Source organism: Schistocerca piceifrons, chromosome 4 (assembly GCF_021461385.2).
Source record: "Schistocerca piceifrons isolate TAMUIC-IGC-003096 chromosome 4, iqSchPice1.1, whole genome shotgun sequence".
NCBI lineage: Eukaryota > Metazoa > Arthropoda > Insecta > Orthoptera > Acrididae > Schistocerca > Schistocerca piceifrons.
The window spans coordinates 834,716,505-834,788,593 of NC_060141.1; positions in this window are offsets into that span (position 1 = coordinate 834,716,505).

The following is a 72,089-nucleotide window of genomic DNA, read 5'->3' on the forward strand; positions in this document are numbered from 1 at the left end:
AAGAAGACTGACTCTTCTTACTGTCTATGTTTTGAACCATTCCTGTGACACTAGTTACAGACTCCGATGCTTCACTCCAGGTTTATTGTATCCCTTGGACCTTCTTATTGACGATGAAACACAGAAATTGCATCGGAATTAAATTCAAAAGACACAATGCAGACTTAAGTACAAGAAGACTGACTCTTCCAACTGTCTATGTTTTGAACCATTCCTATGACACTAGTTATGGATTCCGATGCTTCACTTCAGGTTTACTGTATCCCTCTGACCGTCTTGTTGACGACGAAACACAGAAATTTCATCGGAATTAAATAGAAACGGCACAATGCCGACTTAAGCACTAGAAGACTGACTCATCCTACTGTCTATGTTTTGAACCATTCCTGTGACACTAGTTATAGACTCCGATGCTTCACTCCAGGTTTACTGTATCCCTTGGACCTTCTTATTGACGATGAAACACAGAAATTGCATTGGAATTAAATACAAAAGGCACAATGTTGACTTAACTACAAGAAGACTGACTCTTCTTACTGATTATGCTTTCAACCATTCCTGTGACACTAGTTATAGATTCCGATGCTTAATTTCAGGTTTACTGTATCCCTCTGACCTTCTTAGTGACGATGAAACACAGAAATTGCATCGGAATTAAATACAAGAAGCACAATGCCGACGTAAGTACAAGAATACTGACTCATCTTACTGTCTATGTTTGAACCGTCCCTGTGACATTAGTTATAGATTCCGATGCTTCACTCCAGGTTTACAGTATCCCTTGGAACTTCTTATTGACGATGAAACACAGAAATTGCATCGGAATTAAATACAAAAGGCACAATGCCGACATAAGTACCCGAAGACTGACTCTTCTTACTGACAATGTTTTGAACGATTCCTGTGACACTAGTTATAGAATCCGATGCTTCACTTCAGGTTTACTGTATACCTCTGACCTTCTTATTGACGATGAAACACAGAAATTGCATCGGAATTAAATACAAAAGGCACAATGCTGTATCAAGAACAAGAAGACTGACTCTTCTTACTGTCTATGTTTTGAACCATTCCTGTGACACTAGTTATAGATTCTGATGCTTCACTCCAGGTTTACTGTATCCCTTGGACCTTCTTATTGACGATGAAACACAGAAATTGCATCAGAATTGAATAGAAAATGCACAATGATGACTTAAGTAAAAGAAGACTGACTCCTCACACTGACTATGTCTCGAACCAATCCTGTGACACTAGTTATAGATTCCGATGCTTCACTTCAGGTTTACTGTATCCCTTGGACCTTCTTATTGACGATGAAACACAGAAATTGCATCGGAATTAAATACAAAAGGCACTATGCCGACTTAAGTACATGAATATTGACTCATCTTACTTTCTATGTTTTGAACCGTCCCTGTGACACTAGTTGTAGATTCCGATGCTTCACTCCAGGTGTACTGTATCCCATGGACCGTCTTATTGACGATGAAACACAGAAATCGCATCGGAATTAAATACAAAAGGCACAATGCCGACTTAAGCACAAACAGACTGACTCTTCTTACTGACTATGTTTTCAACCATTCCTCTGACACTTATTATAGATTCCGATGCTTCACTTCGGGTTTACTGTATCCCTCTGACCTTCTTAATGACGATGAAACACAGAAATTGCATCGGAATTTAATACAAAAGGCACAATACCGACATAAGTACAAGAAGACTGACTCTTCTTACTGTCTATGTTTTGAACCATTCCTATGACACTAGTTATGGATTCCGATGCTTCACTTCAGGTTTACTGTATCCCTCTGACCTTCTTATTGACGATGAAACACAGAAATTGCATCGGAGTTAAATACAAAATGCACAATACCGACATAAGTTCAAGAAGACCGACTCTTCTTACTGACTATGTTTTGAACCATTCCTGTGACACTAGTCATACATTCCAATGCTTACCTTAAGGATTACTGTATCCCTTGGACCTTCTTATTGACGATGAAACACAGATATTGCATCGGAATTAAATACAAAAGGCACAATGCCGACTTAAGTACAAGAAGACTGACTCTTCTCACTGACTATGTTTTGAACCATTCTTGTGACACTAGCTATAGATTCCGATGCTTCACTTCAGGTTTACTGTATCCCTTAAACCTTCTTATTGACGATGAAACACAGAAATTGCATCGGAATTAAATACAAAAGGCACAATGCCGACTTAAGTACAAGAAGACTGACTCTTCTTACTGTCTATAATTTGAACCATTCCTGTGACTCTAGTTATAGATTCCGATGCTTCACATCAGGTTTACTGTATCCCTCTGACCTTCTTATTGACGATGAAACAGAGAAGTTGCTTCGGAATTAAATACAAAGGGCACAATGCCGACTTAAGTACAAGATGACTGACTCTTCTTACTGCCTATGTTTTGAACCATTCCTGTGACACTAGTTATAGATTCCGATGCTTCAATTCAGGTCTACTGTATCCCATGGACCTTCTTATTGACGATGAAACACAGAAATTGCATCGGAATGAAATACAAATTGCACAATGCCGACTTAAGTACAAGAAGACCGACTCTTCTTACTGACTATGTTTTGAACCATTCCTGTGACGCTAGTTATAGATTCCGATGTTTCCCATCAGGAATACTGTATCCCTCTGACCTTCTTATTGACGATGAAACACAGAAATTGCATCGAAATTAAATACAAAAGGCGCAATGCCGACTTAAGTACATGTAGACTGACTTTTCCTACTGTCTATGTTATGAACGATTCCTGTGACACTAGTTATGGATTCCGATTGTTCATTTCAGGTTTACTGTATCCCTTGGACCTTCTTATTGACGATGAAACACAGAAATTGCATCGGAATTAAATACAAAATGCACAATGCCGACTTAAGTACAAGAAGACTGACTCTTCCAACTGTCTATGTTTTGAACCATTCCTGTGACACTAGTTATAGATTCCGATGCTTCACTTCAGGTTTACTGTATCCCTCTGACCGTCTTATTGACGATGAAACACAGAAATTGCATCGGAATTAAATAGAAAATGCACAATGCCGACTTAAGTACTAGAAGACTGACTCTTCCTACAGTGTACGATTTGAACCATTCCTGTGATTCTAGTTATAGATTCCTATGCTTCACTTCAGGTTTACTGTATCCCTCTGTCCTTCTTATTGACGATGAATCACAGATATTGCATCGGAATTAAATAATAAAGGCACAATGCCGACTTAAGTACAAGCAGACTGACTCTTTTTACTGACTATGTTTTGCACCATTCCTGTGACACTAGTTATAGATTCAGATGCTTCAATTCAGGTTTACTGTATCCCTTGGACCTTCTTATTGACCATGAAACACAGAAATTGCATCGGAATTAAATACAAAAGGCACAATACCGACATAAGTACACGATGACTGAATCTTCTAACTGTCTGTGCTTTGAACCATTCCAGTGACACTAGTTATAGATTCGGATACTTCACTTCAGGTTTACTGATCCCTCTGACCTTCTTATTGACGATGAAACACAGAAATTGCATCGGAATTAAATAGAAAAGGCACAATGCCGACTTAAGTACAAGTAGACTGACTCTCTTACCGTCTATGTTTTGAACCACTCCTGTGACACTAGTTATAGATACCGATGCTTCACCTCAGGTTTTCTGTATCCCTCTGACCTTCTTATTGACGATGAAACACAGAAATTGCATCGGAATTAAATACAAAAGGCACAATGCCGACTTAAGTACAAGAAGACTGACTCAACTTACTGTCTATGTTTTGAACCATTCCTGTGACGCTAGTTATAGATTCCGATGCTTCACTTCAGGTTTACTGTATCCCTTGGACCTTCTTACTGACGATGAGACACAGAAATTGCATCGGAATTAAACACAAAAGGCACAATGCGGACTTAAGTACAAAAAGACTGACTCTTCTTACTGACTATTTTTAGAACCATTCCTGTGACACTAGTTATAGATTCCAATGTTTCACATCAGGTTTACTGTATCCCTCTTACCTTCTTATTGACGATGAAACACAGAAATTGCATCGGAATTAAATACAAAAGGCACAATGCCGACTTAAGTACAAGAAGACTGACTCTTTTTACTGACTATGTTTTGAACCATTCCTGTGACACTAGTTATAGATTCGGATGCTTCACTTCAGGTTTACTGATCCCTCTGACCTTCTTATTGACGATGAAACACAGAAATTGCATCGGAATTAAATAGAAAAGTCACAATGCCGACTTAAGTACAAGACGACTGATTTTTTATACTGTCTATGTTTTGAACCATTCCTGTGACACTAGTTATAGATTCCGATGCTTCACTTCAGGTTTACTGTATTCCTTGGACCTTCTTATCGACGAAGAAACACAGAAATTGCATCGGAATTAAATACAAATGGCACAATGCCGACTTAAGTACAAGAAGACTGACTCTTCTTACTGACTACGTTTTGAACCATTCCTGTGACACTAGTTATAGATCCCGATGCTTCACTTCAAGTTTACTGTATCATTCTGACCTTCTTATTGACGATGAAACACAAAAATTGCATAGGAATTAAATAGAAACGCCACAATGCCTACTTAAGTACAAGCAGAATGACTGTTCTTACTGTCTATGTTTTAAACCATTCCTGTGATACTAGTTATAGATTCCGATGCTTCACTTCAGATTTACTGTATCCCTCTGACCTTCTTATTGACGATGAAACACAGATATTGCATCGCAATGAAATACAAAAGGCACAATGCTGACTTAAGTACAAGAACACTGACTCTTCTTACTGACTATGTTTTGAATCATTCCTGTGACACCTGTTATAGATTGCGATGCTTCACTTCTCGTTTACTCTATCCCTCTGACTTTCTTATTGACGATGAAACATAGAAATTGCATCGGAATTAAATACAAAAGGCACAATGCCGACTTAAGTACAAGAACACTGACTCTTCTTACTGTTTATGTTTTGAACCATTCCTGTGACACTAGTCATAGATTCCGATGCTTCACGTCAGGTTTACTGTATCGCTTGGACCTTCTTATTGACGATGAAACACAGAAATTGCATCGGAATTAAATACAAAAAGCACAATGCCGACTTGAGTACAAGAAGACTGACTCTTCCTACTTGCTATGCTTTGAACCATTCCTGTGACACTAGTTATAGATTCCGATGCTTCACTTCAGGTTTACTGTATTCCTTGGACCTTCTTATCGACGAAGAGACACAGAAATTGCATCGGAATTAAATACAAAAGGCACAATGCCGACTTAAGTACAAGAAGTCTGACTCTTCCTACTTGCTATGTTTTGAACCATTCCTGTGACACTAGTTATAGATTCCGGTGCTTCACTCCAGGTTTACTGTTTCCCTTGGACCTTCTTATTGACGATTAAACACAGGAATTGCATCAGAATTAAATAGAATAGGCACAATGCCGACTTAAGTACAAGAAGACTGACACTTCTTACTGACTATGTTCTGAACCATTCCTGTGACACTAGCTATTGATTCCGATGCTTCACTTCAGGTTTACTGTATCCCTTGGACCTTCTTATTGACGATGAAACACAGAAATTGCATCGGAATTAAATACAAAAGGCACAATGCCGTCTTAGGGACAAGAAGACTGACTCTTCTTACTGACTATGCTTTGAACCATTCCTGTGACACTAGCTATAGATTCCGATGCTTCACTTCAGGTTCACTGTATCTCTCTGATTTTCTAATTGACGATGAAACACTGAAATTGCTTCGGAATTAAATACAAAAGGCACAATGCCGACTTAAGTACAAGAAGACTGACTCATCTAACTGACTATGTTTTGAACCATTCCTGAGACACTAGTTATAGATTCCGATGCTTCACTCCAGGTTTACTGTATCCCTTGGAACTTCTTATTGACGATGAAACACAGAAATTGCATCGGAATTAAATACAAAAGGCACAATGCCGTCTTAGGGACAAGAAGACTGACTCTTCTTACTGACTATGTTTTGAACCATTCCTGTTACACTAGCTATAGATTCCGATGCTTCACTTCAGGTTTACTGTATCCCTCTGATTTTCGTATTGACGATGAAACACTGAAATTGCATCGGAATTAAATACAAAAGGCACAATGCCGACTTAAGTACAAGAAGACTGACTCTTCTTACTGTCTATGTTTTGAACCATTCCATTGACACTAGTTATAGATTCCTATGCTTCACTGCAGGTTTACTGTATCCCTTGGACCTTCTTAGTGACGATGAAACACAGAAATTGCATCGTAATTAAATAGAATAGTCACAATGAAGACTTAAGTACAAGAAGACTGACTCTTCTTACTGACTATGATTTGAACCATTCCTGTGACACTAGTTACAGATTCCGATGTCCCACTTCAGGTTTAGTGTATCCCTTGGACCTTCTTATGGACGATGAAACACTGAAATTGCATCGGAATTAAATAGAAAAGGCACAATGCCGACTTAGGAACAAGAAGTTTGATTCTTCCTACGGTCTATGTTTTCAACCATTCCTGTGACACTAGTTTTGGATTCCGATGCTTCACTTCAGGTTTACTGTATCCCTCTGACCTTCTTATTGACGATGAAACACAGAAATTACATCGGAATTAAATACAAAAGCCACAATGCCGACTTAAGTACAAGAAGACTGATTCTTCTTAGTGTCTATTTTTTGAACCATTCCTGTGACACTAGTTATAGATTCCGATGCTTCACTTCAGGTTTACTGTTTCCCTCGGACCTTCTTCTTGACGATGAAACACAGAAATTGCATCGGAATTAAATACAAAAGGCGCAATGCCGACTTAAGTATAAGAAGTCTGACTCCTCCTACCGTCTATGTTCTGAACCATTTCTGTGACACTAGTTATAGTGTCCCATGCTTCACTTCAGGTTTACTGTATCCCTTGGACCTTCTTACTGACGATGAAACACAGAAATTGCACCGGAATTAAATACAAAATGCACAATGCCGACTTAAGTATAAGACGTCTGGCTCTTCTTCCTGTCTATAGTTTGAACCATTACTGTGACACTAGTTATAGATTCCGAAGTTTCACTCCAGGTTTACTGTATCCATTGGACCTTCTTATTGCCGATGAAACACACAAATTGCATCGGAATTAAATACAAAAGGCACAATGCCGACTTAAGAACAAGATGACTGTCTCTTCAGACTGACTATGTTTGAACCATTCCTGTGACACTAGTTATAGATTCCGATGCTTCACTTCACGTTAACTGTATCCCTCTGACCTTCTTATTGACGATGAAACACAGAAATTGCATCGGAATTAAATGCAAAAGGCACAATGCCGACTTAAGTACAAGAAGACTGACTCTTCTTACTGTCTATGTTTAAACCATTCCTGTGACACTAGATATAGATTCCGATGCTTCGCTTCAGGTTAACTGTATCCCTCCGACGTTCTTATTGCCGGTGAAACATAGAAACTGCATCGGAATTAAATACAAAAGGCACAATGCCGAATTAAGTACAAGAAGACTGACTCTTCTTACTGTCTATGCTTTGAAACATTCCTGTGACACTAGCTATAGATTCCGATGCTTCACTCCAGGTTTTGCTGTATCCCTTGGACCTTCTTATTGACGATGAAACCCAGAAATGTCATCTTAATTAAATACAAAAGGCACAGTGCCGACTTAAGTACGAGAACACTGTGTCTTGCTACTGTCTATGTTTTGAACCATTCCTGTAACACTAGTCATAGATTCCGATGCTTAACTTCAGGATTACTGTATCCCTTGGACCGTCTTGTTGACGATGAAACACAGAAATTGCATTGGAATTAAATACAAAAGGCACAATGCCGAATTAACTACAAGAAGACTGACTCTTCTTACTGTCTATGTTTTGAACCATTCCTGTGTCACTAGTTATAGACTCCGAGGCTTCGCTCCAGGTTTACTGTATCCCTCTGACCTTCTTATTGACGATGAAACACAGAAATTGCATCGGAATTAAATAAAAAAGGCACAATGACGACTTAAGTCCAAGAAGACTGACTCTTCCTACTGTCTATGTTTTGAACCTTTCCTGTGACACTAGTTATAGATTCCGATGCTTCACTCCAGGTTTACTGTGTCCCTTGGATCTTGTTATTGACGATGAAACACAGAAATTGCATCGGAATTAAATACAATAGGCACAATGAAGACTTAAGTACAAGAAGAATGTATCTTGCTACTGCCTATGTTTTGAACCATTCCTGTGACACTAGTTATAGATTTCGATGCATCACGTCAGGTTTACTGTATCCCTTAGCCCTTCTTATTGACGATGAAACACAGAAATTGCATCGGAGTTAAATACAAAAGGCACAATACCGACATAAGAACAAGAAGACCGACTCTTCTTACTGACTATGTTTTGAACCATTCCTGTGACACTAGTCATAGATTCCGATGCTTACCTTCAGGATTACTGTATCCCTTGGACCTTCTTATTGACGATGAAACACAGAAATTGCATCGGAATTAAATACAAAAGGCGCAATGCCGACTTAAGTACAAGAAGACTGACTCTTCTCACTGACTATGTTTTGAACAATTCTTGTGACACCAGCTATAGATTCCGATGCTTCACTTCAGGTTTGCTGTATCCCTTAAACCTTCTTATTGACGATGAAGCACAGAAATTGCATCGCAATTACGTACAAAAGGCACAATGCCGACTTAAGTGAAAGTAGTCTGACTCTTCTTACTGTCTATGTTTTGAACCATTCCTGTGACTCTAGTTATACATTCCGATGCTTCACTCCAGGTTTACTGTATCCCTTGGACCTTCTTATTGACGATGAAACACAGAAATTGCATCAGAATTAAATACAAAAGGCACAATGCCGACTTAAGTGAAAGAAGTCTGACTCTTCTTAGTGTCTATGATTTGAACCATTCCAGTACTACTAGTTATAGATTTCGATGCTTCACTTCAGGTTTACTGTATCCCTTGGACCTTCGTATTGACGTTGAAACACAGAAATTGCATCGGAATTAATTACAAAAGGCACAATGCCGACTTAAGTACAAGAAGACTCACGCTTCTTACTGACTATGTTTTGAACCATTCCTGTGACACTAGTTATAGATTCCGATGCTTCTCTTCAGGTTTACTGTATACCTTGGACCTTCTTATTGACGATGAAACACAGAAAAAGCAACGGAATTAAATAGAAAAGGCACAATGCCGACTTAAGTACAAGAAGACTGACTCTTCTCACTGTCTATGTTTTGAACCATTCCTGTGACACTAGTTATAGATTTCGATGCTTCACTTCAGGTTTACTGTATGCCTTGGACCTTCTTATTGACGATGAAACACAGAAATTGGATCGGAATTAAATACAAAAGGCGCAATGCCGACTTAAGTACAAGAAGACTGACTCTTCTCACTGACTATGTTTTGAACAATTCTTGTGACACCAGCTATAGATTCCGATGCTTCACTTCAGGTTTGCTGTATCCCTTAAACCTTCTTATTGACGATGAAGCACAGAAATTGCATCGGAATTAAATACAAAAGGCACAGTGCCGACTTAAGTACAAGAAGACTGACTCTTCTTACTGTCTATGTTTTGAACCATTCCTGTGACTCTAGTTATAGATTCCGATGCTTCACTTCAGGTTTACTGTATCCCTCTGACCTTCTTATTGAAGATGAAACAGAGAAGTTGCATCGGAATTAAATACAAAAGGCACAATGCCGACTTAAGTACAAGATGACTGACTCTTCTTACTGCCTATGTTTCGAACCATTCCTGTGACACTAGTTTTAGATTCCGATGCTTCAATTCCGATCTACTGTATCCCATGGACCTTCTTATTGAGGATGAAACACAGAAATTGCATCGGAATTAAATACAAAAGGCACAATGCCGACTTAAGTACATAGAAAACTGAGTCTTCTTACTGACTATGGTTTGAACCATTCCTGTGACACTAGTTATAGATTCCGATTCTTCCCATCACGATAACTGTATCCCTCTGACCTTCTTATTGACGATGAAACACAGATATTGCATCGAAATTAAATGCAAAAGGCACAATGCCGACTTAAGGACAGAAGACTGACTCTTCTTACTGACAATGTTCGAACCATTCCTGTGACACTAGTTATAGATCCCGATGCTTCACATCAGGTTTACTGTATTTCCCTGACCTTCTTATTGACGAGGAAACACAGAAATTGCATCGGAATTAAATAGAAACGCCACAATGCCTACTTAAGTACAAGAAGACTGACTCTTCTTACTAGCTATGTTTTTAACCATTCCTGTGACACTAGTTGTAGACTCCGATGCTTCACTCCAGGTTTATTGTATCTCTTGGACCTTCTTATTGACGATGAAACACAGAAATTGCATCGCAATTACGTACAAAAGGCACAATGCCGACTTAAGTAAAAGTAGTCTGACTCTTCTTACTGTCTATGTTTTGAACCATTCCTGTGACTCTAGTTATACATTCCGATGCTTCACTCCAGGTTTACTGTATCCCTTGGACCTTCTTATTGACGATGAAACACAGAAATTGCATCAGAATTAAATACAAAAGGCACAATGCCGACTTAAGTGAAAGAAGTCTGACTCTTCTTAGTGTCTATGATTTGAACCATTCCTGTACCACTAATTATAGATTTCGATGCTTCACTTCAGGTTTACTGTATCCCTTGGACCTTCGTATTGACGTTGAAACACAGAAATTGCATCGGAATTAATTACAAAAGGCACAATGCCGACTTAAGTACAAGAAGACTCACGCTTCTTACTGACTATGTTTTGAACCATTCCTGTGACACTAGTTATAGATTCCGATGCTTCTCTTCAGGTTTACTGTATCCCTTGGACCTTCTTATTGACGATGAAACACAGAAAAAGCAACGGAATTAAATAGAAAAGGCACAATGCCGACTTAAGTACAAGAAGACTGACTCTTCTCACTGTCTATGTTTTGAACCATTACTGTGACACTAGTTATAGATTTCGATGCTTCACTTCAGGTTTACTGTATGCCTTGGACCTTCTTATTGACGATGAAACACAGAAATTCCATCGGAATTAAATACAAAAAGCACATTGCTGACTTAAGTACAAGAATACTGACTCATCTTACTGTCTATGCTTTGAACCGTCCCTGTGACACTAGTTATAGATTCCGTTGCTTCACTCCACGTTTAATGTATCCCTTGGACCTTCTTATTGCCGATGGAACACAGAGATTTTATCGGAATTAAATACAAATGGCACAATGCCGACTTAAGTACAAAAAGACTGACTCTTCTTACTGACTATGTTTTGAACCATTCCTCTGACACTAGTTATAGATTCCGATACTTCACTTCAGGTTTACTGTATCCCTCTAACCTTCTTAATGACGATGAAATACAGGAATTGCATCGGAATTAAATACAAAAGGCACAATGCCGACTTAAGTCCAAGAAGACTGACTCTTCATACTGTCTATGTTTTGAACCGTTCCTGTGACATTAGTTATAGATTCCGATGCTTCACTCCAGGTTTTCTGTGTCCCTTGGATCTTGTTATTGACGATGAAACAGGGAAATTGCATCGGAATTAAATACAATAGGCACAATGAAGACTTAAGTACAAGAAGACTGTCTCTTGCTACTGTCTATGTTTTGAACCATTCCTGTGACACTAGTTATAGATTTCGATGCATCACTTCAGGTTTACTGCATCCCTTGGCCCTTCATATTGACGATGAAACACAGAAATTGCATCGGAGTTAAATACAAAAGGCACAATACCGACATAAGAACAAGAAGACCGACTCTTCTTACTGACTATGTTATGAACCATTCCTGTGACACTAGTTATAGATTCCGATGCTTCAATTCCAGTCTACTGTATCCCATGGACCTTCTTATTGACGATGAAACACAGAAATTGCATCGGAATTAAATACAAAAGGCACAATGCCGACTTAAGTACAAGAAGACTGACTCTTCTTAATGACTATGGTTTGAACCATTCCTGTGACACTAGTTACAGATTCCGATTCTTCCCATCAGGATTACTGTATCCCTCTGATCTTCTTATTGACGATGAATCACAGATATTGCATCGGAATTAAATACAAAAGGCACAATGCTGACTTAAGTACATGTAGACTGACTTTTCCTACTATCTATGCTATGAACCATTCCTGTGACACCAGTTATAGATTCCGATTGTTCATTTCAGGTTTACTGTATCCCTTGGACCTTCTTATTGACGATGAAACACAGAAACTGCATCGGAATTAAATACAAAAGGCACAATGCCGACTTAAGTACAAGAAGACTGACCCTTCTTACTGTCTATGTTTTGAACCATTCCTGTGACACTAGTTATAGATTCCGATGCTTCTCTTCAGGTTTACTGTATCAATTGGACCTTCTTATTGACGATGAAACACAGAAATTGCATCAGAATTAAATAGAAAATGCACAATGATGACTTAAGTACAAGAAGATCGACTCTTCTTACTGACTATGATTTGACCATTCCTGTCACACTAGTTATAGGTTCCGATGCTTCACTTCAGGTTTACTATATCCCTTGGACCGTCTTATTGACGATGAAACACAGAAATTGCATCGGAATTAGTTACAAAAGGCACAATATCGACTTAAGTACAAGAAGACTCACGCTTCTTACTGACTATGTTTCGAACCATTCCTGTGACACTAGTTATAGATTCCGATGCTTCACTTCAGGTTTACTGTATCCCTCTGACCCTCTTATTGACGATGAAACACAGAAATTGCATCGAAATTAAATGCAAAAGGCACAATGCCGACTTAAGGACAGAAGACTGACTCTTCCTACTGACAATGTTCGAACCATTCCTGTGACACTAGTTATAGATCCCGATGCTTCACTTCAGGTTTACTGTATCCCTCTGACCTTCTTATTGACGAGGAAACACAGAAATTGCATCGGAATTAAATAGAAACGCCACAATGCCTACTTAAGTACAAGAAGACTGACTCTTCTTACTAGCTATGTTTTTAACCATTCCTGTGACACTAGTTATTGGTTCCGATGCTTGTCTTCAGTTTTACTGTATTCCTTGGACCTTCTTATTGACGATGAAACACAGAAATTGCATCGGAATTAAATACAAAAGCACAATGCCGACTTAAGTACAAGAAGACTGACCCTTCTTACTGTCTATGTTTTGAACCATTCCTGTGACACTAGTTATAGATTCCGATGCTTCTCTTCAGGTTTACTGTATCAATTGGACCTTCTTATTGACGATGAAACACAGAAATTGCATCAGAATTAAATAGAAAATGCACAATGATGACTTAAGTACAAGAAGATTGACTCTTCTTAATGACTATGATTTGACCATTCCTGTCACACTAGTTATAGGTTCCGATGCTTCACTTCAGGTTTACTATATCCCTTGGACCGTCTTATTGACGATGAAACACAGAAATTGCATCGGAATTAGTTACAAAAGGCACAATATCGACTTAAGTACAAGAAGACTCACGCTTCTTACTGACTATGTTTTGAACCATTCCTGTGACACTAGTTATAGATTCCGATGCTTCACTTCAGGTTTACTGTATCCCTCTGACCCTCTTATTGACGATGAAACACAGAAATTGCATCGAAATTAAATGCAAAAGGCACAATGCCGACTTAAGGACAGAAGACTGACTCTTCTTACTGACAATGTTCGAACCATTCCTGTGACACTAGTTATAGATCCCGATGCTTCACTTCAGGTTTACTGTATCCCTCTGACCTTCTTATTGACGAGGAAACACAGAAATTGCATCGGAATTAAATAGAAACGCCACAATGCCTACTTAAGTACAAGAAGACTGACTCTTCTTACTAGCTATGTTTTTAACCATTCCTGTGACACTAGTTATTGGTTCCGATGCTTGTCTTCAGTTTTACTGTATCCCTTGGACCTTCTTATTGACGATGAAACACAGAAATTGCATCGGAATTAAATACAAAAGCACAATGCCGACTTAAGTACAAGAAGACTGACCCTTCTTACTGTCTATGTTTTGAACCATTCCTGTGACACTAGTTATAGATTCCGATGCTTCTCTTCAGGTTTACTGTATCAATTGGACCTTCTTATTGAGGATGAAACACAGAAATTCCATCGGAATTAAATACAAAAAGCACATTGCTTACTTAAGTACTAGAATACTGACTCATCTTATTGTCTATGCTTTGAACCGTCCCTGTGACACTAGTTATAGATCCCGTTGCTTCATTCCACGTTTAATGTATCCCTTGGACCTTCGTATTGCCGATGGAACACAGAGATTGCATCGGAATTAAATACAAATTGCACAATGCCGACTTAAGTCCAAAATGACTGACTCTTCCTACTGTCTATGATTTGAACCGTTCCTGTGACATTAGTTATAGATTCCGATGCTTTACTCCAGGTTTTCTGTATCCCTTGGACCTTCTTATTGACGATGAAACACAGAAATTGCATCGGAATAAAATACAAAAGCACAATGCCGACTTAAGTACAAGAAGACTGACCCTTCTTACTGTCTATGTTTTGAACCATTCCTGTGACACTAGTTATAGATTCCGATGCTTCACTTCAGGTTTACTGTATCCCTCTGACCTCTGACCTTCTTAATGACGATGAAATACAGAAATTGCATCGGAATTAAATACAAATGGCACAATGCCGACGTAAGTCCAAGATGACTGACTCTTCCTACTGTCTATGTTTTGAACCGTTACTGTGACATTAGTTATAGATTCCGATGCTTTACTCCAGGTTTTCTGTGTCCCTTGGATCTTGTTATTGACGATGAAACACAGAAATTGCATCGGAATTAAATACAAAAGGCACAATGCCGACTTAAGTACAAGAAGACTGACTCTTCTTAATGACTATGGTTTGAACCATTCCTGTGACACTAGTTATAGAATCCGATTCTTCCCATCAGGATTACTGTATCCCTCTGATCTTCTTATTGACGATGAAACACAGATATTGCATCGCAATTAAATACAAAAGGCACAATGCTGACTTAAGTACATGTAGACTGACTTTTCCTACTGTCTATGCTATGAACCATTCCTGTGACACTAGTTATAGATTCCGATTGTTCATTTCAGGTTTACTGTATCCCTTGGACCTTCTTATTGACGATGAAACACAGAAATTGCATCGGAATTAAATACAAAAGGCACAATGCCGACTTAAGTACAAGAAGACTGACTCTTCCAACTGTCTATGTTTGAACCATTCCTGTGACACTAGTTATAGATTCCGATGCTTCACTTCAGGTTTACTGTATCCCTCTGACCGTCTTATTGACGATGAAACACAGAAATTGCATCGGAATTAAATAGAAAATGCACAATGCCGACTTAAGTACTAGAAGACTGACTCTTCCTACTGTGTATGTTTTGAACCATTCCTGTGATTCTAGTCATAGATTCCGATGCTTCACTTCAGGTTTACTGTAACGCTTGGACCTTCTTATTGACGATGAAACACAGAAATTGCATCGGAATTAAATACAAAAGGCACAATGGCGACTTAACTACAAGAAGACTGACTCTTCATACTGACTATGATTTGAACCAATCCTGTGACACTAGTTATAGATTCCGATGCTTAACTTCAGGATTACTGTATCCCTCTGACCTTCTTGGTGACGATGAAACACAGAAATTGCATCGGAATTAAATACATAAAGCACATTGCCGACATAAGTACAAGAATACTGACCCATCTTACTGCCTATGTTCTGAACCGTCATAGTGACACTAGTTATAGATTCCGATGCTTCACTCCAGGTTTATTGTAACCCTTGGACCTTCTTATTGACGATGAAAGACAGAAATTGCATCGGAATTAATTACAAAAGGCACAATGCCGACTTAAGTACAAGAAGACTGACTCTTCTTACTGACTATGATTTGAACCATTCCTGTGACACTAGTTATAGATTCCGATGCTTCAGTCAGGTTTACTGTAAAACTCTGACCTTCAAATTGACGATGAAACACAGAAATTGCATCGGAAATAAATACAAAAGGCACAATGCCGAATGAAGTACAAGAAGACTGACTCTTCTTACTGTCTATGTTTTGAACCATTCCTGAGACACTAGTTGTAGACTCCGATGGTACACTCCAGGTTTACTGTATCTCTTGGACCTTCTTATTGACGATGAAACACAGAAATTGCATCGCAATTACATACAAAAGGCACAATGCCGACTTATGTAAAAGTAGTCTGACTTTTCTTACGGTCTATGTTTTGAACCATTCCAGTGACTCTAGTTATAGATTTCGATGCTTCACTCCAGGTTTACTGTATCCCTTGGACCTTCTTATTGACGATGAAACACAGAAAAAGCAAAGGATATAATAGAAAAGGCACAATGCCGACTTAAGTACAAGAAAACTGACTTTCCTCACTGTCTATGTTTTGAACCATTCCAGTGACACTAGTTATAGATTTCAATGCTTCACTTCGGGTTTACTCTATGCCTTGGACCTTCTTATTGACGATGAAACACAGAAATTGCATGAAATTAAATACAAAAGGCTCAATACCGACTAAAGTACAAGAAGAATGACTCTTCTTACTTTCTAGGCTTTGAACCATTCCAGTGACACTAGTTATAGATTCCGATGCTTCACTTCAGGTTTACTGTATCCCTTGGACCTTCTTATTGACGATGAAACACAGAAATTGAATCGGAATTAAATACAAAAGGCACAATGGCGACTTAACTACAAGAAGACTGACTCTTCATACTGACTATGATTTAAACCAATCCTGTGACACTAGTTATAGATTCCGATGCTTAACTTCAGGATTACTGTATCCCTCTGACCTTCTTAGTGACGATGAAACACAGAAATTGCATCGGAATTAAATACAAAAAGCACATTGCCGACTTAAGTACAAGAATACTGACCCATCTTATCGCCTATGTTCTGAACCGTCATAGTGCCACTAGTTATAGATTCCGATGCTTCACTCCAGGTTTACTGTAACCCTTGGACCTTCTTATTGACGATGAAACACAGAAATTGCATCAGAATTAAATAGAAAATGCACAATGATGACTTAAGTACAAGAAGATTGACTCTTCTTACTGACTATGATTTGACCATTCCTGTCACACTAGTTATAGGTTCCGATGCTTCACTTCAGGTTTACTGTATCCCTTGGACCTTCTTATTGACGATGAAACATAGAAATTGCATCGGAATTAATTACAAAAGGCACAATGCCGACTTAAGTACAAGAAGACTCACGCTTCTTACTGACTATGTTTTGAACCATTCCTGTGACACTAGTTATAGATTCCGATGCTTCACTTCAGGTTTACTGTATCCCTCTGACCCTCTTATTGACGATGAAACACAGAAATTGCATCGAAATTAAATGCAAAAGGCACAATGCCGACTTAAGGACAGAAGACTGACTCTTCTTACTGACAATGTTCGAACCATTCCTTTGACACTAGTTATAGATCCCGATGCTTCACTTCAGGTTTACTGTATCCCTCTGACCTTCTTATTGACGAGGAAACACAGAAATTCCATCGGAATTATATAGAAACGCCACAATGCCTACTTAAGTACAAGAAGACTGACTCTTCTTTCTAGCTATGTTTTTAACCATTCCTGTGACACTAGTTATAGATTCCGATGCTTCTCTTCAGGTTTACTGTATCAATTGGCCTTCTTATTTGACGATGAAACACAGAAATTCCATCGGAATTAAATACAAAAAGCACATTGCTGACTTAAGTACTAGAATACTGACTCATCTTATTGTCTATGCTTCGAACCGTCCCTGTGACACTAGTTATAGACTCCGTTGTTTCATTCCACGTTTAATGTATCCCTTGGACCTTCTTATTGCCGATGGAACACAGAGACTGGATCGGAATTAAATACAAATTGCACAATGCCGGCTTAAGTACATAAAGACTGACTCTTCTTACTGACTATGTTTTGAACCATTCCTCTGACACTAGGTATAGATTCCGATGCTTCACTTCAGGTTTACTGTATCCCTCTGACCTTGTTAATGACGATGAAATACAGAAATTGCATCGGAATTAAATACAAATGGCACAATGGCGACTTAAGTCCAAGAAGACTGACTCTTCCTACTGTCTATGTTTTGAACCGTTCCTGTGACATTAGTTATAGATTCCGATGCTTCACTCCAGGTTTTCTGTGTCCCTTTGATCTTGTTATTGACGATGAAACACAGAAATTGCATCGGAATTAAATACAATAGGCACAATGAAGACTTAAGTACAAGAAGACTGTCTCTTGCTACTGTCTATATTTGAACCATTCCTGTGACACTAGTTATAGATTTCGATGCATCACTTCAGGTTTACTGTATCCCTTGGCCCTTCTTATTGACGATGAAACACAGAAATTGCATCGGAGTTAAATACAAAAGGCACAATACCGACATAAGAACAAGAAGACCGACTCTTCTTACTGACTATGTTTTGAACCATTCCTGTGACACTAGTCATAGATTCCGATGCTTAACTTCAGGATTACTGTATCCCTTGGACCTTCTTATTGACGATGAAACACAGAAATTGCATCGGAATTAAATACAAAAGGCACAATGCCGACTTAAGTACAAGATGACTGACTCTTCTTACTGCCTATGTTTTGAACCATTCCTGTGACACTAGTTATAGATTCCGAAGCTTCAATTCCGGTCTACTGTATCCCATGGTCCTTCTTATTGCCGATGAAACACAGAAATTGCATCGGAATTAAATACAAAAGGCACAATGCCGACTTAAGTACAAGAAGACTGACTCTTCTTAATTACTATGGTTTGAACCAATCCTGTGACACTAGTTATAGATTCCGATTCTTCCCATCAGGATTACTGTATCCCTCTGATCTTCTTATTGACGATGAAACACAGATATTGCATCGGAATTAAATACAAAAGGCACAATGCTGACTTAAGTACATGTAGACTGACTTTTCCTACTGTCTATGCTATGAACCATTCCTGTGACACTAGTTATAGATTCCGATTGTTCATTTCAGGTTTACTGTATCCCTTGGACCTTCTTATTGACGATGAAACACAGAAATTGCATCGGAATTAAATACAAAAGGCACAATGCCGACTTAAGTACAAAAAGACTGACTCTTCCAGCTGTCTATGTTTGAACCATTCCTGTGACACGAGTTATAGATTCCGATGCTTCACTTCAGGTTTACTGTATCCCTCTGACCGTCTTATTGACGATGAAACACAGAAATTGCATCGGAATTAAATAGAAAATGCACGATGCCGACTTAAGTACTAGAAGACTGACTCTTCCTACTGTGTATGTTTTGAACCATTCCTGTGATTCTAGTCATAGATTCCGATGCTTCACTTCAGGTTTACTGTATCGCTTGGACCTTCTTATTGACGATGAAACACAGAAATTGCATCGGAATTAAATACAAAAGGCACAATGGCGACTTAACTACAAGAAGACTGACTCATCATACTGACTATGATTTGAACCAATCCTGTGACACTAGTTATAGATTCCGATGCTTAACTTCAGGATTACTGTATCCCTCTGACCTTCTTAGTGACGATGAAACACAGAAATTGCATCGGAATTAAATACAAAAAGCACATTGCCGACATAAGTACAAGAATACTGACCCATCTTACTGCCTATGTTCTGAACCGTCATAGTGACACTAGTTATAGGTTCCGATGCTTCACTCCAGGTTTACTGTAACCCTTGGACCTTCTTATTGACGAGGAAAGACAGAAATTGCATCGGAATTAATTACAAAAGGCACAATGCCGATTTAAGTACAAGAAGACCGACTCTTCTTACTGACTATGATTTGAACCATTCCTGTGACACTAGTTATAGATTCCGATGCTTCAGTCAGGTTTACTGTAAAACTCTGACCTTCTTATTGACGATGAAACACAGAAATTGCATCGGAAATAAATACAAAAGGCACAATGCCGAATGAAGTACAAGAAGACTGACTCTTCTTACTGTCTATGTTTTGAACCATTCCTGAGACACTAGTTGTAGACTCCGATGGTACACTCCAGGTTTACTGTATCTCTTGAGACCTTCTTATTGACGATGAAACACAGAAATTGCATCGCAATTACATACAAAAGGCACAATGCCGACTTATGTAAAAGTAGTCTGACTTTTCTTACGGTCTATGTTTTGAGCCATTCCAGTGACTCTAGTTATAGATTTCGATGCTTCACTCCAGGTTTACTGTATCCCTTGGACCTTCTTATTGACGATGAAACACAGAAAAAGCAAAGGATATAATAGAAAAGGCACAATGCCGACTTAAGTACAAGAAAACTGACTTTCCTCACTGTCTATGTTTTGAACCATTCCAGTGACACTAGTTATAGATTTCAATGCTTCACTTCGGGTTTACTCTATGCCTTGGACCTTCTTATTGACGATGAAACACAGAAATTGCATGAAATTAAATACAAAAGGCTCAATACCGACTAAAGTACAAGAAGAATGACTCTTCTTACTTTCTAGGCTTTGAACCATTCCAGTGACACTAGTTATAGATTCCGATGCTTCACTTCAGGTTTACTGTATCCCTTGGACCTTCTTATTGACGATGAAACACAGAAATTGCATCGGAATTAAATACAAAAGGCACAATGGCGACTTAACTACAAGAAGACTGACTCTTCATACTGACTATGATTTAAACCAATCCTGTGACACTAGTTATAGATTCCGATGCTTAACTTCAGGATTACTGTATCCCTCTGACCTTCTTAGTGACGATGAAACACAGAAATTGCATCGGAATTAAATACAAAAAGCACATTGCCGACTTAAGTACAAGAATACTGACCCATCTTATCGCCTATGTTCTGAACCGTCATAGTGCCACTAGTTATAGATTCCGATGCTTCACTCCAGGTTTACTGTAACCCTTGGACCTTCTTATTGACGATGAAACACAGAAATTGCATCAGAATTAAATAGAAAATGCACAATGATGACTTAAGTACAAGAAGATTGACTCTTCTTACTGACTATGATTTGACCATTCCTGTCACACTAGTTATAGGTTCCGATGCTTCACTTCAGGTTTACTGTATCCCTTGGACCTTCTTATTGACGATGAAACATAGAAATTGCATCGGAATTAATTACAAAAGGCACAATGCCGACTTAAGTACAAGAAGACTCACGCTTCTTACTGACTATGTTTTGAACCATTCCTGTGACACTAGTTATAGATTCCGATGCTTCACTTCAGGTTTACTGTATCCCTCTGACCCTCTTATTGACGATGAAACACAGAAATTGCATCGAAATTAAATGCAAAAGGCACAATGCCGACTTAAGGACAGAAGACTGACTCTTCTTACTGACAATGTTCGAACCATTCCTTTGACACTAGTTATAGATCCCGATGCTTCACTTCAGGTTTACTGTATCCCTCTGACCTTCTTATTGACGAGGAAACACAGAAATTCCATCGGAATTATATAGAAACGCCACAATGCCTACTTAAGTACAAGAAGACTGACTCTTCTTTCTAGCTATGTTTTTAACCATTCCTGTGACACTAGTTATAGATTCCGATGCTTCTCTTCAGGTTTACTGTATCAATTGGACCTTCTTATTTGACGATGAAACACAGAAATTCCATCGGAATTAAATACAAAAAGCACATTGCTGACTTAAGTACTAGAATACTGACTCATCTTATTGTCTATGCTTCGAACCGTCCCTGTGACACTAGTTATAGACTCCGTTGTTTCATTCCACGTTTAATGTATCCCTTGGACCTTCTTATTGCCGATGGAACACAGAGATTGGATCGGAATTAAATACAAATTGCACAATGCCGGCTTAAGTACAAAAAGACTGACTCTTCTTACTGACTATGTTTTGAACCATTCCTCTGACACTAGGTATAGATTCCGATGCTTCACTTCAGGTTTACTGTATCCCTCTGACCTTGTTAATGACGATGAAATACAGAAATTGCATCGGAATTAAATACAAATGGCACAATGCCGACTTAAGTCCAAGAAGACTGACTCTTCCTACTGTCTATGTTTTGAACCGTTCCTGTGACATTAGTTATAGATTCCGATGCTTCACTCCAGGTTTTCTGTGTCCCTTTGATCTTGTTATTGACGATGAAACACAGAAATTGCATCGGAATTAAATACAATAGGCACAATGAAGACTTAAGTACAAGAAGACTGTCTCTTGCTACTGTCTATATTTGAACCATTCCTGTGACACTAGTTATAGATTTCGATGCATCACTTCAGGTTTACTGTATCCCTTGGCCCTTCTTATTGACGATGAAACACAGAAATTGCATCGGAGTTAAATACAAAAGGCACAATACCGACATAAGAACAAGAAGACCGACTCTTCTTACTGACTATGTTTTGAACCATTCCTGTGAAACTAGTCATAGATTCCGATGCTTAACTTCAGGATTACTGTATCCCTTGGACCTTCTTATTGACGATGAAACACAGAAATTGCATCGGAATTAAATACAAAAGGCACAATGCCGACTTAAGTACAAGATGACTGACTCTTCTTACTGCCTATGTTTTGAACCATTCCTGTGACACTAGTTATAGATTCCGAAGCTTCAATTCCGGTCTACTGTATCCCATGGTCCTTCTTATTGCCGATGAAACACAGAAATTGCATCGGAATTAAATACAAAAGGCACAATGCCGACTTAAGTACAAGAAGACTGACTCTTCTTAATTACTATGGTTTGAACCATTCCTGTGACACTAGTTATAGATTCCGATTCTTCCCATCAGGATTACTGTATCCCTCTGATCTTCTTATTGACGATGAAACACAGATATTGCATCGGAATTAAATACAAAAGGCACAATGCTGACTTAAGTACATGTAGACTGACTTTTCCTACTGTCTATGCTATGAACCATTCCTGTGACACTAGTTATAGATTCCGATTGTTCATTTCAGGTTTACTGTATCCCTTGGACCTTCTTATTGACGATGAAACACAGAAATTGCATCGGAATTAAATACAAAAGGCACAATGCCGACTTAAGTACAAAAAGACTGACTCTTCCAGCTGTCTATGTTTGAACCATTCCTGTGACACTAGTTATAGATTCCGATGCTTCACTTCAGGTTTACTGTATCCCTCTGACCGTCTTATTGACGATGAAACACAGAAATTGCATCGGAATTAAATAGAAAATGCACGATGCCGACTTAAGTACTAGAAGACTGACTCTTCCTACTGTGTATGTTTTGAACCATTCCTGTGATTCTAGTCATAGATTCCGATGCTTCACTTCAGGTTTACTGTATCGCTTGGACCTTCTTATTGACGATGAAACACAGAAATTGCATCGGAATTAAATACAAAAGGCACAATGGCGACTTAACTACAAGAAGACTGACTCATCATACTGACTATGATTTGAACCAATCCTGTGACACTAGTTATAGATTCCGATGCTTAACTTCAGGATTACTGTATCCCTCTGACCTTCTTAGTGACGATGAAACACAGAAATTGCATCGGAATTAAATACAAAAAGCACATTGCCGACATAAGTACAAGAATACTGACCCATCTTACTGCCTATGTTCTGAACCGTCATAGTGACACTAGTTATAGGTTCCGATGCTTCACTCCAGGTTTACTGTAACCCTTGGACCTTCTTATTGACGAGGAAAGACAGAAATTGCATCGGAATTAATTACAAAAGGCACAATGCCGATTTAAGTACAAGAAGACCGACTCTTCTTACTGACTATGATTTGAACCATTCCTGTGACACTAGTTATAGATTCCGATGCTTCAGTCAGGTTTACTGTATAACTCTGACCTTCTTATTGACGATGAAATACAGAAATTGCATCGGAAATAAATACAAAAGGCACAATGCCGAATGAAGTACAAGAAGACTGACTCTTCTTACTGTTTGTGATTTGAACCATTCCTGAGACACTAGTTGTAGACTCCGATATTACACTCCAGGTTTACTGTATCTCTTGGACCTTCTTATTGACGATGAAACACAGAAATTGCATCGCAATTACATACAAAAGGCACAATGCCGACTTAAGTAAAAGTAGTCTGACTTTTCTTACGGTCTATGTTTTGAACCATTCCTGTGACTCTAGTTATAGATGCCGATGCTTCACTCCAGGTTTACTGTATCCCTTGGACCCTCTTATTGACGATGAAACACAGAAATTGCATCAGAATTAAATAGAAAATGCACAATGATGACTTAAGTACAAGAAGATTGACTCTTCTTACTGACTATGATTTGACCATTCCTGTGACACTAGTTATAGATTCCGATGCTTCACTTCAGGTTTACTGTATCCCTTGGACCCTCTTATTGACAATGAAACACAGAAATTGCATCTGAATTAAATACAAAAGCACAATGCCGACTTAAGTAAAAGAAGACTGACCCTTCTTACTGTCTATGTTTTGAACCATTCCTGTGACACTAGTTATAGATTCCGATGCTTCTCTTCAGGTTTACTGTATACCTTGGACCTTCTTATTGACGATGAAACACAGAAAAAGCAAAGGATATAATAGAAAAGGCACAATGAGGACTTAAGTACAAGAAGACTGCCTCTTCTCACTGTCTATGTTTTGAACCATTCCTGTGACACTAGTTATAGATTTCAATGCTTCACTTCAGGTTTTACTCTATGCCTTGGACCTACTTATTGACGATGAAACACAGAAATTGCATCGAAATTAAATACAAAAGGCTCAATACCGACTTAAGTACAAGAAGAATGACTCTTCTTACTGTCTAGGGCTGGAACCATTCCAGTGACACTAGTTATAGATTCCGATGCTTCACTTCAGGTTTACTGTATCCCTTGGACCTTCTTATTGACGATGAAACACAGAAATTGCATCGGAATTAAATACAAAAGGCACAATGCCGACTTAAGTACACGAAGACTGACTCTCCTACTGTCAATGTTTTGAACCATTCCTGCGACACTAGTTATAGATTCCGATGCTTCACTTCAGGTTTACTATATCCCTCTGATCTTATTGACGATGAAACACAGAAATTGCATCGGAATAATTTACAAAAGGCACAATGCCTACTTAAGTACAAGATGACTGACTCTTCTTACAGTCTATGTTTTGAACCATACCTGTGACACTAGTTATAGATTCCGATGCTTGACTTCAGTTTTACTGTATCCCTTGAATCTTCTTATTGACGATGAAACACAGAAATTGCATCGGAATTAAGTACAAAAGGCACAATGCCGACTTAAGTAGAAGAAGACTGACCCTTCTTACTGTCTATGTTTTGAACCATTCCTGTGACACTAGTTATGGATTCCGATGCTTCACTTCAGGTTTACTGTATCCCTCTGACCTTCTTATTGACGATGAAACACAGAAATTGCATCGGAATTAAATAGAAAAGGCACAACGCCGACTTAAGTACAAGAAGACTGACTCTTCTTACTGTCTATGATTTGAACCATTTCTGTGACACTAGTTATAGATTCCGATGCTTCAATTCAGGTTTACTGTATCCCTCTGACCTTCTTATTGACGATGAAACACAGAAATTGCATCGGAATTAAATACATAAGGCACAATGCCGACTTAAGTACAAGAAGACTGACTCAACTTACTGTCTATGATTTGAACCATTCCTGTGACACTAGTTATAGATTCCGATGCTTCACTTCAGGTTTACTGTATCCCTTGGACCTTCTTATTGACGATGAAACACAGAAATTGCATCGGAATTGAACACAAAAGGCCTAATACCGACTTAAGCACAAAGAGACTGACTCTTCTTACTGACTATGTTTAGAACCATTCCTGTGACACTAGTTATAGATTCGGATGCTTCACTTCAGGTTTACTGATCCCTCTGACCTTCTTATTGACGATGAAACACAGAAATTGCATCGGAATTGAACACAAAAGGCCTAATACCGACTTAAGCACAAAAAGACTGACTCTTCTTACTGACTATGTTTAGAACCATTCCTGTGACACTAGTTATAGATTCGGATGCTTCACTTCAGGTTTACTGATCCCTCTGACCTTCTTATTGACAATGAAACACAGAAATTGCATCTGAATTAAATAGTAAAGGCTCAATGCCGACTTAAGTAAAATACGACTGACTTTTCAAACTGTCTATGTTTTGAACCATTCCTGTGACACCAGTTATAGATTCCGATGCTTTACTTCAGTTTTACTGTATCCCTTGGACCTTCTTATTGACGATGAAACACAGAAAATGCATCGGAATTACATACAAAAGGCACAATGCCGACTTAAGTACAAGAAGACTGATCCTTCTTACTGTCTATGTTTTGAACCATTCCTGTGACACTAGTTATAGATTCCGATGCTTCACTTCAGGTTTACTGTATCCCTCTGACCTTCTTATTGACGATGAAACACAGATATTGCATCGGAATTAAATACAAAAGGCACAATGCCGACTAAGTACATGATGACCGACCCTTCCTACTGACTATGTTTTGAACCATTCCTGTGACACTGGTTATAGATTCCAATGCTTCACTTGAGGTTTACTGTTTCCCTTGGACCTTCTTATTGATGATGAAACACAGAAATTGCATCGGAATTAAATACAAAAGGCACAATGCCGACTTAAGTACAAGAAGACTGCCTCTTCTTACTGTCTATGTTTTGAACCATTCCTGTGACACTAGTTATAGATTTCTATGCTTCACTCCAGGTTTACTGTATCCCTCTGACCGTCTTATTGATGATGAAACACAGAAATTGCATCGGAATTAAATTCAAAAGGCACAATGCCGACGTAAGTACAAGAAGACTGACTCTTCTTGCTGTCTATGCTTTGAACCATTCCTGTGACACTAGTTATAGATTCCGATGCTTAACTTCAGGATTACTGTATCCCTCTGCCCTTCTTAGAGAGGATGAAACACAGAAATTGCATCGGAAATAATTACAAAAAACACAATGCCGACTTAAGTACAAGAATACTGACTCATCTTACTGTCTATGATTTGAACCGTCCCTGTGTCACTAGTTATAGATTCCGTTGCTTCCCTCCAGGTTTACTGTATCCCTTGGACCTTCTTATTGACGATGAAAAACAGAAATTGCATCGGAATTCAATACAAAAGGCACAATGCCGACATAACTACAAGAAGACTGACTCTTCTTACTGACTATGCTATGAACCATTCCTGTGACACTAGTTATAAATTCCGATGCTTAACTTCAGGATTACTGTATCCCTCTGACCTTCTTAGTGACGATGAAACACAGAAATTGCATCGGAAATAAATACAAGAAACACAATGCCGACTTAAGTACAAGAATAATGACTCTTATTTCTGTCTACGTTTTGAACCGTCCGTGTGTCACTAGTTATGGATTCCGATGCCTCACTTCAGGTTTACTGTATCCTTCTGACCTTCTTATTGACGATGAAACACAGAAATTGCATCGGAATTAAATACAAAATGCACAATGCCGAATTAAGTACAGGAGCACTGACTCTTCTTACTGTTTATTTTAGAACCAGTCCTGTGACACTAGTTATAGCCTCCGATGCTTCACTCCAGGTTTACTGTATCCCTTGGACCTTCTTATTGACGATGAAACACAGAAATTGCATCGGAATTAAATACAAAAGGCACAATGCCGACTTAAGTAAAAGAAGTCTGACTCTTCTTAGTGTCTATGATTTGAACCATTCCTGTGACACTAGTTATAGGTTCCGATGCTTCACTCCAGGTTTACTGTATCCCTTGGACCTTCTTATTGATGATGAAACACAGAAATTGCATCAGAAATAGATAGAAAATGCACAATGATGACTTAAGTACAAGAAGACTGACTATTCTTACTGTCTATGCTTTGAATCATTCCTGTGACACTAGTTATAGATTTTGATTCTTCACTTCAGGTTTACTGTATGCCTTGGATCTTCTTATTCACGATGAAACACAGAAATTGCATCGGAATTAAATACAAAAGGCACAATACCGACTTAAGTACAAGAAGACTGACTCTTCTTACTGTCTATGTTTTGAACCATTCCAGTGACACTAGTTAAAGATTCCGATGCTTCACTTCAGGTTTACTGTATCCCTTGGACCTTCTTACTGACGTAGAAACACAGAAATTGCATCGGAATTAAATACAAAAGGCACAATGCCGACTTAAGTACACGAAGACTGACTCTTCCTACTGTCAATGTTTTGAACCATTCCTGCGACACTAGTTATGGATTCCGATGCTTCACTTCAGGTTTACTGCATCCCTCTGACCTTCTTATTGACGATGAAACACAGAAATTTCATCGGAATTAAATAGAAAAGGCACAATGCCGACTTAAGTACAAGAAGAGTGACTCTTCTTACAGTCTATGATTTGAACCATTCCTGTGACACTAGTTATAGATTCCAATGCTTCACTTCAGGTTTACTGTATCCCTCTGACCTTCCTATTGACGATGAAACACAGAAATTGCATCGGAATTAAATACAAAAGGCACAATGCCGACTTAAGTGCAAGGAGACTGGCTCAACTTACTGTCTATGATTTGAACCATTCCTGAGACACTAGTTATAGATTCCGATGCTTCACTTCAGGTTGACTGTATCCCGTGGACCTTCTTATTGACGATGAAACACAGAAATTGCATCGGAATTAAACAGAAAAGGCACAATACCGACTTAAGTACAATAAGACTGACTCTTCATACAGACTATGTTTAGAACCATTCCTGTGACACTAGTTATAGATTCGGATGCTTCACTTCAGGTTTACTGATCCCTCTGACCCTCTTATTGACGATGAACACAGAAATTGCATTGGAATTAAATAGTAAAGGCACAATGCCGACTTAAGTACAATACGACTGAGTTTTCATACTGTCTATGCTTTGAACTATTCCTGTGACACTAGTTATAGATTCCGATGGTTTACTTCAGGTTTACTGTATCCCTTGGAACTTCTTATTGACGATGAAACACAGAAATTGCATCGGATTTAAATACAAAGAGCACAATGCCGACTTAAGTACAAGAAGACTGACTCTTCTTACTGACTATGATTTGAACCATTCCTGTGACACTAGTTATAGATCCCGATGCTTCACTTCAGGTTTACTGTATCCCTCTGACCTTCTTATTGACGATGAAACACAAAAATTGCATCGGAATTAAATAGAAAAGGCACAATGCTGACTTAAGTACAAGAAGACTGACTCTTCTTACTGACTATGTTTTGAATCATTCCTGTGACACTAGTTATAGATTGCGATGCTTCACTTCACGTTTACTGTATCCCTTGGACCTTCTTATTGACGATGAAACACAGAAATTGCATCGGAATTAAATACAAAAGGCACAATGCCGACTTATGTACATGATGACCGAACCTTCCTACTGACTATGTTTTGAACCATTCCTGTAACACTGGTTATAGATTCCGATGCTTCACTTGAGGTTTACTGTATCCCTTGGACCTTCTTATAGACGATGAAACACAGAAATTGCATCGGAATTAAATACAAAAGGCACAATGCCGACTTAAGTACAAGCAGACTGCCTCTTCTTACTGTCTATGATTTGAACCATTCCTGTGACACTAGTTATAGATTCCGATGCTTCACTCCAGGTTTACTGTATCCCTTGGACCCTCTTATTGACGATGAAACACAGAAATTGCATCGGAATTAAATACAAACCGAACAATGCCGACTTAAGACAAGATGACTGTATCTTCTTACTGAATATGATTTGAACCATTCCTGTGACACTAGCTATAGATTCCGATGTTTCACTTCAGGTTTACTGTGTCCCTCTGACCATCTTATTGATGATGAAACACAGAAATTGCATCGGAAATAAATTCAAAAGGCACAATGCCGACTTAAGTACAAGAAGACTGACTCTTCTTACTGTCTATGCTTTGACCCATTCCTGTGACACTAGTTATAGATTCCGATGCTTAACTTCAGGATTACTGTATCCCTCTGTCCTTCTTAGTGACGATGATACACAGAAATTGCATCGGAAATAATTACAAAAAACACTATGCCGACTTAAGTACAAGAATACTGACTCATCTTACTGTCTATGATTTGAACCGTCCCTGTGTCACTAGTTATAGATTCCGTTGCTTCACTCCAGGTTTACTGTATCCCTTGGACCTTCTTATTGACGATGAAAAACAGAAATTGCATCGGAATTCAATACAAAAGGTACAATGCCGACATAACTACAAGAAGACTGACTCTTCTTACTGACTATGCTTTGTACCATTCCTGTGACAATAGTTATAAATTCCGATGCTTAACTTCAGGATTACTGTATCCCTCTGACTTTCTTAGTGACGATGAAACACAGAAATTGCATCGGAAATAAATACAAGAAACACAATGCCGACTTAAGTAAAAGAATAATGACTCATATTACTGTCTATGTTTTGAACCGTCCCTGTGTCACTAGTTATGGATTCCGATGCTTCACGTCAGGTTTACTGTATCCTTCTGACCTTCTTATTGATGATGAAACACAGAAATTGCATCGGAATTAAATGCAAAAGGCACAATGCCGAATTAAGTACAAGAAGACTGACTCTTCTTACTGTCTATTTTAGAACCAGTCCTGTGACACTAGTTATAGCCTCCGATGCTTCACTCCAGGTTTACTGTATCCCTTGGACCTCCTTATTGACGATGAAACACAGAAATTGCACCGGAATTAAATACAAAAGGCACAATGCCGACTTACGTAAAAGAAGTCTGACTCTTCTTAGTGTCTATGATTTGAACCATTCCTGTGACACTAGTTATAGATTCCGATGCTTCACTCCATGTTTACTGTATCCCTTGGACCTTCTTATTGATGATGAAGCACAGAAATTGCATCAGAATTAGATAGAAAATGCACAATGATGACTTAAGTACAAGAAGACTGGCTATTCTTACTGTCTATGCTTTGAACCATTCCTGTGACACAAGTTATAGATTTCGATGCTTCACTTCAGGTTTACTGTATGCCTTGGACCTTCTTATTCACGATGACACACAGAAATTGCATCGGAATTAAATGCAAAAGGCACAATACCGACTTAAGTACAAGAAGACTGACTCTACTCACTGTCTATGTTTTGAACCATTCCAGCGACACTAGTTATAGATTCCGATGCTTCACTTCAGGTTTACTGTGTCCCTTGGACCTTCTTATTGACGATGGAACACAGAAATTGCATCGGAATTAAATACAAAAGGCACAATGCCGACTTACGTACACGAAGACTGATTCTTCCTACTGTCAATGCTTTGAACCATTCCTGTGACACTAGTTATAGATTCCGATGCTTCACTTCAGGTTTACTATATCCCTCTGATTTTCTTGTTGACGATGAAACACAGAAATTGCATCGGAATTAAATACAAAAGGCACAATGCCGACTTAAGTACAAGAAGACTGACCCTTCTTACTGTCTATGTTTTGAACCATTCCTGTGACACTAGTTATAGATTCCGATGCTTCACTTCAGGTTTAGTGTATCCCTCTGACCTTCTTATTGACGATGACACCCAGAAATTGCATCGCAATTAAATAGAAAAGGCACATTGTCGACTTAAGTACACGAAGACTGACTCTTCTTACTGTCTATGATTTGAACCATTCCTGTGACACTAGTTATAGATTACGATGCTTCACTTCAGGTTTACTGTATCCCTCTGACCTTCTTATTGACGATGAAACACAGAAATTGCATCGGAATTAAATGCAAAAGGCACAATGCCGACTTAAGTACAACAAGACTGACTCAACTTACTGTCTATGATTTGAACCATTCCTGTGACACTACTTATAGATTCCGATGCTTCACTTCAGGTTTACTGTATCCCTTGGACCTTCTTATTGACGATGAAACACAGAAATTGCATCGGAATTAAACACAAAAGTCTCAATGCCGACTTAAGTACAAAAAGACTGACTCTTCTTACTGACTATGTTTAGAACCATTCCTGTGACACTAGTTATGGATTCCGATGCTTTACTTCAGGTTTACTATATCCCTCTTACCTTCTTATTAACGATGAAACACAGAAATTGCATCGGAATAAAATACAAAAGCTGCAATGCCGACTTAAGTACAAGAAGACTGACTCTTAATACTGACTATGTTTTGAACCATTCCTGTGACACTAGTTATAGATTCGGATGGTTCACTTCAGGTTTACTGATCCCTCTGACCTTCTTATTGACGATGAAACACAGAAATTGCATCGGAATTAAATAGTAAAGGCACAATGCCGCTTAAGTATAAGACGACTGACTTTTCATACTCTCTAAGTTTTGAACCATTCCTGTGACACTAGTTATAGATTCCAATGCTTTACTTCAGGTTTACTGTATCCCTTGGACCTTCTTATTGACGATGAAACACAGAAATTGCATCGGAATTAAATACAAAAGGCACAATGCCGACTTAAGTACAAGAAGACTGACTCTTCTTACTGACTATGTTTTGAACCATTCCTGTGACACTAGTTATAGATCCCGATGCTTCACTTCAGGTTTACTGTATCCCTCTGACCTTCTTATTGACGATTAAACACAAAAATTGCATCGGAATTAAATAGAAACACCGCAATGCCTACTTAAGTACAAGAAGACTGACTGTTCTTACTGGCTATGGTTTGAACCATTCCTGTGACACTAGTTATAGATTCCGATGCTTGACTTCAGTTTTACTGTATCCCTTGGACCTTCTTATTGACGATGAAACACAGAAAATGCATCGGAATTACATACAAATGTCACAATGCCGACTTAAGTACTAGAAGACTGATCCTTCTTACTGTCTATGTTTTGAACCATTCCTGTGACACTTGTTATAGATTCCGATGCTTCACTTCAGGTTTCTGTATCCCTCTGACCTTCTTATTGACGATGAAACACAGAAATTGCATCGGAATTAAATACAAAAGGCACAATGCTGGTCTAAATACTAGAAGACTGACTCTTCTTACTGATTATGTTTTGAATCATTCTTGTGACACTAGTTATAGATTGCGATGCTTCACTTCACGTTTACTGTATCCCTTGGACCTTCTTATTGACGATGAAACACAGAAATTGCATCGGAATTAAATACAAAAGGCACAATGCCGACTTAACTACACGATGACCGACCCTTCCTACTGACTATGTTTCGCACCATTCCAGTGACACTGGTTATAGTTTCCGATGCTTCACTTGAGGTTTAGTGTATCCCTTGGACCTTCTTATTGACGATGAAACACAGAAATTGCATCGGAATTAAATTCAAAAGGCACAATGCCGACTTAAGTACAAGAAGACTGCCTCGTCTTACTGTCTATGCTTTGAACTATTCCTGTGACATTACTTATAGATTCCGATGTTTCACTCCAGGTTTACTGTATCCCTTGGACCCTTATATTGACGATGAAACACAGAAATTGCATCGGAAATAAATACAAGCGGCACAATGCCGACTTAAGACAAGAAGACTGTATCCCTCTGACCTTCTTATTGATGATGAAACACAGAAATTGTATCGGAATTATATTCAAAAGGCACAATGCCGACTTAAGTACAAGAAGACTGACTCTTCTTACTGTCTATTTTAGAACCAGTTCCGTGACACTTGTTATAGACTCCGATGATTCACTTCAGGTTTACTGTATCCCTTGGACCTTCTTTTTGACGATGAAACAGAGAAATTGCATCGGAATTAAATACGAAAGGCACAATGCCGACTTAAGTAAAAGAAGTCTGACTCTTTTTAGTGTCTATGATTTGAACAATTCCTGTGACACTAGTTATAGATTCCGATGCTTCACTCCAGGTTTACTGTATCCCTTGGATCTTCTTATTGATGATGAAATACAGAAATTGCATCAGAATTAGATAGAAAATGCACAATGATGACTTAAGTACAAGAAGACTGACTATGCTTACTGTCTATGTTTTGAACCATTCCTGTGACACTAGTTATAGATTTCGATGCTTCACTTCAGGTTTACTGTATGCCTTCTACCTTCTTATTGACGATGAGACACAGAAATTGCATCGGAATTAAATACAAAAGGCACAATACCGACTTAAGTACTAGAAGACTGACTCTTCTTACTGTCTATGTTTTGAACCATTCCAGTGACACTAGTTATAGATTCCGATGCTTCACTTCAGGTTTACTAGATCCCTTGGACCTTCTTATTGACGATGAAACACAGAAATTGCATCGCTATTAAGTAGAAAAGGCACAATGCCGAATTAAGTACAAGAAGATTGACTCTTCTTACTGTCTATGTTTTGAACCATTCCTGTGACACTAGTTATAGATTCCGATGCTTCACTTCAGGTTTACTATATCCCTCTGACCTTCTTAGTGACGATGAAACACAGAAATTGCATCGGAATTAAATACAAAAGGCACAATGCCGACTTAAGTACAAGAAGACTGACTCAACTTACTGTCTATGATTTGAACCATTCCTGTGACACTAGTTATAGATTCCGATGCTTCACTTCAAGTTTACTGTATCCCTTGTACCTTCTTATTGACGATGAAACACAAAAATTGCATCGGAATTAAACTCAAAAGGCACAATGCCGACTTAAGTACAAGAAGACTGCCTCTTCTTACTGTCTATGTTTTGAACCATTCCTCTGACACTAGTTATAGATTCCGATGCTTCACTCCAGGTTTACTGTGTCCCTTGGACCCTCTTATTGACGATAAAACACAGAAATTGCATCGGAATTAAATACAAACGGCACAATGCCGACTTAAGACAAGAACACTGTATCTTATTACTGAATATGTTTTGAACCATTCCTGTGACACTAGCTATAGATTCCGATGCTTCACTTCAGGTTACTGTATCCCTCTGACCTTCTTATTGATGATGAAACACAGAAATTGCATCGGAATTAAATTCAAAAGGCACAATGCCGACTTAACTACAAGAAGACTGACTCTTCTTACTGTCTATGCTTTGAACCATTCCTGTGACACTAGTTATAGATTCCGATGCTTAACTTCAGGATTACTGTATCCCTCTGATCTTCTTAGTGACGATGAAACACAGAAATTGCCTCAGAAACAAATACAAAAAACACAATGCCGACTTAAGTACAAGAATACTGACTCATCTTACTGTCTATGCTTTCAACCGTCCCTGTGTCACTAGTTATAGATTCCGTTGTTTCACTCCAGGTTTACAGTATCCCTTGGACCTTCTTATTGACGATGAAAAACAGAATTTGCATCGGAATTCAATACAAAAGGCACAATGCCGACATAACTACAAGAAGACTGACTCTTCTTACTGACTATGCATTGAACCATTCCTGTGACACTAGTTATAGATTTCGATGCTTCACTTCAGGTTTACTGTATGCCTTGGACCTTCTTATTGACGATGAAACGCAGAAATTGCATCGGCATTAAATACAAAAGGCACAATACCTACTTAAGCACTAGAAGACTGACTCTTCTTACTGTCTATGTTTTGAACCATTCCAGTGACACTAGTTATAGATTCCGATGCTTCACTTCAGGTTTACTGTATCCCTTGGACCTTCTTATTGACGATGAAACACAGAAATTGCATCGCTATTAAATAGAAAAGGCACAATGCCGAATTAAGTACAAGAAGACTGACTCTTCTTACTGTCTATGTTTTGAACCATTCCTGTGACACAAGTTATAGATTCCGATGCTTCACTTCAGGTTTACTGTATCCCTCTGACCTTCTTAGTGACTATGAAACACAGAAATTGCATCGGAATTAAATACAAAAGGCACAATGCCGACTTAAGTACAAGAAGACTGACTCAACTTACTGTCTATGATTTGAACCATTCCTGTGACACTAGTTATAGATTCCGATGCTTCACTTCAGGTTTACTGTATCCCATGTACCTTCTTATTGACGATGAAACACAAAAATTGCATCGGAATTAAACTCAAAAGGCACAATGCCGACTTAAGTACAAGAAGACTGCCTCTTCTTACTGTCTATGTTTTGAACCATTCCTGTGACACTAGTTATAGATTCCGATGCTTCACTCCAGGTTTACTGTATCCCTTGGACCCTCTTATTGACGATAAAACACAGAAATTGCATCGGAATTAAATACAAACGGCACAATGCCGACTTAAGACAAGAAGACTGTATCTTCTTACTGAATATGTTTTGAACCATTCCTGTGACACTAGCTATAGATTCCGATGCTTCACTTCATGTTACTGTATCCCTCTGACCTTCTTATTGATGATGAAACACAGAAATTGCATCGGAATTAAATTCAAAAGGCACAATGCCGACTTAAGTACAAGAAGACTGACTCTTCTTACTTTCTATGTTTTGAACCATTCCTGTGACACTAGTTATAGATTCCGATGCTTAACTTCAGGATTACTGTATCCCTCTGATCTTCTTAGTGACGATGAAACACAGAAATTGCATCGGAAATAAATACAAAAAACACAATGCCGACTTAAGTACAAGAATACTGACTCATCTTACTGTCTATGCTTTGAACCGTCCCTGTGTCACTAGTTATAGATTCCGTTGTTTCACTCCAGGTTTACAGTATCCCTTGGACCTTCTTATTGACGATGAAAAACAGAATTTGCATCGGAATTCAATACAAAAGGCACAATGCCGACATAACTACAAGAAGACTGACCCTTCTTACTGACTATGCATTGAACCATTCCTGTGACACTAGTTATAGATTTCGATGCTTCACTTCAGGTTTACTGTATGCCTTGGACCTTCTTATTGACGATGAAACGCAGAAATTGCATCGGAATTAAATACAAAAGGCACAATACCGACTTAAGTACAAGAACACTGACTCTTCTTACTGTCTATGTTTTGAACCATTCCAGTGACACTAGTTATAGATTCCGATGCTTCACTTCAGGTTTACTGTATCCCTCTGACCTTCTTATTGATGATGAATCACAGAAATTGTATCGGAATTATATTCAAAAGGCACAATGCCGACTTAAGTACAAGAAGACTGACTCTTCTTACTGTCTATTTTAGAACCAGTCCTGTGACACTAGTTATAGACTCCGATGCTTCACTCCAGGTTTACTGTATCCCTTGGACCTTCTTTTTGACGATGAAACACAGAAATTGCATCGGAATTAAATACAAAAGGCACAATGCCGACTTAAGTAAAAGAAGTCTGACTCTTTTTAGTGTCTATGATTTTGAACAATTCCTGTGACACTAGTTATAGGTTCCGATGCTTCACTCCAGGTTTACTGTATCCCTTGGACCTTCTTATTGATGATGAAACACAGAAATTGCATCAGAATTAGATAGAAAATGCACAATGATGACTTAAGTACAAGAAGACTGACTATTCTTACTGTCTATGTTTTGAACCATTCCTGTGACACTAGTTATAGACTCCGATGCTTCACTTCAGGTTTACTGTATCCCTCTGACCTTCTTAGTGACGATGAAACACAGAAATTGCATCGGAATTAAATACAAAAGGCACAATGGCGACTTAAGTACAAGAAGACTGACTCAACTTACTGTCTATGATTTGAACCATTCCTGTGACACTAGTTATAGATTCCGATGCTTCACTTCAGGTTTACTGTATCCCTTGGACCTTCTTATTGACGATGAAACACAGAAATTGCATCGGAATTAAACACAAAAGGCACAATGCCGTCTTAAGTACAAAAAGACTGACTCTTCTTACTGACTATGTTTACAACCATTCCTGTGACACTAGCTATTGATTTCGATGCTTTACTTCAGGTTTACTGTATCCCTCTTACCTTCTTATTGAAGATGAAACACAGAAATTGCATCGGAATTAAATACAAAAGGCACAATGCCGAATTAAGTACAAGAAGACTGACTCTTCCTACTGTCTATGTTTTGAACCATTCCTGTGACACTAGTTATAGATTCCGATGCTTCACTTCAGGGTTACTGTATCCCTTGGACCTTCTTATTGACGATGAAACACAGAAATTGCATCGGAATGAAATACAAAAATCACAATGCCGTCTTAAGTACATGATGACCGACCCTTCCTACTGACTATGTTTTGAACCATTCCTGTGACACTGGTTATAGATTCCGATGTTTCACTTGAGGTTTACTGTATCCCTTGGACCTTCGTATTGATGATGAAACACAAAAATTGCATCGGAATTAAATACAAAAGCCACAATGCTGCCTTAAGCGCAAGAAGACTGCCTCTTCTTACTGTCTATGTTTTGAACCACTCCTGTGACACTAGTTATAGATTCCGATGCTTCACTCCAGGTTTACTGTATCCCTTGGACCCTCTTATTGACGATGAAACACAGAAATTGCATCGGAATTAAATACAAGCGGTACAATGCCGACTTAAGACAAGCAGACTGACTCTTCTTACTGAATATGTTTTGATCCATTCTTGTGACACTAGCTATAGATTCCGATGCTTCACTTCAGGTTTACTGTATCCCTTGGACCTTCTTATTGATGATGAAACACAGAAATTGCATCGGAATTAAATTCAAAAGGCACAATGCCGACTTAAGTACAAGAAGACTGACTCTTCTTACTGTCTATGCTTTGAACCATTCCTGTGACACTAGTTATAGATTCCGATGCTTAACTTCAGGATTACTGTATCCCTCTGACCTTCTTATTGATGATGAAACATAGAAATTGCATCAGAATAAGATAGAAAATGCACATTGATGACTTAAGTACAAGAAGACTGACTATTCTTACTGAATATGTTTTGAACCATTCCTGTGACACTAGCTATAGATTCCGATGCTTAACTTCAGGATTACTGTATCCCTCTGACCTTCTTATTGACGATGAAACACAGAAATTGCATCGGAATTAAATACAAAAGGAACAATGCCGGCTTAAGTACAACAAGACTGACTCAACTTACTGTCTATGATTTGAACCAATCTAGTGACACTAGTTATAGATTCCGATGCTTCAATTCAGGTTTACTGTATCCCTTGGACCATCTTATTGACGATGAAACACAGAAATTGCATCGGTATTAAACACAAAAGGCACAATGCCGACTTAAGTATAAAAAGACTGACTCTTATTACTGACTATGTTTAGAACCATTCCTGTGACACTAGTTATAGATTCGGATGCTTCACTTCAGGTTTACTGATCCCTCTGACCTTCTTATTGACGATGAAACACAAAAATTGCATCGGAATTAAATAGAAACGCCGCAATGCCTACTTAAGTACAAGAAGAGTGACTGTTCTTACTGGCTATGTTTTGAACCATTCCTGTGACACTAGTTATAAATTCCGATGCTTGACTTCAGTTTTACTGTATCCCTTGGACCTTCTTATTGACGATGAAACACAGAAAATTCATCGGAATTACATACAAAAGGCACAATGCCGACTTAAGTACAAGAAGACTGATCCTTCTTACTGTCTATGTTTTGAACCATTCCTGTGGCACTAGTTATAGATTCCGATGCTTCACTTCAGGTTTACTGTATCCCTCTGACCTTCGTATTGACGATGAAACACAGATATTGCATCGGAATTAAATACAAAAGGCACAATGCTGACTTAATAACAAGAAGACTGACTCTTCTTACTGACTATGTTTTGAATCATTCTTGTGACATTAGTTATAGATTGCGATGCTTCACTTCACGTTTACTGTATCCCTTGGACCTTCTTATTGATGATGAAACATAGAAATTGCATCGGAATTAAATACAAAAGGCAGAATGCCTACTTAAGTACAAGAAGACTGACTCTTCTTACTGACTATGTTTTGAAAAATTCCTGTGACACTAGTTACAGATCCCGATGCTTCACTTCAGGTTTATTGTATCCCACTGACCTTCTTATTGACGATGAAACACAAAAATTGCATCGGAATTAAATAGAAACGCCGCAATGCCTACTTAAGTACAAGAAGACTGACCATTCTTACTGGCTATGTTTTGAAACATTCCTGTGACACTAGTTATAAATTCCGATGCTTGACTTCAGTTTTACTCTATCCCTTGGACCTTCTTATTGACGATGAAACACAGAAAATTCATCGGAATTACATACAAAACGCACATTGCCGACTTAAGTACAAGAAGACTGATCCTTCTTACTGTCTACGTTTTGAACCATTCCTGTGACACTGGTTATAGATTCCGAAGCTTCACTTGAGGTTTACTGTATCCCTTGTACCTTCTTATTGACGATGAAACACAGAAATTGCATCGGAATTAAACTCAAAATGCACAATGCCGACTTAAGTACAAGAAGACTGCCTCTTCTTACTGTCTATGTTTTGAACCGTTCCTGTGACACTAGTTATAGATTCCGATGCTTCACTCCAGGTTTACTGTATCCTTTGGACCCTCCTATTGACGATAAAACACAGAAATTGCATCGGAATTAAATACAAACGGCACAATGCCACTTAAGACAAGAAAACTGTATCTTCTTACTGAATATGTTTTGAACAATTCCTGTGACACTAGCTATAGATTCCGATGCTTCACTTCAGGTTTCCTGTATCCCTCTGACCTTCTTATTGACGATGAAACACAAAAATTGCATCGGAATTAAATAGAAACGCCGCAATGCCTACTTAAGTACAAGAAGACTGACCATTCTTACTGGCTATGTTTTGAAACATTCCTGTGACACTAGTTATAAATTCCGATGCTTGACTTCAGTTTTACTCTATCCCTTGGACCTTCTTATTGACGATGAAACACAGAAAATTCATCGGAATTACATACAAAACGCACATTGCCGACTTAAGTACAAGAAGACTGATCCTTCTTACTGTCTACGTTTTGAACCATTCCTGTGACACTGGTTATAGATTCCGAGGCTTCACTTGAGGTTTACTGTATCCCTTGTACCTTCTTATTGACGATGAAACACAGAAATTGCATCGGAATTAAACTCAAAATGCACAATGCCGACTTAAGTACAAGAAGACTGCCTCTTCTTACTGTCTATGTTTTGAACCGTTCCTGTGACACTAGTTATAGATTCCGATGCTTCACTCCAGGTTTACTGTATCCTTTGGACCCTCCTATTGACGATAAAACACAGAAATTGCATCGGAATTAAATACAAACGGCACAATGCCGACTTAAGACAAGAAGACTGTATCTTCTTACTGAATATGTTTTGAACAATTCCTGTGACACTAGCTATAGATTCCGATGCTTCACTTCAGGTTTCCTGTATCCCTCTGACCTTCTTATTGATGATGAAACATAGAAATTGCATCGGAAATAAATACAAAAAACACAATGCCGACTTAAGTACAAGAATACTGACTCATCTTACTGTCTATGCTTTGAACCGTCCCAGTGTCACTAGTTATAGATTCCGATGCTTAACTTCAGGATTACTGTATCCCTCTGATCTTCTTAGTGACGATGAAACACAGAAATTGCATCGGAAATAAATACAAAAAACACAATGCCGACTTAAGTACAAGAATACTGACTCATCTTACTGTCTATGCTTTGAACCGTCCCAATGTCACTAGTTATAGATTCCGTTGTTTCACTCCAGGTTTACAGTATCCTTTGGACCTTCTTATTGACGATGAAAAACAGAATTTGCATCGGAATTCAATACAAAAGGCACAATGCCGACATAACTACAATAAGAATGACTCTTCTTACTGACTATGCATTGAACCATTCCTGTGACACTAGTTATAGATTTCGATGCTTCACTTCAGGTTTACTGTATGCCTTGGAACTTCTTATTGACGATGAAACACAGAAATTGCATCGGAATTAAATACAAAAGGCACAATACCGACTTAAGTACAAGAACACTGACTCTTCTTACTGTCTATGTTTTGAACCATTCCTGTGACACTAGTTATAGATTCCGATGCTTCACTTCAGGTTTACTGTATCCCTCTGACCTTCTTATTGATGATGAAACACAGAAATTGCATCGGAATTAAATTCAAAAGGCACAATGCCGACCTAAGTACAAGAAGACTGACTCTTCTTACTGTCTACTTTAGAACCAGTCCTGTGACACTAGTTATAGACTCCGATGCTTAACTCCAGGTTTACTGTATCCCTTGGACCTTCTTATTGACGATGAAACACAGAAATTGCATCGGAATTAAATACAATAGGCACAATGCCGACTTAAGTAAAAGAAGTCTGACTCTTCTTAGTGTCAATGATTTCAACCATTCCTGTGACACTAGTTATAGATTCCGATGCTTCACTCCAGGTTTACTGTATCCCTTGGATCTTCTTATTGATGATGAAATACAGAAATTGCATCAGAATTAGATAGAAAATGCACAATGATGACTTAAGTACAAGAAGACTGCCTCTTCTTACTGTCTATGTTTTGAACCATTCCTGTGACACTAGTTATAGATTTCGATGCTTCACTTCAGGTTTACTGTATGCCTTGGACCTTCTTATTGACGATGAGACACAGAAATTGCATCGGAATTAAATACAAAAGGCACAATACCGACTTAAGTACTAGAAGACTGACTCTTCTTACTGTCTATGTTTTGAACCATTCCAGTGACACTAGTTATAGATTCCGATGCTTCACTTCAGGTTTACTGTATCCCTTGGACCTTCTTAGTGACGATGAAACACAGAAATTGCATCGCTATTAAATAGAAAAGGCACAATGCCGAATTAAGTACAAGAAGACTGACTCTTCTTACTGTCTATGTTTTGATCCATTCCTGTGACACTAGTTATAGATTCCGATGCTTAACTTCAGGATTACTGTATCCCTCTGATCTTCTTAGTGACGATGAAACACAGAAATTGCCTCGGAAACAAATACAAGAAACACAATGCTAACTTAAGTACAAGAATACTGACTCATCTTACTGTCTATGCTTTGAACCGTCCCTGTGTCACTAGTTATAGATTCCGTTGTTTCACTCCAGGTTTACAGTATCCCTTGGACCTTCTTATTGACGATGGAAAACAGAATTTGCATCGGAATTCAATACAAAAGGCACAATGCCGACATAACTACAAGAAGACTGACTCTTCTTACTGACTATGCATTGAACCATTCCTGTGACACTAGTTATAGATTTCGATGCTTCACTTTAGGTTTACTGTATGCCTTGGACGTTCTTATTGACGATGAAACGCAGAAATTGCATCGGAAATAAATACAAAAGGCACAATACCGACTTAAGTACAAGAACACTGACTCTTCTTACTGTCTATGTTTTGAACCATTCCAGTGACACTAGTTATAGATTCTGATGCTTCACTTCAGGTTTACTGTATCCCTCTGACCTTCGTATTGATGATGAAACACAGAAATTGTATCGGAATTATATTCAAAAGGCACAATGCCGACTTAAGTACAAGAAGACTGACTCTTCTTACTGTCTATTTTAGAACCAGTTCCGTGACACTAGTTATAGACTCCGATGCTTCACTCCAGGTTTACTGTATCCCTTGGACCTTCTTTTTGACGATGAAACACAGAAATTGCATCGGAATTAAATACAAAAGGCACAATGCCGACTTAAGTAAAAGAAGTCTGACTCTTTTTAGTGTCTATGATTTGAACAATTCCTGTGACACTAGTTATAGATTCCGATGCTTCACTCCAGGTTTACTGTATCCCTTGAATCTTCTTATTGATGATGAAATACAGAAATTGCATCAGAATTAGATAGAAAATGCAGAATGATGACTTAAGTACAAGAAGACTGACTATTCTTACTGTCTATGTTTTGAACCATTCCTGTGACACTAGTTATAGATTTCGATGCTTCACTTCAGGTTTACTGTATGCCTTGGACCTTCTTATTGACGATGAGACACAGAAATTGCATCGGAATTAAATACAAAAGGCACAATACCGACTTAAGTACTAGAAGACTGACTCTTCTTAATGTCTATGTTTTGAACCATTCCAGTGACACTAGTTATAGATTCCGATGCTTCACTTCAGGTTTACTGTATCCCTTGGACCTTCGTATTGACGATGAAACACAGAAATTGCATCGCTATTAAATAGAAAAGGCACAATGCCGAATTAAGTACAAGAAGACTGACACTTCTTACTGTCTATGTTTTGAATCATTCCTGTGACACTAGTTATAGATTCCGATGCTTCACTTCAGGTTTACTGTATCCCTCTGACCTTCTTAGTGACGATGAAACACAGAAATTGCATCGGACTTAAATACAAAAGGCACAATGCCGACTTAAGTACAAGAAGCCTGACTCAACTTACTGTCTATGATTTGAACCATTCCTGTGACACTAGTTATAGATTCCGATGCTTCACTTCAGGTTTACTCTATCCCATGTACCTTCTTATTGACGATGAATCACAAAAATTGCATCGGAATTAAACTCAAAAGGCACAATGCCGACTTAAGTACAAGAAGACTGCCTCTTCTTACTGTCTATGTTTTGAACCATTCCTGTGACACTAGTTATAGATTCCGATGCTCCACTCCAGGTTTACTGTATCCCTTGGACCCTCTTATTGACGATAAAACACAGAAATTGCATCGGAATTAAATACAAACGGCACAATGCCGACTTAAGACAAGAAGACTGTATCTTCTTACTGAATATGTTTTGAACCATTCCTGTGACACTAGCTATAGATTCCGATGCTTCACTTCAGGTTACTGTATCCCTCTGACCTTCTTATTGATGATGAAACACAGAAATTGCATCGGAATTAAATTCAAAAGGCACAATGCCGACTTAAGTACAAGAAGACTGACTCTTCTTACTTTCTATGCTTTGAACCATTCCTGTGACACTAGTTATAGATTCCGATGCTTAACTTCAGGATTACTGTATCCCTCTGATCTTCTTAGTGACGATGAAACACAGAAATTGCATCGGAAATAAATACAAAAAACACAATGCCGACTTAAGTACAAGAATACTGACTCATCTTACTGTCTATGCTTTGAACCGTCCCTGTGTCACTAGTTATAGATTCCGTTGTTTCACTCCAGGTTTACAGTATCCCTTGGACCTTCTTATTGACGATGAAAAACAGAATTTGCATCGGAATTCAATACAAAAGGCACAATGCCGACATAACTACAAGAAGACTGACTCTTCTTACTGACTATGCATTGAACCATTCCTGTGACACTAGTTATAGATTTCGATGCTTCACTTCAGGTTTACTGTATGCCTTGGACCTTCTTATTGACGATGAAACGCAGAAATTGCATCGGAATTAAATACAAAAGGCACAATACCGACTTAAGTACAAGATCACTGACTCTTCTTACTGTCTATGTTTTGAACCATTCCAGTGACACTAGTTATAGATTCCGATGCTTCACTTCAGGTTTACTGTATCCCTTGGACCTTCTTATTGACGATGAAACACAGAAATTGCATCACTATTGAATAGAAAAGCACAATGCCGAATTAAGTACAACAAGACTGACTCTTCTTACTGTCTATGTTTTGAACCATTCCTGTGACACTAGTTATAGATTCCGATGCTTCACTTCAGGTTTACTGTATCCCTCTGACCTTCTTAGTGACGATGAAACACAGAAATTGCATCGGAATTAAATACAAAAGGCACAATGGCGACTTAAGTACAAGAAGACTGACTCAACTTACTGTCTATGATTTGAAACCATTCCTGTGACACTAGTTATAGATTCCGATGCTTCACTTCAGGTTTACTGTATCCCTTGGACCTTCTTATTGACGATGAAACACAGAAATTGCATCGGAATTAAACACAAAAGGCACAATGCCGTCTTAAGTACAAAAAGACTGACTCTTCTTACTGACTATGTTTACAACCATTCCTGTGACACTAGTTATTGATTTCGATGCTTTACTTCAGGTTTACTGTATCCCTCTTACCTTCTTATTGAAGATGAAACACAGAATTGCATCGGAATTAAATACAAAAGGCACAATGCCGAATTAAGTACAAGAAGACTGACTCTTCCTACTGTCTATGTTTTGAACCGTTCCTGTGACACTAGTTATAGATTCCGATGCTTCACTTCAGGGTTACTGTATCCCTTGGACCTTCTTATTGACGATGAAACACAGAATTGCATCGGAATGAAATACAAAAATCACAATGCCGTCTTAAGTACATGATGACCGACCCTTCCTACTGACTATGTTTTGAACCATTCCTGTGACACTGGTTATAGATTCCGATGTTTCACTTAAGGTTTACTGTATCCCTTGGACCTTCTTATTGACGATGAAACACAGAAATTGCATCGGAATTAAATACAAAAGCCACAATGCCGACTTAAGCGCAAGAAGACTGCCTCTTCTTACTGTCTATGTTTGAACCACTCCTGTGACACTAGTTATAGATTCCGATGCTTCACTCCAGGTTTACTGTATCCCTTGGACCCTCTTATTGACGATGAAACACAGAATTGCATCGGAATTAAATACAAACGGTACAATGCCGACTTAAGACAAGCAGACTGACTCTTCTTACTGAATATGTTTTGATCCATTCTTGTGTCACTAGCTATAGATTCCGATGCATCACTTCAGGTTTACTGTATCCCTTGGACCTTCTTATTGATGATGAAACACAGAAATTGCATCGGAATTAAATTCAAAAGGCACAATGCCGACTTAAGTACAAGAAGACTGACTCTTCTTACTGTCTATGCTTTGAACCATTCCTGTGACACTAGTTATAGATTCCGATGCTTAACTTCAGGATTACTGTATCCCTCTGACCTTCGTATTGATGATGAAACACAGAAATTGCAACAGAATAAGATAGAAAATGCACATTGATGACTTAAGTACAAGAAGACTGACTATTCTTACTGAATATGTTTCGAACCATTCCTGTGACACTAGTTATAGATTCCGATGCTTCACATCAGGTTTACTGTATCCCTCTGACCTTCGTATTGACGATGAAACACAGATATTGCATCGGAATTAAATACAAAAGGCACAATGCTGACTTAATTACAGGAAAACTGACTCTTCTTACTGACTATGTTTTGAATCATTCTTGTGACATTAGTTACAGATTGCGATGCTTCACTTCACGTTTACTGTATCCCTCGGACATTCTTATTGACGATGAAACACAGAAATTGCATCGCTATTAAATAGAAAAGGCACAATGCCGAATTAAGTACAAGAAGACTGACTCTTCTTACTGTCTATGTTTTGAACCATTCCTGTGACACTAGTTATAGATTCCGATGCTTCACTTCAGGTTTACTGTATCCCTCTGACCCTCTTAGTGACGATGAAACACAGAAATTGCATCGGAATTAAATACAAAAGGCACAATGCCGACTTAAGTACAAGAAGACTGACTCAACTTACTGTCTATGATTTGAACCATTCCTGTGACACTAGTTATAGATTCCGATGCTTCACTTCAAGTTTACTGTATCCCTTGTACCTTCTTATTGACGATGAAACACAGAAATTGCATCGGAATTAAACTCAAAAGGCACAATGCCGACTTAAGTACAAGAAGACTGCCTTTTCTTACTGTCTATGTTTTGAACCATTCCTGTGACACTAGTTATAGATTCCGATGCTTCACTCCAGGTTTACTGTATCCCTTGGACCCTCTTATTGACGATAAAACACAGAAATTGCATCGGAATTAAATACAAAACGGCACAATGCCGACTTAAGACAAGAAGACTGTATCTTCTTACTGAATATGTTTTGAACCATTCCTGTGACACTAGCTATAGATTCCGATGCTTCACTTCAGGTTACTGTATCCCTCTGACCTTCTTATTGATGATGATACACAGAAATTGCATCGGAATTAAATTCAAAGGGCACAATGCCGACTTAAGTACAAGAAGGCTGACTCTTCTTACTGTCTATGCTTTGAACCATTCCTGTGACACTAGTTATAGATTCCGATGCTTAACTTCAGGATTACTGTATCCCTCTGATCTTCTTAGTGACGATGAAACACAGAAATTGCATCGGAAATAATTACAAAAAAACACAATGCCGACTTAAGTACAAGAATACTGACTCATCTTACTGTCTATGCTTTGAACCGTCCCTGTGTCACTAGTTATAGATTCCGTTGTTTCACTCCAGGTTTACAGTATCCCTTGGACCTTCTTATTGACGATGAAAAACAGAATTTGCATCGGAATTCAATACAAAAGGCACAATGCCGACATAACTACAAGAAGACTGACTCTTCTTACTGACTATGCATTGAACCATTCCTGTGACACCTAGTTATAGATTTCGATGCTTCACTTCAGGTTTACTGTATGCCTTGGACCTTCTTATTGACGATGAAACGCAGAAATTGCATCGGAATTAAATACAAAAGGCACAATACCGACTTAAGTACAGAACACTGACTCTTCTTACTGTCTATGTTTTGAACCATTCCAGTGACACTAGTTATAGATTCCAATGCTTCACTTCAGGTTTACTGTATCCCTCTGACCTTCTTATTGATGATAAAACACAGAAATTGTATCGGAATTATATTCAAAAGGCACAATGCCGACTTAAGTACAAGAAGACTGACTCTTCTTACTGTCTATTTTAGAACAGTTCCGTGACACTAGTTATAGACTCCGATGCTTCACTCCAGGTTTACTGTATCCCTTGGACCTTCTTTTGACGATGAAACACAGAAATTGCATCGGAATTAAATACAAAAGGCACAATGCCGACTTAAGTAAAAGAAGTCTGACTCTTTTTAGTGTCTATGATTTGAACAATTCCTGTGACACTAGTTATAGATTCCGATGCTTCACTCCAGGTTAACTGTATCCTTGGATCTTCTTATTGATGATGAAATACAGAAATTGCATCGGAATTAGATAGAAAATGCACAATGATGACTTAAGTACAAGAAGACTGACTATTCTTACTGTCTATGTTTTGAACCATTCCTGTGACACTAGTTATAGATTTCGATGCTTCACTTCAGGTTTACTGTATGCCTTGGACCTTCTTATTGACGATGAGACACAGAAATTGCATCGGAATTAAATACAAAAGGCACAATACCGACTTAAGTACTAGAAGACTGACTCTTCTTACTGTCTATGTTTTGAACCATTCCAGTGACACTAGTTATAGATTCCGATGCTTCACTTCTGGTTTACTGTATCCCTTGGACCTTCTTATTGACGATGAAACACAGAAATTGCATCGCTATTAAATAGAAAAGGCACAATGCCGAATTAAGTACAAGAAGACTGACTCTTCTTACTGTCTATGTTTTGAACCATTCCTGTGACACTAGTTATAGATTCCGATGCTTCACTTCAGGTTTACTGTATCCCTCTGACCTTCTTAACGACGATGAAACACAGAAATTGCATCGGAATTAAATACAAAAGGCACAATGCCGACTTAAGTACAAGAAGACTGACTCAACTTACTGTCTATGATTTGAACCATTCCTGTGACACTAGTTACAGATTCCGATGCTTCACTTCAGGTTTACTGTACCCCTTGTACCTTCTTATTGACGATGAAACACAACAATTGCGTCGGAATTAAACTCAAAAGGCACAATGCCGACTTAAGTACAAGAAGACTGCCTCTTCTTACTGTCTATGTTTTGAACCATTCCTGTGACACTAGTTATAGATTCCGATGCTTCACTCCAGGTTTACTGTATCCCTTGGACCCTCTTATTGACGATAAAACACAGAAATTGCATCGGAATTAAATACAAATGGCACAATGCCGACTTAAGACAAGAAGACTGTATCTTCTTACTGAATATGATTTGAACTATTCCTGTGACACTAGCTATAGATTCCGATGCTTCACTTCAGGTTACTGTATCCCTCTTACCTTCTTATTGATGATGAAACACAGAAATTGCATCGGAATTAAATTCAAAAGGCACAATGCCGACTTAAGTACAAGAAGACTGACTCTTCTTACTGTCTATGCTCTGAACCATTCCTGTGACACTAGTTATAGATTCCGATGCTTAACTTCAGGATTACTGTATCCCTCTGATCTTCTTAGTGACGATGAAACACAGAAATTGCATCGGAAATAAATACAAAAAACACAATGCCGACTTAAGTACAAGAATACTGACTCATCTTACTGTCTATGCTTTGAACCGTCCCTGTGTCACTAGTTATAGATTCCGTTGTTTCACTCCAGGTTTACAGTATCCCTTGGACCTTCTTATTGACGATGAAAAACAGAATTTGCATCGGAATTCAATACAAAAGGCACAATACCGACATAACTACAAGTAGACTGACTCTTCTTACTGACTATGCATTGAACCATTCCTGTGACACTAGTTATAGATTTCGATGCTTCACTTCAGGTTTACTGTGTGCCTTGGACCTTCTTATTGACGATGAAACGCAGAAATTGCATCGGAATTAAATACAAAAGGCACCATGCCGACTTAAGTAAAAGAAGTCTGACTCTTTTTAGTGTCTATGATTTGAACCATTCCTGTGACACTAGTTATAGGTTCCGATGCTTCACTCCAGGTTTACTGTATCCCAAGGACCATCTTATTGATGATGAAACACAGAAATTGCATCAGAATTAGATAGATAATGCACAATGATGACTTAAGTACAAGAAGACTGACTATTCTTACTGTCTATGTTTTGAACCATTCCTGTGACACTAGTTATAGATTTCGATGCTTCACTCCAGGTTTACTGTATGCCTTGGACCTTCTTATTGACGATGAGACACAGAAATTGCATCGGAATTAAATACAAAAGGCACAATACCGACTTAAGTACTAGAAGACTGACTCTTCTTACTGTCTATGTTTCGAACCATTCCAGTGACACTAGTTATAGATTCCGATGCTTCACTTCAGGATTACTGTATCCCTTGGACCTTCTTGTTGACGATGAAACACAGAAATTGCATCGCTATTAAATAGAAAAGGCACAATGCCGAATTAAGTACAACAAGACTGACTCTTCTTACTGTCTATGTTTTGAACCATTCCTGTGACCCTAGTTATAGATTCCGATGCTTCACTTCAGGTTTACTGTATCCCTCTGACCTTCTTAGTGACGATGAAACACAGAAATTGCATCGGAATTAAATACAAAAGGCACAATGGCGACTTAAGTACAAGAAGACTGACTCAACTTACTGTCTATGATTTGAACCATTCCTGTGACACTAGTTATAGATTCCGATGCTTCACTTCAGGTTTACTGTATCCCTTGGACCTTCTTATTGACGATGAAACACAGATATTGCATCGGAATTAAACACAAAAGGCACAATGCCGTCTTAAGTACAAAAAGACTGACTCTTCTTACTGACTATGTTTACAACCATTCCTGTGACACTAGTTATTGATTTCGATGCTTTACTTCAGGTTTACTGTATCCCTCTTACCTTCTTATTGAAGATGAAACACAGAAATTGCATCGGAATTAAATACAAAAGGCACAATGCCGAATTAAGTGCAAGAAGACTGACTCTTCCTACTGTCTACGTTTTGAACCATTCCTGTGACACTAGTTATTGATACCGATGCTTCACTTCAGAGTTACTGTATCCCTTGGACCTTCTTATTGACGATGAAACACAGACATTGCATCGGAATGAAATACAAAAATCACAATGCCGTCTTAAGTACATGATGACCGACCCTTCCTACTGACTATGTTTTGAACCATTCCTGTGACACTGGTTATAGATTCCGATGTTTCACTTGAGGTTTACTGTATCCCTTGGACCTTCTTATTGACGATGAAACACAGAAATTGCATCGGAATTAAATACAAAAGCCACAATGCCGACTTAAGTGCAAGAAGACTGCCTCTTCTTACTGTCTATGTTTTGAACCACTCCTGTGACACTAGTTATAGATTCCGATGCTTCACTCCAGGTTTACTGTATCCCTTGGACCCTCTTATTGACGATGAAACACAGAAATTTGCATCGGAATTAAATACAAACGGTACAATGCCGACTTAAGACAAGCAGACTGACTCTTCTTACTGAATATGTTTTGATCCATTCTTGTGACACTAGCTATAGATTCCGATGCTTCACTTCAGGTTTACTGTATCCCTTGGACCTTCTTATTGATGATGAAACACAGAAATTGCATCGGAATTAAATTCAAAAGGCACAATGCCGACTTAAGTACAAGAAGACTGACTCTTCTTACTGTCTATGCTTTGAACCATTCCTGTGACACTAGTTATAGATTCCGATGCTTAACTTCAGGTTTACTGTATCCGTCGGACCTTCTTATTGATGATGAAACACAGAAATTGCATCAGAATAAGATAGAAAATGCACATTGATGACTTAAGTACAAGAAGACTGACTATTCTTACTGAATATGTTTTGAACCATTCCTGTGACACTAGCTATAGATTCCGATGCTTCACTTCAGGTTTACTGTATCACTCTGACCTTCGTATTGATGATGAAACACCGAAATTGCATCGGAATTAAATTCAAAAGGCACAATGCCGACTTAAGTACAAGAAGACTGACTCTTCTTACTGTCTATGATTTGAACCATTCCTGTGACACTAGTTATAGATTCCGATGCTTAACTTCAGGATTACTGTATCCCTCTGACCTTCTTAGTGACGATGAAACACAGAAATTGCATCGGAAATAAATACAAAAAACACAATGCCGACTTAAGTACAAGAATACTGACTCATCTTACTGTCTATGTTTTAAACCGTCCCTGTGTCACTAGTTATAGATTCCGTTGTTTCACTCCAGGTTTACTGTATGCCTTGGACCTTCTTATTGACGATGAAACACAGAAATTGCATCGGAATTAAATACAAAAGGCACAATGCCGACTTAAGTAAAAGAAGTCTGACTCTACGTAGTGTCTATGATTTGAACCATTCCTGTGACACTAGTTATGGATTCCGTGCTTCACTCCAGGTTTACTGTATCCCTTGGACCTTCTTATTGATGATGAAACACAGAAATTGCAACAGAATAGATAGAAAATGCACAATTATGACTTAAGTACAAGAAGACTGACTATTCTTACTGTCTATGTTTTGAACCATTCCTGTGACACTAGTTATAGATTTCGATGCTTCGCTTCAGGTTTACTATATCCCTCTGATCTTTTTATTGACGATGAAACACAGAAATTGCATCGGAATTAAAAACAAGAGGCACAATGCCGATTTAAGTACAAGAAGACTGACTCTCCTTACTGTCTATGTTTTCAACCATTCCAGTGACACTAGTTAAAGATCCCGATGCTTCACTTCAGGTTTACGGTATCGCTCTGACCTTCTTATTGACGAGGAAACAAAGAAATTGCATCGGAATTAAATAGAAACGCCACAAAGCCTACTTAAGTACAAGAAGACTGACTCTTTTTACTGGCTATGTTTTCGAACCATTCCTGTGACACTAGTTATAGATTCCGATGCTTGACTTCAGTTTTACAGTATCCCTTGAACCTTCTTATTGACGATGAAACACAGAAATTGCATCGGAATTATATACAAAAGGCACAATGCCGACTTAAGTACAAGAAGACTGACACTTCTTACTGTCTATGCTTTGAACCATTCCAGTGACACTAGTTATAGTTTCCGATGCTTCACTTCAGGTTTACTGTATCCCTCTGACCTTCTTATTGACGATGAAACACAGAAATTGCATCGGAATTAAATAGAAAAGGCACATCGCCGAATTAAGTACAAGAAGACTGACTCTTCTTACTGTCTATGCTTTGAACCATTCTTGTGACACTAGTTATAGATTCCGATGCTTCACATCAGGTTTACTGTATCACTCTGACCTTCTTAGTGACGATGAAACACAGAAATTGCATCGGAATTAAATACAAAAGGCACATCGCCGAATTATGTACAAGAAGACTGACTCTTCTTACTGTCTATGTTTTGAACCATTCCTGTGACACTAGTTATAGATTCCGATGCTTCACTTCAGGTTTACTGTATCCCCCTGACCTTCTTATTGTCGATTAAACACAGAAATTGCATCGGAGTTAAACACAAAAGGCACAATGCCGTCTTCAGTACAAAAAGACTGACTCTTCTTACTGACTATGTTTAGAACCATTCCTGTGACACTAGTTATTGATTTCGATGCTTTACTTCAGGTTTACTGTATCCCTCTTACCTTCTTATTGAAGATGAAACACAGAAATTGCATCGGTATTAAATACAAAAGGCACAATGCTGACTAAAGTACAAGAAGACTGACTCTTTATACTGACTATGTTTTGAACCATTCCTGTGACACTAGTTATAGATTCGGATGCTTCACTTCAGGTTTACTGATCCCTCTGACCTTCTTATTGACGATTAAACACAGAACTTGCATCGGATTTAAATAGAAAAGGCACAATGCCGACTTAAGTAAAGACGACTTACTTTTCATACTGTCTATTCTTTGAACCATTCCTGTGACACTAGTTATAGATTCCGATGCTTCACTTCAGGTTTACTGTATCCCTTGGACCTTCTTATTGACGATGAAACACAGAAATTGCATCGGAATTAAACACAAAAGGCACAATGCCGTCTTAAGTACAAAAAGACTGACTCTTCTTACTGACTATGTTTACAACCATTCCTGTGACACTAGTTATTGATTTCGATGCTTTACTTCAGGTTTACTGTATCCCTCTTACCTTCTTATTGAAGATGAAACACAGAAATTGCATCGGAATTAAATACAAAAGGCACAATGCCGAATTAAGTACAAGAAGACTGACTCTTCCTACTGTCTATGTTTTGAACCATTCCTGTGACACTAGTTATAGATTCCGATGCTTCACTTCAGGGTTACTGTATACCTTGGACCTTCTTATTGACGATGAAACACAGACATTGCATCGGAATGAAATACAAAAATCACAATGCCGTCTTAAGTACATGATGACCGACCCTTCCTACTGACAATGTTTTGAACCATTCCTGTGACACTGGTTATAGATTCCGATGTTTCACTTGAGGTTTACTGTATCCCTTGGACCTTCTTATTGACGATGAAACACAGAAATTGCATCGGAATTAAATACAAAAGCCACAATGCCGACTTAAGTGCAAGAAGACTGCCTCTTCTTACTGTCTATGTTTTGAACCACTCCTGTGACACTAGTTATAGATTCCGATGCTTCACTCCAGGTTTACTGTATCCCTTGGACCCTCTTATTGACGATGAAACACAGAAATTGCATCGGAATTAAATACAAACGGTACAATGCCGACTTAAGACAAGCAGACTGACTCTTCTTACTGAATATGTTTTGATCCATTCTTGTGACACTAGCTATAGATTCCGATGCTTCACTTCAGGTTTACTGTATCCCTTGGACCTTCTTATTGATGATGAAACACAGAAATTGCTTCGGAATTAAATTCAAAAGGCACAATGCCGACTTAAGTACAAGAAGACTGACTATTCTTACTGAATATGTTTTGAACCATTCCTGTGACACTAGCTATAGATTCCGATGCTTCACTTCAGGTTTACTGTATCCCTCTGACCTTCGTATTGATGATGAAGCACCGAAATTGCATCGGAATTAAATTCAAAAGGCACAATGCCGACTAAAGTACAAGAAGACTGACTCTTCTTACTGTCTATGATTTGAAACATTCCTGTGACACTAGTTATAGATTCCGATGCTTAACTTCAGGATTACTGTATCCCTCTGACCTTCTTAGTGACGATGAAACACAGAAATTGCATCGGAAATAAATACAAAAAACACAATGCCGACTTAAGTACAAGAATACTGACTCATCTTACTGTCTATGATTTAAACCGTCCCTGTGTCACTAGTTATAGATTCCGTTGTTTCACTCCAGGTTTACTGTATGCCTTGGACCTTCTTATTGACGATGAAACACAGAAATTGCATCGGAATTAAATACAAAAGGCACAATGCCGACTTAAGTAAAAGAAGTCTGACTCTTCTTAGTGTCTATGATTTGAACCATTCCTGTGACACTAGTTATAGATTCCGTGCTTCACTCCAGGTTTACTGTATCCCTTGGACCTTCTTATTGATGATGAAACACAGAAATTGCAACAGAATTAGATAGAAAATGCACAATGATGACTTAAGTACAATAAGACTGACTATTCTTACTGTCTATGTTTTGATCCATTCCTGTGACACTAGTTATAGATTTCGATGCTTCACTTCAGGTTTACTGTATGCCTTGGACCTTCTTATTGACGATGAAACACAGAAATTGCATCGGAATTAAATACAAAAGGCACAATACCGACTTAAGTACAAGAAGACCGACTCTCCTTACTGTCTATGTCTTGAACCATTCCAGTGACACTAGTTATAGATTCCGATGCTTCACTTCAGGTTTACTGTATCCCTCTGACCTTCTTATTGATGATGAAACACAGAAACTGCATCGGAATTATATTCAAAAGGCACAATGCCGACTTAAGTACAAGAAGACTGACTCTTCTTACTGTCTATTTTAGAACCAGTCCTGTGACACTAGTTATAGACTCCGATGCTTCACTCCAGGTTTACTGCATCCCTTGGACCTTCTTATTGATGATGAAACACAGAAATTGCAACAGAATTAGATAGAAAATACACAATGATGACTTAAGTACAAGAAGACTGACTATTCTTACTGTCTATGTCTTGAACCATTCCTGTGACACTAGTTATAGATTTCGATGCTTCACTTCAGATTTACTATATCCCTCTGATCTTCTTATTGACGATGAAACACAGAAATTGCATCGGAATTAAATACAAGAGGCACAATGCCGACTTAAGTACAAGAAGACTGACTCTCCTTACTGTCTATGTTTTGAACCATTCCAGTGACACTAGTTAAAGATCCCGATGCTTCACTTCAGGTTTACGGTATCGCTCTGACCTTCGTATTGACGAGGAAACACAGAAATTGCATCGGAATTAAATAGAAACGCCACAAAGCCTACTTAAGTACAAGAAGACTGACTCTTTTTACTGGCTATGTTTTCGAACCATTCCTTTGACACTAGTTATAGATTCCGATGCTTGACTTCAGTTTTACAGTATCCCTTGAACCTTCTTATTGACGATGAAACACAGAAATTGCATCGGAATTATATACAAAAGGCACAATGCCGACTTAAGTACAAGAAGACTGACACTTCTTACTGTCTATGCTTTGAACCATTCCTGTGACACTAGTTATAGATTCCGATGCTTCACTTCAGGTTTACTGTATCCCTCTGACCTTCTTATTGACGATGAAACACAGAAATTGCATCGAAATTAAATAGAAAAGGCACATCGCCGAATTAAGTACAAGAAGACTGATTCTTCTTACTGTCTATGTTTTGAACCATTCTTGTGACACTAGTTATAGATTCCGATGCTTCACATCAGGTTTACTGTATCACTCTGACCTTCTTAGTGACGATGAAACACAGAAATTGCATCGGAATTAAATACAAAAGGCATAATGCCGACTTAAGTACAAGAAGACTGACCCTTCTTACTGTCTATGTTTTGAACCATTCCTGTGACACTAGTTATAGATTCCGATGCTTCACTTCAGGTTTACTGTATCCCACTGACGTCCTTATTGACGATGAAACACAGAAATTGCATCGGAATTAAATAGAAAAGGCACATCGCCGAATTATGTAAGAGAAGACTGACTCTTCTTACTGTCTATGTTTTGAACCATTCCTGTGACACTAGTTATAGATTCCGATGCTTCACTTCAGGTTTACTGTATCCCCCTGACCTTCTTATTGTCGATTAAACACAGAAACTGCATCGGAGTGAAACACAAAAGGCACAATGCCGTCTTAAGTACAAAAAGACTGACTCTTCTTACTGACTATGTTTAGAACCATTCCTGTGACACTAGTTATTGATTTCGATGCTTTACTTCAGGTTTACTGTATCCCTCTTACCTTCTTATTGAAGATGAAACACAGAAATTGCATCGGTATTAAATACAAAAGGCACAATGCCGACTTAAGTACAAGAAGACTGACTCTTCTTACTGTTTACGTTTTGAACCATTCCTGTGACACTAGTTATAGATTCCGATGCTTCACTTAAGGTTTACTGAATCCCTTGGACCTTCTTATTGACGATGAAACACAGAAATTGCATCGGAATTAAATACAAAAGGCACAATGCCGACTTAAGTACAAGAAGACTGACTCTTCTTCTGTCTATGTTTTGAACCATTCCTGTGACACTAGTTATAGATTCCGGTGCTTCACTTCAGGTTTACTGTATCCCTTGGACCTTCTTATTGACGATGAAACACAGAAATTGCATCGGAATTAAATACAAAAAAGCACAATGCCGACTTAAGAACAAGAAGACTGACTCTTCTTACTGTTTACGTTTTGAACCATTCCTGTGACACTAGTTATAGATTCCGATGCTTCACTTCAGGTTTACTGATCCCTCTGACCTTCTTATTGACGATGAAACACAGAAATTGCATCGGAATTAAATACAAAAGGCACAATGCCGACTTAAGTACAAGAAGACTGACTCTTCTTACTGTTTACGTTTTGAACCACTCCTGTGACACTAGTTATAGATTCCGATGCTTTACTTCAGGTTTACTGTATCCCTCTTACCTTCTTACTGAAGATGAAACACAGAAATTGCATCGGTATTAGATACAAGAGGCACAATGCCGACTAAAGTACAAGAAGACTGACTCTTCATACTGACTTTGTTTTGAACCATTCCTGTGACACTAGTTATAGATTCGGATGCTTCACTTCAGGTTTACTGATCCCTCTGACCTTCTTATTGACGATGAAACACAGAAATTGCATCGGAATTAAATACAAAAGGCACAATGCCGACTTAAGTACATGGTGACCGACCCTTCCTACTGACTATGTTTTGAACCATTCCTGTGACACTGGTTATAGATTCCGATGCTTCACTTGAGGTTTACTGTATCCCTTGGACCTTCTTATTGACGATGAAACGCAGAAATTGAATCGGAATTAAATACAAAAGGCACAATGCCGACTTAAGTACAAGAAGACTGCCTCTTCTTACTGACTATGTTTTGAACCACTCCTGTGACACTAGTTATAGATTCCGATGCTTCACTCCAGGTTTACTGTATCCCTTGGACCCTCTTATTGACGATGAAACACAGAAATTACATCGGAATTAAATACAAACGGTACAATGCCGACTTAAGACAAGCAGACTGACTCTTCTTACTGAATATGTTTTGAACCATTCCTGTGACACTAGCTATAGATTCCGTTGCTTCACTCCAGGATTACTGTATCCCTTGGCCCTTCTTCTTGACGATGAAACACAGAAATTGCATCGGAATTAAATACAAAAGGCACAATGCCGACTTAAGTACAAGAATAATGACTCATCCTTCTGTCTATGTTTTGAAACGTCCCTGTGTCACTAGTTATAGATTCCGTTGCTTCACTCCAGGTTTACTGTATCCCTTGGACCTTCTTATTGACGATGAAACACAGAAATTGCATCGGAATTCAATGCAAAATGCACAATGCCGACATAACTACAAGAAGACTGACCCTTCTTACTGACTATGCTTTGAACCATTCCTGTGACACTAGCTATAAATTCCGATGCTTAACTTCAGGATTACTGTATCCCTCTGACCTTCTTAGTGACGATGAAACACAGATATTGCATCGGAAATAAATACAAAAAACACCATGCCGACTTAAGTACAAGAAAACTGACTCAAATTACTGTCTATGTTTTGAACCGTCCCTGTGTCACTAGTTATGGATTCCGATGCTTCACTTCAGGTTTACTGTATCCTTCTGACCTTCTTGTTGACGATGAAACACAGAAATTGCATCGGAATTGAATACAAAAGGCACAATGCCGAATTAAGTACAAGAAAACTGACTCTTCTTACTGTCTATTTTAGAACCAGTCCTGTGACACTAGTTATAGACTCCGATGCTTCACTCCAGGTTTACTGTATCCCTTGGACCTTCTTATTGACGATGAAACACAGAAATTGCATCGGAAATAAATACAAAAGGCACAATGCCGACTTAAGTAAAGGAAGTCTGACTCTTCTAAGTGTCTATGAAGTGAACCATTCCTGTGACACTAGTTATAGAATCCGATGCTTCCCTCCCGGTTTACTGTATCCCTTGGACCTTCTTATTGATGATGAAACACAGAATTTGCATCAGAATTAGATAGAAAATGCACAATGATGACATAAGTACAACAAGACTGACTATTCTTACTTACTATGTTTTGAACCATACCTGTGACACTATTTATAGTTTCCGATGCTTCACTTCAGGATTACAGTATCCCTCTGACCTTCTTATTGACGACGAAACACAGAAATTGCATCGGAATTAAATACAAATGGCACAATGCCGACTTAAGTACAAGAAGACTGACTCTTCTTACTGTCTATGATATGAACCATCCCTGTGACACTAGAAATAGATTCAGATGCTTCACTCCAGGTTTACTGTACCCGTTGGTCCTTCTTATTAACGATGAAACACAGATATTGCATCGAAATTAAATACAAACAGCACAATGCCGACTTCAGTACAAGTTGACTGGCTAATCTTACTGACTATGTTTTGAACCATTCCTGTGACACTAGTTAAAAATTCCGATGCCACACTCCAGGTTTACTGTATCCCTTGGACCTTCTTATTGACGATGAAACACAGAAATTGCATCGGAATTAAATACAAAAGGCACAATGCCGACTAAAGTACAGGAAGACTGACTCTTCTTACAGTCTATGTTTTGAACCATTCCTGTGACACTAGTTATAGATTCCGGTGCTTCACTCCAGGTTTACTGTTTCCCTTGGACCTTCTTATTGACGATGAAACACAGGAATTGCATCAGAATTAAATAGAATAGGCACAATGCCGACTTAACTACAAGAAGACTGACGCTTCTTACTGGCTATGTTTTGAACCATTCCTGTGATACTAGTTAAAGATTCCGATGCTTCACTCGAGGTTTACTGTATCCCTTGGACGTTCTAATTGACGATGAAACACAGAAATTGCATCGGAATGAAATTCAAAAGTCACAATGCCGACTTAAGTACAAGAAGACTGACTCTTCTTACTGTCTATGTTTTGAACCATTCCTGTGACACTAGTTATAGATTCCGATGCTTTACTCCAGGTTTACTGTATCCCTTGGACCTTCTTATTGACGATGAGACACAGATATTGCATCGGAATTAAATACAAAAGGCACAATGCCGACTTAGGGACAAGAAGACTGACTCTTCTTACTGACTATGTTTTGAACCATTCCTGTGACACTAGCTATAGATTCCGATGCTTCAGTTCAGGTTTACTGTAGCCCTTTGACCTTCTTATTGACAATGAAACACTGAAATTGCATCGGAATTAAATACAAAAGGAACAATGCCGACTTAAGTACAAGAAGACTGACTCGTCTTACTGTCTATGTTTTGAACCATTCCATTGACACTAGTTATAGATTCCTATGCTTCACTGCAGGTTTACTGTATCCCTTGGACCTCCTTAGTGACGATGAAACACAGAAATTGCATCGGAATTAAATAGAATAGGCACAATAAAGACTGAAATACAAGAAGACTGACTCTTCTTACTGACTATGTCTTGAACCATTCCTGTGACACTAGTTACAGATTCCGATGCTCCACTTCAGGTTTACTGTATCCCTCTGACCTTCTTATTGACGATGAAACACAGAAATTGCATCGGAATTAAATACAAAAGGCACAATGCCGACTTAAGTACAAGAAGACTGACTCTTCTTACTGTCTATGGTTTGAATCATTCCTGTGACACTAGTTATAGGGTCCGGTGCTTCACCCCAGGTTTTCTGTATCTCTTGGACCTTCTTATTGACGATGAAACACAGAAATTGTATCAGAATTAAATAGAAAAGGTACAATGCCGACTTAAGTACAAGAGGACTGACGCTTTATACAGACTATGTTGTGAAGCATTCCTGTGACACTAGTTATAGATTCCGATGCTTCACTTCAGGATTACTGTATGCCCTGGACCTTCTTATTTACGATGTAACACAGATATTGCATCGGAATTAAATAGAAAAGCACAATGCTGACTTAAGTACAAGAAGACTGACACTTCTTTCTATCTATGCTTTGAACCATTCCTGTGACACTAGTTAAAGATTCCGATGCTTCACTTCAGGTTTACTGTATCCCTTGGACCGTCTTATTGACGATGAAACACAGAAATTGCATCGGAATTAATTACAAAAGGCACAATGCTGAATTAAGTACAAGAAGACTGACTCTTCTTACTGTCTATGTTTTGAACCATTCCTGTGACACTAGTTATAGACTCCGATGCTTCACTCCAGGTTTACCGTATCCCTTGGACCTTTTTATTGACGATGAAACACAGAAATTGCATCGGAATTAAATACAAAAGGCACAATACCGAATTAAGTAAAAGAAGTCTGAGTCTTCTTACTGTCTGTGTTTTGAACCATTCCTGTGACACTAGTTATAGACTCCGATGCTTCACTCCAGGTTTACCGTATCCCTTGGACCTTTTTATTGACGATGAAACACAGAAATTGCATCGGAATTAAATACAAAAGGCACTATACCGAATTAAGTAAAAGAAGTCTGACTCTTCTTACTGTCTGTGCTTTGAACCATTCCTGTGACACTAGTTATAGATTCCGATGCTTCACTTCAGGATTACTGTATCCCTTGCACCTTCTTATTGACGATGAAACACAGAAATTGCATCGGAATTAAATACAAAAGGCACAATACCAACTTAAGTACAAGAAGAATGACTCTACTTACTGTCTATGTTTTGAACCATTCCTGTGACACTAGTCATAGATTCCGATGCTTAACTTCAGGATTTCTGTATCCCTTGGACCTTCTTATTGACGATGAAACACAGAAATTGCATTGGAATTAAATACAAAAGGCACAATGCCGACATAAGTACAAGAAGAGTGTCTCTTCTTACTGACTATGTTATGAGCCATTCTTGTGACACTAGCTATAGATTCCGATGCTTCAATTCAGGTCTACTCTATCCCTTGGACCTTCTTATTGACGATGAAACACTGAAATTGCATCGTAATTAAATACAAAAGGAACAATGCCGACTTAAGTACAAGAAGACTGACTCTTCTTACTGTCTATGATTTGAACCATTCCTGTGACACTAGTTATAGATTCCGATGCTTCACTTCAGGGTTATTGTATCCCTTGGGCCTTCATATTGACGATGAAATACAGAAATTGCAACTGAATTAAATACAAAAGGCACAATGCCGACATAAGTACAAGTAGACCGACTCTTCTTACTGTCTATATTTTGAACCATTCCATTGACACTAGTTATAGATTCCGGGGCTTCACTCCAGGTTAACTGTTTCCCTTGGACCTTCTGATTGACGATGAAACACAGGAATAGCATCAGAATTAAATAGAAAAGGCACAATGCCGAATTAAGTACAAGAAGACTGACGCTTCTTACTGACTATGTTTTGAACCATTCCTGTGACACTAGGTAAAGATTCCGATGCTTCACCTCAGGTTTACTGTATCCCTTGGACCTTCTTATTGACGATGAAACACAGATATTGCATCGGAATTAAATAGAAAAGGCACAATGCCGACTTACGTACAAGAAGACTGACTCTTCTTACTGTTTATGTTTTGAACCATTCCTGTGACACTAGTTATAGATTCTGATGCTTCACTCCTGGTTTACTGTATCCCTTGGACCTTCTTATTGACGATGAAACACAGAAATTGCATCGGAATTAAATGCAAAAGGCACAATGCCGACAAAAGTACAAGAAGACGGACTTTTCTTACAGTCTATGTTTTGAACCATTCCTGTGACACTAGTTATAGGGTCCGGTGCTTCACTCCAGGTTCACTGTATCTCTTAGACCTTCTTATTGACGATGAAACACACAAATTGCATCGGAATTAAATACATAACTCACAATACCGACTTAAGGACAAGATGACTGACTCTACTTACTGACTAAGTTTGAACCATTCCTGTGACACTAGTTATAGATTCCGATGCTTCACTTCAGGTTTACTGTATCCCTCTGACCTTATTGACGATGATACACAGAAATTGCATCGGAATTAAATACAAAAGGCACAATGCCGACTTAAGTACAAGAAGACTGACTCTTCTTACTGTCTATGTTTGAACCATTCCTGTGACACTAGATATAGATTCCGATGCTTCGCTTCAGGTTTACTGTATCCCTCCGACGTTCTTATTGCCGGTGAAACATAGAAACTGCATCGGAATTAAATACGAAAGGCACAATGCCAACTTAAGTACAAGAAGACTGACTCTTCCTACTGTCTATGTTTTGAACCATTCCTGTGACACGAGTTATAGATTCCGGTGCTTCACTCCAGGTTAACTGTTTCCCTTGGACCTTCTGATTGACGATGAAACACAGGAATAGCATCAGAATTAAATAGAAAAGGCACAATGCCGAATTAAGTACAAGAAGACTGACGCTTCTTACTGACTATGTTTTGAACCATTCCTGTGACACTAGTTAAAGATTCCGATGCTTCACTTCAAGTTTACTGTATCCCTTGGACCTTCTTATTGACGATGAAACACAGATATTGCATCGGAATTGAATAGAAAAGGCACAATGCCGACTTACGTACAAGAAGACTGACTCTTCTTACTGTTTATGTTTTGAACCATTCCTGTGACACTAGATATAGATTCTGATGCTTCACTCCAGGTGTACTGTATCCCTTGGACCTTCTTATTGACGATGAAACACAGAAATTGCATCGGAATTAAATGCAAAAGGCACAATGCCGACAAAAGTACAAGAAGACGGACTTTGCTTACAGTCTATGTTTTGAACCATTCCTGTGACACTAGTTATACGGTCCGGTGCTTCACTCCAGGTTTACTGTATCTCTTGGACCTTCTTATTGACGATGAAACACAGAATTTGTATCAGAATTAAATAGAAAAGGCACAATGCCGACTTAAGTACAAGAGGACTGACGCTTTATACAGACTATGTTGTGAACCATTCCTGTGACACTAGTTATAGATTCCGATGCTTCACTTCAGGTTTACTGTACGCCTTGGACCTTCTTATTTACGATGAAATACAGATATTGCATCGGAATTAAATAGAAAAGGCACAATGCCGACTTAAGTACAAGAAGACTGACACTTCTTTCAGTCTATGTTTTGAACCATTCCTGTGACACTAGTTATAGATTCCGATGCTTCACTTCAGGTTTACTGTATCCCTTGGACCTTCTTATTGGCGATGAAACACACAAATTGCATCGGAATTAAATACAAAACTCACAATGCCGACTTAAGGACAAGATGACCGACTCTACTTACTGACTATGTTTGAACCATTCCTGTGACACTAGTTATAGATTCCGATGCTTCACTTCAGGTTTACGGTATCCCTCTGACCTTATTGACGATGAAACACAGAAATTGCATCGGAATTAAATACAAAAGGCACAATGCCGACTTAAGTACAAGAAGACTGACTCTTCTTACTGTCTATTTTTGAACCATTCCTGTGACACTAGATATAGATTCCGATGCTTCGCTTCAGGTTTACTGTATCCCTCCGACGTTCTTATTGCCGGTGAAACATAGAAACTGCATCGGAATTAAATACGAAAGGCACAATGCCAACTTAAGTACAAGAAGACTGACTCTTCCTACTGTCTATGTTTTGAACCATTCCCGTGACACTAGTTATAGATTCCGGTGCTTCACTCCAGGTTAACTGTTTCCCTTGGACCTTCTGATTGACGATGAAACACAGGAATAGCATCAGAATTAAATAGAAAAGGCACAATGCCGAATTAAGTACAATCAGACTGACGCTTCTTACTGACTATGTTTTGAACCATTCCTGTGACACTAGTTCAAGGTTCCGATGCTTCACTTCAGGTTTACTGTATCCCTTGGACCTTCTTATTGACGATGAAACACAGATATTGCATCGGAATTAAATAGAAAAGGCACAATGCCGACTTATGTACAAGAAGACTGACTCTTCTTACTGTTTATGTTTTGAACCATTCCTGTGACACTAGTTATAGATTCTGAAGCTTCACTCCAGGTTTACTGTATCCCTTGGACCTTCTTATTGACGATGAAACACAGAAATTGCATCGGAATTAAATGCAAAAGGCACAATGCCGACAAAAGTACAAGAAGACGGACTTTTCTTACAGTCTATGTTTTGAACCATTCCTGTGACGCTAGTTATAGGGTCCGGTGCTTCACTCCAGGTTTACTGTATCTCTTGGACCTTCTTATTGACGATGAAACACAGAAATTGTATCAGAATTAAATAGAAAAGGCACAATGCCGACTTAAGTACAAGAGGACTGACGCTTTATACAGACTATGTTGTGAACCATTCCTGTGACACTAGTTATAGATTCCGATGCTTCACTTCAGGTTTACTGTATGCCTTGGACCTTCTTATTTACGATGAAATACAGATATTGCATCGGAATTAAATAGAAAAGGCACAATGCCGACTTAAGTAAGGAAGACTGACACTTCTTTCTGTCTATGTTTTGAACCATTCCTGTGACACTAGTTAAAGATTCCGATGCTTCACTTCAGGTTTACTGTATCCCTTGGACCTTCTTATTGATGATGAAACACAGAAATTGCATCGGAATTAAATTCAAAAGGCACAATGCCGACTTAAGTACAAGAAGACTGACTCTTCTTACTGTCTATGCTTTGAACCATTCCTATGACACTAGTTATAGATTCCGATGCTTAACATCAGGATTACTGTATCCCTCTCACCTTCTTAGTGACGATGAAACACAGAAATTGCATCGGAAACAAATACAAAAAAGACAATGCCGACTTAAGTACAAGAATACTGACTCATCTTACTGTCTATGTTTTGAACCGTCCCTGTGTCACGAGTTATAGATTCCGTTGCTTCACTCCAGGTTTACTGTATCCCTTGGACCTTCTTATTGACGATGAAACACAGAAATTCCATCGGAATTCAATACAAAAGGCACAATGCCGTCATAACTACAAGAAGACTGACTCTTCTTACTGACTATGCTTTGAACCATTCCTGTGACACTAGTTATAAATTCCGATGCTTAACTTCAGGATTACTGTATCCCTCTGACCTTCTTAGTGACGATGAAACACAGAAATTGCATCGGAAATAAATACAAAAAACACAATGCCGACTTAAGTACAAGAATACTGGCTCAAATTACTGTCTATGTTTTGAACCGTCCCTGTGTCATTAGTTATGGATTCCGATGCTTCACTTCAGGTTTACTGTATCCTTCTGACCTTCTTATTGACGATGAAACACAGAAATTGCATCGGAATTAAATACAAAAGGCACAATGCCGAATTAAGTACAAGAAGACTGACTCTTCTTACTGTCTATTTTAGAACCAGTCCTGTGACACTAGTTATAGACTCCGATGCTTCACTCCAGGTTTACTGTATCCCTTGGACCTTCTTATTGACGATGAAACACAGAAATTGCATCGGAATTAAATACAAAAGGCACAATGCCGACTTAAGTAAAATAAGTCTGACTCTTCTTAGTGTCTATGATTTGAACCATTCCTGTGACACTAGTTATAGATTCCGATGCTTCCCTCCAGGTTTACTGTATCTCTTGGACCTTCTTATTGATGATGAAACATAGAATTTGCATCAGAATGAGATAGAAAATGCACAATGACGACTTAAGTACAACAAGACTGACTATTCTTACTGACTATGTTTTGAACCATACCTGTGACACTATTTATAGATTCCGATGCTTCACTTCAGGATTACAGTATCCCTCTGCCCTTCTTATTGACGATGAAACACAGAAATTGCATCGGAATTAAATACAAAAGGCACAATGCCGACTTAAGAACAAGAAGACTGACTCTTCTTACTGTCTATGTTTTGAACCATCCCTGTGACACTAGTAATAGGTTCAGATGCTTCACTCCAGGTTTACTGTACCCGTTGGTCCTTCTTATTAACGATGAAACACAGAAATTGCATCGAAATTAAATACAAACAGCACAATGCCGACTTCAGTACAAGTTGACTGGCTAATCTTACTGACTATGTTTTGAACCATTCCTGTGACACTAGTTATAAATTCCGGTGCCACACTCCAGGTTTACTGTATCCCTTGTACCTTCTTATTGACGATGAAACACAGAAATTGCATCGGAATTAAATACAAAAGGCACAATGCCGACTAAAGTACAGGAAGCATGACTCTTCTTACAGTCTATGTTTTGAACCATTCCTGTGACACTAGTTATAGATTCCGGTGCTTCACTCCAGGTTTTTTGTTTCCCTTGGACCTTCTTATTGACGATGAAACACAGGAATTGCATCAGAATTAAATAGAATAGGCACAATGCCGACTTAAGTACAAGAAGACTGACGCTTCTTACTGGCTATGTTTTGAACCATTCCTGTGACACTAGTTAAAGATTCCGATGCTTCACTTGAGGTTTACTGTATTCCTTGGACCTTCTAATTGACGATGAAACACAGATATTGCATCGGAATTAAATTCAAAAGTCACAATGCCGACTTAAGTACAAGAAGACTGACTCTTCTTACTGTCTATGTTTTGAACCATTCCTGTGACACTAGTTATAGATTCCGATGCTTTACTCCAGGTTTACTGTATCCCTTGGACCTTCTTATTGACGATGAAACACAGAAATTGCATCGGAATTAAATACAAAAGGCACAATGCCGACTTAGTTACACGAAGACTGACTCTTCTTACTGACTATGTTTTGAACCATTCCTGTGACACTAGCTATAGATTCCGATGCTTCAGTTCAGGTTTACTGTAGCCCTTTGACCTTCTTATTGACAATGAAACACTGAAATTGCATCGGAATTAAATACAAAGGAACAATGCCGACTTAAGTACAAGAAGACTGACTCTTCTTACTGTCTATGTTTTGAACCATTCCATTACCACTGGTTATAGATTCCTATGCTTCACTGCAGGTTTACTGTATCCCTTGGACCTTCTTAGTGACGATGAAACACAGAAATTGCATCGGAATTAAATAGAATAGGCACAATGAAGACTGAAGTACAAGAAGACTGATTCTTCTTACTGACTATGTCTTGAACCATTCCTGTGACACTAGTTACAGATGCCGATGCTCCACTTCAGGTTTAGTGTATCCCTTGGACCTTCTTATTGACGACGAAACACAGAAATTGCATCGGAATTAAATACAAAAGGCACAATGCCGACTTAAGTACAAGAAGACTGACTCTTCCTACTGTCTATGATTTGAACCATTCCTGTGACACTAGTTATAGATTCCGATGCTTCACTTGAGGTTTACTGTATCCCTCTGACCTTATTGCCGATGAATCACAGAAATTGCGTCGGAATTAAATACAAAAGTCACAATGCCGACATAAGGACAAGAAGGCTGACTCTTCTTACTGAATATGATTTGAACCATTCCTGTGACACTAGCTATAGATTCCGATGCTTCAGTTGAGGTTTACTGTAGCCCTTTGACCTTCTTATTGACGATGAAACACTGAAATTGCATCGTAATTAAATACAAAAGGAACAGTGCCGACATAAGTACAGGAAGACTGACCCTTCTTACTGTCTATGTTTTGAACCATTCCTGTGACACTAGTTATAGATTCCGATGCTTCACTTCAGGTTTATTGTATCCCTTGGGCCTTCTTATTGCCGATGAAATACAGATATTGCAACTGAATTAAATACAAAAGGCACAATGCCGACATAAGTACAAGTAGACTGACTCTTCTTACTGTCTATATTTTGAACCATTCCAGTGACACTAGTTATAGATTCCGATGCTTCACTTCAGGTTTACTGTATCCCTTGGACCTTCTTACTGACGATGAAACACAGAAATTGCACCGGAATTAAATACAAAAGGCACAATGCCGACTTAAGTATAAGACGTCTGGCTCTTCTTACTGTCTATGTTTTGAACCATTACTGTGACACTAGTTATACATTCCGATGCTTAACTCCAGGTTTACTGTATCCCTTGGACCTTCTTATTGCCGATGAAACACACAAATTGCATCGGAATTACATACAAAACTCACAATGCCGACTTAAGGACAAGATGACTGACTCTACTTACTGACTATGTTTGAACCATTCCTGTGACACTAGTTATAGATTCCGATGCTTCACTTCAGGTTTACTGTATCCCTCTGACCTTCTTATTGACGATGAAACACAGAAATTGCATCGGAATTAAGTACAAAAGGCACAACGCCGACTTAAGTACAAGAAGACTGACTCTTCTTACTGTCTATGTTTGAACCATTCCTGTGACACTAGATATAGATTCCGATGCTTCGCTTCAGGTTTACTGTATCCCTCCGACGTTCTTATTGCCGGTGAAACATAGAAACTGCATCGGAATTAAATACGAAAGGCACAATGCGAACTTAAGTACAAGAAGACTGACTCTTCTTACTGTCTATGGTTTGAACCATTCCTGTGACACTAGTTATAGATTCCGGTGCTTCACTCCAGGTTAACTGTTTCCCTTGGACCTTCTGATTGACGATGAAACACAGGAATTGCATCAGAATTAAATAGAAAATGCACAATGCCGAATTAAGTACAAGAAGACTGACGCTTCTTACTGACTATGTTTTCAAGAATTCCTGTGACACTAGTTAAAGATTCCGATGCTTCACTTCAGGTTTACTATATCCCTTGGACCTTCTTATTGACGATGAAACACAGAAATTGCATCGGAATTAAATAGAAAAGGCACAATGCCGACTTAAGTACAAGAAGACTGACTCTTCTTACTGTTTATGTTTTGAACCATTCCTGTGACACTAGTTATAGATTCTGATGCTTCACTCCCGGTTTACTGTATCCCTTGGACCTTGTTATTGACGATGAAACACAGAAATTGCATCGGAATTAAATGCAAAAGGCACAATGCCGACAAAAGTACAAGAAGACTGACTCTTCTTACTGTCTATGTTTTGAACCATTCCTGTGACACTAGTTATAGGGTCCGGTGCTTCACCCCAGGTTTACTGTATCTCTTGGACCTTCTTATTGACGATGAAACACAGAAATTGTATCAGAATTAAATAGAAAAGGTACAATGCCGACTTAAGTACAAGTGGACTGACGTTTTATACAGACTATGTTGTGAAGCATTCCTGTGACACTAGTTATAGATTCCGATGCTCCACTTCAGGATTACTGTATGCCTTGGACCTTCTTATTTACGATGTAACACAGATATTGCATCGGAATTGAATAGAAAAGCACAATCCCGACTTAAGTACAAGAAGACTGACACTTCTTTTTTATCTATGCTTTGAACCATTCCTGTGACACTAGTTAAGATTCCGATGCTTTACTTCAGGTTTACTGTATCCCTTGGACCTTCTTATTGACGATGAAACACAGAAATTGCATCGGAATTAATTACAAAAGGCACAATGCTGAATTAAGTACAAGAAGACTGACTCTTCTTACTGTCTATGTTTTGAACCATTGCTGTGACACTATTTATAGACTCCGATGCTTCACTCCAGGTTTACCGTATCCCTTGGACCTTTTTATTAACGATGAAACACAGAAATTGCATCGGAATTAAATACAAAAGGCACAATACCGAATTAAGTAAAAGAAGTCTGAGTCTTCTTACTGTCTGTGTTTTGAACCATTCCTGTGACACTAGTTATAGACTCCGATGCTTCACTCCAGGTTTACCGTATCCCTTGGACCTTTTTATTGACGATGAAACACAGATATTGCATCGGAATTAAATACAAAAGGCACTATACCGAATTAAGTAAAAGAAGTCTGACTCTTCTTACTG